Source organism: Colletes gigas, unplaced genomic scaffold, assembly GCF_013123115.1.
Source record: "Colletes gigas isolate AHSC1104 unplaced genomic scaffold, ASM1312311v1 Colletes_gigas_Sc00002, whole genome shotgun sequence".
In the NCBI taxonomy this organism is placed as follows: Eukaryota; Metazoa; Arthropoda; class Insecta; order Hymenoptera; family Colletidae; genus Colletes; species Colletes gigas.
In genome coordinates, this window is record NW_025106631.1 from 5,586,272 (window position 1) to 5,658,360 (window position 72,089).

At 38.7% G+C, this 72,089-nt stretch overlaps 1 protein-coding gene across 1 annotated transcript; it reads left to right on the forward strand.

The window, feature by feature from the left end:
* Positions 1–29,091: 29,091 nt before the first annotated feature.
* LOC122402064 (fibroblast growth factor 18-like) lies at positions 29,092–54,801 on the forward strand. Its single transcript, XM_043404580.1, has 5 exons — positions 29,092–29,111; positions 37,005–37,050; positions 42,558–42,690; positions 53,347–53,453; positions 54,367–54,801. Exons 1-5 carry the CDS (start codon positions 29,092–29,094, stop codon positions 54,799–54,801), a joined length of 741 nt encoding a protein of 246 aa, XP_043260515.1.
* Positions 54,802–72,089: the final 17,288 nt, after the last annotated feature.

Sequence of the window (72,089 nt, forward strand, 5' to 3'; positions counted from 1 at the left end):
AATCCTTGGTGGACCAGGGGCAATCTTCCCGTCGCAGGTGGACCCACCGAAATCATCCAAACTCGCGCTACCGCAGACGATCTCTATCGCGATCGCGAGAGCGGCCCGCGGGAGGACAAATGGACCATCAAGGGAAATGCTGGTACCATTGGCGGTTCGGTCCGGCCGCGCAGAGGTGCGTTGCACCGTGCAATTGGAACGCCACGGATCAGGGAAACGACCTGGGGAGTCGTTGATGGCGGCCAGCGACACAAATCCAGCATCACGCCGCCTCTTCATCTTAGACAACAGCTCGAAGACGGAATTTTTAGTGGATACCGGGGCCGATTTGTGCGTTTTTCCGCGCCGCCTGCTAGGCGGATTGCGAGAAAGATCGGAGTACCAGCTGGCGGCGGCGAATGGGAGTGTAATTAACACCTACGGGACAGTGTCGTTAAACCTGCACCTCGGCCTACGACGGGATTTCGTGTGGCGATTCGTGGTTGCGGATGTTACAAAACCCATAATCGGGGTAGACTTTCTCGATCACTTCGATCTTATGGTGGACATCCGCAATCGTCGCCTCGTCGATCGGACCACGTCGTTAACGGTCCGCGGAACACGAGCCGAGGATGAAACGCCGTCGGTGAAGACAGTAGCAGGGACTACCGTTTACCACCAGCTCCTGATGCAGATGCCGGAACTTACACGGCCTAGCGGCACCCCGATGAGGACTACGCACCAAACGGTGCATTACATCGAGACAACCCCTGGACCACCCGTTTCCAGCAAGCCGCGGCGGCTTGCACCGGACCGGCTCAGGGCTGCCCAGAAGGAGTTCGACGCGATGGTGAAGATGGGCATCGCTTGTCCTTCGAAGAGCGCGTGGTCAGCACCCCTTCATATGGTTCCGAAGAAGGGCGAAGAAGCTTGGAGGCCTTGCGGTGACTATAGAGCGTTAAACGCACGGACAATTCCCGACCGATACCCCGTGCGTCACATTGAGGATTTTGCGCAACAACTGAGTGGCAAAAAGGTATTTTCCACAATAGATCTCGTCCGAGCTTATAATCAGATTCCGGTTGCGTCGGAAGACGTCGGAAAAACGGCCATTACAACGCCGTTCGGGCTTTTTGAATTCCCGTACATGTCGTTCGGGTTACGAAATGCCGCGCAAACATTTCAGCGCTTTATCGACGAAATTTTACGCGGTTTCGATTTTTGTTACGCGTATATAGACGACATTTTGGTCGCCTCAGAATCCCAAGCCGATCACCTGCGCCATTTAGAATTATTATTTAAACGATTAAAAGATTATGGCATTGTTGTTAATCCGAATAAATGCACGTTCGGGCAGGAAGAAGTTAAATTTCTAGGCTATCGGGTAAATGAAAGCGGCACTCAACCTTTGCCCGGCAAGGTACAAGCCATAAAGTCATTTCCCCTTCCGAAAAACGCGAAGGATTTGAGGCAGTACTTGGGAATGCTTAATTTTTACCGCCGTTTTATCCCAGATGCCGCTCGCTTTCAAGCACCCTTGAACGACCTTCTAGCCGGCAATTTAAAGGGCAAGACCTCGATAGCCTGGACTTCGGAAGCGCGTCAGGCTTTTGAAAATACCAAAAATAGTTTAGCAAACGCAACCCTGCTTTCTCATCCTGCGGTCAACGCTCCATTGTCGGTTACCTGCGATGCTTCTGATTACACCGTAGGAGCTGTTTTACATCAGTGCGTCGGCAACGAACGACAACCATTAGCATTCTTTTCTAAGAAATTAGGATCTGCCGAAAAGAAGTATTCAGCTTACGACCGGGAACTACTTTCTATCTATTTAGCAATAAAACATTTCAAACATATGCTCGAAGGCAGACATTTCACGATTTTTACAGACCATAAACCCATAACTTTCGCTTTCAAACAGAAATTAGATAAATGCTCTCCTCGACAATTCCGATACCTAGATTACATTGCGCAATTCTCTACAGATATTCAACATATTTCCGGTAAAGACAACGTCGTTGCCGATGCACTGTCCAGAGTGGAAACGGTTAACCACTCGATTAATTTCGAAGAATTGGCAAAATCGCAAGCCCAGGATGAGGAGTTGCAGCGGTTGTTGAATAGCGAATCTAGCCTGCAATTACGCAAAGTCTTGTTGCCTGGCACGTGTTCCGAAATTTTTTGCGATATTTCGATTAAGAATGTAAGACCTTATGTCACCCCTCCTTTCCGACGTGCAGTTTTTAATATGTTACATGTATTATCACATCCAGGTATTAACGCGACGATCAAGCTCATAACGCAACGTTATGTTTGGCCGTCGATTAAAAGAGATGTTCGCACGTGGACACGTTGCTGTATACCGTGCCAAAGATCAAAAATTTCCCGTCATGTGACTGCACCATTGGCTACATTTGTTAAACCTTCTGCGCGATTCGAACACATTCATTTAGACATAGTAATTTTACCGGTGTCCGAAGGTTTCAGGTATTGTCTGACCTGTGTAGACAGATATACGCGGTGGCCGGAAGCCTTCCCCATGGTCGATCAGGAGGCCCAAACCGTAGCTCGAACCTTTTATGACGGTTGGGTAGCGCGGTTTGGTGCTCCCGTACGGATTACCACCGATCAGGGTAGGCAGTTCGAATCCAAATTATTTTTTGCGCTGAACAATTTAATTGGATCCACACGCCTTCGCACAACGGCGTATCACCCAGCGGCCAATGGGATGGTAGAGCGTTTTCACCGACAGCTCAAGTCGGCTATAAGGTGCCACGGATCCGACAAGTGGACAGAAATACTTCCGACGGTTCTACTCGGTATTCGTTCCGCCTGGAAAGAAGACCTCGGCGCTACCTCAGCGGAATTAGTTTATGGCGAGCCATTAAGATTACCGGGAGAGTTCTTGTCTTCGCATTCAGCGGAAGGCACAGAAAATGCTTCCGATTTTACTAATAGACTACGCAACCATTTTTCTAAATTGAGTCCCTCTAATGCATCACGCCATTCCGTTAATCGTACATTCGTTTTCAAAGATCTTAGCAGTTCAACACATGTTTTCATCCGAACAGATTCAGCCAAAACTATTTTACAACCCGCTTATGAAGGTCCATACGCCGTAGTGCGCCGAGGCGAAAAAACATTTACAATAAACATTAGAGGTAAGGAAATAAATATATCAATTGAAAGGCTAAAGCCTGCTTATATGCTAGCAGAAAACAGACCGGATCCCGTGAGCATAGAAAATCAGCCGGTCACACAAACAAACGTACCTGACAATGCGCCGGTTATACAGCAACGTGTCACGCGTTCAGGTAGACGCGTACGTTTTCCCGAGCGATTTCAAATTACGCGGTAGTACTTAAGGCTTGCGCATTATTATAATAAGTATCATATACCATTTATTTTTTTCCATCACTTTTATGTACTTTCATGTATTTTTAGGTATTACGTATTATATATTAAACTCCATGTAAATTCCTTTTTTTTTTCAACTGTGTTCAAATACTGTAATGTAAATCTTAGTTAGGATAACGTATTTTATATAATAGAGTAAATGGTAGTGGTAATGTAGTCGGTCAATTTTTCGTAATTGTGCCAATTACTGGCAGGGGGGTAGTGTGGCGGCCAAGGCGCCACATACGCCTTAGCCGTTCGAAGCCGCTACAATGTATGGTTGCACACGAGACGATGGTTGCACACGAGACGATGGTTGCACACGAGACGATGGTTGCACACGAGACGACCAGAGCCGCGTGAGCCGAAAAGCCGTTGTCGTCGTCTCTGACCGTCTTTTGTTTTTGAAGGCCTCTTGGTACGGTGGCGATGATCGTACCAGAGAGTCGAGCGTAACCCGCACCACGAGTCACGTCGTTGTACGACAGCAACAATACAATTGTGCGGAACGGAACAGAGCGGAGTCATTATCTTCCCGATCCCACACTTTTATAGGAGCAAAATTCAAATTTTCATTGATCGGTTAATCGAATGGTTTTATTTGGATGAGAATATTATGAATCTAGGCGATAATAGTTTCAGAACAAATGAAATTACACTCACTGTGAAGCATAATGGTGGTTTCATACTACATATTATGGGGTTGCTCCTCAGCTTTTAGAAAATTTTCATTTTTATCACATTTTAATGAAAGAAGAATCCGAGAGAAATTTGATTTATTTATTAAATTGTAAAATTCGGTGTGAAAAATAACAACTATCCATCGAAAAATTATCCACTTTGACAAAAATATACCAGACAACGTCCAAAATTACAAATTAGTATTTAAATATCTGTTGTTGTTAATAAATTAATATTAAATATATTTACAAAAATGGTATATACAATTCGAAACCGTGAAAACTAAACTACCCTTTGTAATTTCGTCTGCATTTCTATTTCTTTCTAACCCTTATTTACACGAATTACTGTACAATTTATACAGTGTCTCGAGAAAATAATCATGAAGCCAAAAAATAATTTTTATTTCATCATTGAATCTTAAAGAGATTTCTAATATCATCTCAGCTATTCTAGCCATAATAATAGTCATACAAAATATTAAAACAGTAGTAACCAACAGGCACTATACTATATTTATTCTAATCTCTAAAGACAGAAACGATCTTTTTTCATTACAATGAGATCTCCACGAAGTTAAAGGTGCACCAGAAATAAAATTGTTACAGTTTTGCAATGTACGGTTGTGAATTTCGAGAAGGTATTTCCCATTAGCAGGGACAATGATCAATACGGCTGGGACGATTCAGAAAACAAGTTCGTTTGCTTCTAGTAGCTACGATAGCGATCTCGATAGAGTATTAGGGATTCGTGTGGATAGCAAGTAGAATTGTATTGGGCTTACATAACCGGCGATCGATGACCGCGTGATTCTACGAAGATGTCCTCCGTACAGATTTTGTACCAGCTTCTTACGATCCACGGTCGTTCCGCGCTAAACACATTTCGCGGCGTTTTCTCTCGCTTAAATTTAGAGGTTCGTTGGCGTTCCCCGTTTTGTTTCTTCATTTCCTCGTGTGTGATTTACACCCACATGGAAACACGCGTAACGTATTATCACGAGATTAGATTATCGACGCTGAGTCCAATGGCGTCTATAAGTCGAGGAAAACGAAAATAACGCAGAGATCTCGGTCCGTACGAAATAGAAAATCATTTCATAGATCCATTTTTAAAAAAGAGTCCTTAAAGAATTTTTCAGGACGATTCGTTCCATCTGAATTTTCGATTTTATGTATTTTTTTCTATTTACCCCACGAGGCCTGGAATTTTGGAAATTCTAAGAAAATTCGAACAAAACGTGCCGCGATGAGATTACGGGGAAAAAGAAATATGCAATAGATTATGCCTCTCTGGAAATGTACTGGAAACACTCTTTCCACAAAGTACGAGTAGGAAGTATGTTTATCTATGCTCTTCTCGCTTGCAATTACATCGCTGCTACCCATTGTTCCAGTTATTTATCGTTATTCTTGTACATTCTTTTACGCGTGACCGTTGAAAGAATCAGAGATCTCGCGAACAAAGCTCCTCCGTTAATATTTTTCCAAGTTTGAAGTGTACGTCTCGCAGATATCGCGATAAAGTATTAAGCAGGAGAGCATGAATATCGCGACTTTTTTCCGCAAAATGTTCTCGCAAACGAAAACAACGTTGAAGAATCCTGTATCACGGTCACGATAATATAATAAGTATTTGAATATTTGATTTGGTGGAAAAAAAAGATACGGAAACTAGAAAGGAATTGATATAACCGCAATTGCGATTGCTCTTCGCATTTCTATTCGTGTTGGAGTACTTTCGTGTATAGTGGCCGTCGGACGGTAAATATTTTTGGCGCCAACTTTTTCCGCAAAGGCCTGTTAGCATTGCGCGAAGGCTGCGAGCTCGCATACCCGCCTGAGTACGTCTGCGTGCGTGTCGCTCGAGCTTGATGACTATTGACCAAAGGCATTATCGACAGAAGAACGTATAATATGTATGTTGTTGCAGTACGAGGACAGTTAACATAAATATAAATTATTCGCGTTACTTTTGGAAAATACGTACGAATTCCATATCGCGGACGCCTTGTGGTTCTCGCCCGCCGTATAATTTTGTTTACGACGAAAAAGAAAATAATCGAGGCATGTGTCGCGTTTAACCGTCGCCATTAATTATCGGGAATGCAATGTCTATTTATTTTATTTATTACGTCCCTTATAAAACGCATTATCGATTCAGACATTACTCTGATCGATCGTACACTTTCTGCAAATTCGAATTGATGCTCTACTTTTTGTAAATAAACAGGTGTGTAATTTATTTATCAAAATTCTAAGTACGTTGTAAATAAATTTTGTTAAATATTTTGTATCGATGTGCATTTTGTAGTTGAGTGTTTATACAGTCATTTTTATTTATAGATGTTTATTCTATATATGGGGGAAAAAGAAACATTTATATGAGAAATTTTTTAATCAGACTTTAGAAAAAGTATTAAAATAGAAATTTGTTCAGATTTGCAGCTCCCAATGTGGAGGAAAATTGGGCCACACGAACGAAATTCATTTATCTTTTTGGAGGGACCAGAGGATATTAACAATTACACATTTTTGTCTTTAATTTTGTTAGCAGAGATGGGCATTTAAAGTCTGTGATATTTAAGCCAAGATCAATATTGAAAACTTAAGAAATAAAGTAGTGGAAGAATGCAGAAATATTAAAAAAAGAGACACTTCAAAGTAGGAAATGAATTACATAACAGATTGTGTTATTACTTAGCACAAAATGGAGAGCATTTTGAGCAGATGCTACGTAAATCGTGCAGCACTATTATGTAATTCTTTTTATATTCTAAGTCCTGTAAAAATAAAGAAAGTAAAGAAATAAAGAATATTACTATTTTCCGAATAAATTGAGAAAAATTTAATTAAATTGGAATAGGATCTTTACGTTGAATAAAGTAATTTTCAGATATGTGATAGTTTAATGCGTTTTTATAACGTTCGTGTTCCAAAATGGCCGCCTTCAAAGGGTTAATTTTTCAGGGTTTCTTCCAATTAATATTTATATAAATCAAAGTCTGATAAAATAAAGTGTCTTCTATGAAAGTTTGAGCTTCGAACGATCGTGAAAACGCTCAACTAGCAATTAACTAAGACGTTTGTGTGTTTCTCTTTTGTATTTAATATTTTTGAAATTGTTAAATGCTATCGAAGCTGTAAAAATGATTATTATTAGAGTTTTTTTATTTTGAAAAATATTATGTTACAACGTAAGCTTCCAGGTTATGTTTAAGAGATATTAAAACAATTACAAATATAAAAATTAATAAAAAATAGAATGAACGATGAAACTAATTTAAATTGAAAAGAGACAATTACACACGTGGGATGAACCTTTTTATGATTAGTTGGAGTTACGATTAATCTTTGTTTCGCATTGCAAAGATAATATTATCAGTTAATTTGGATAAAGAGAAGGAACGATCGATTTAACAAACGATGAAATTACAGATCGAAACATCGACGATCGCAAGATTAGAACATCGTGTATTAGAACTGGACTCTATGCAAACAAGAATAAATGGATACGATATGTAATGGTATGCGTGCACGTCGACTCGATAATGCGTAGAAATTCCGTAAGTTCTGCCATCGTGGACCCGTACGCCCGTTATGGATCATAAAACTACCGATAAAAACGGGGAACGCGAAGTGTACCGATACGCGAATCGATAAAACACGGCGTGCACCTGTGTGATCGTTCGGCAATAATTATTGCTGTTGCATAGCTGTTTTCTGGTTCGAGTGTTGCTGATTTACAGCCGCGTTGTCGGGAAAGAACTCATTGTCGGACGAGGACCATCTTGTCTCCGACTTCGAGCGTGAAAATCACTATCGGTTGTTATTGAAGCGACCAAGATAATATTAATAATCAAAACGATAATTATCGATAACTTATATTCGAAGAAAATCGATTAGCACATTGTAGAAATATCATCGAAGACGCTTGTAAACAATAATAAATGCGTTTGGATTTACTACTTCCGGTAGTAGATGGAGACAAAATGGCGGCGTTCGCGCGAATTTTGGTGAAACAAGTGCACCTTTGAGAGTGTGGGGGATAAAGGAGTGGAATAATATTAAATTAGGTTAATAACTTTGGAACTCGCGTCGATGAACGATATATCGCATCGTCTCCAGGGCTCTTCTCCGTTGACGTTCTTCTCGACTAAACTTTACCACGCGTCCCTCGGAGAAAACCGATTGAAACACGCATTCCACGAATACAGGCCGCCAACTACAAGTGCTCCGCAAACAAGGTAAATGTATTGATAGAGGGAACACGAAGCACATCTTTTCCGTTTTCTTTGCTTCTCCTCTTGTCGAGTCTAGACTCGCGATCACCAAGTTCGGAATCTTTGTCACTTTACTGACCGTCTCAAAAAGCCCCATCGTGTTTCTTTGTCGTATTTCCACTTTCACTGCCGCCGCGAATATAACACTTTTGCGGCCACGCGTGTTTGCTACTTTCGATAAAAAATCTCGATTCGTCGGTTGGTCGTTTCGTCGGAACTCGGTGTTTGGGAAAAAATTTCTCCATCAAACTCACATTTTCTACGATCAAACACTTGGTCGTCGTTGGATCTCGGCTGGAGCAACTATTTTCTACGTCAGATTCTTTTTGAATCGCGAAATCATACAGAGAAATTTAATTTTTAAATTAGTAATTTTAAAACACGAGTCCCTTAGCCCCCTGACGTACCATTTAATTTCAAATAATTGTTCAAATGTATACTATTAATTTTGTTTAAGTTCGTACAATGGCTACGAAAAAGAATAGATTTGTTTTACGAATATTTCATGAATGTAAAAATATGTTGATTTAAATAGCCTCGTGACTGTACAGCAAGGGGTCAATACTTCTCTCCATAAAAGAAGAATCGATCGAAGTATTCAAAACTCTGATATTCGATATAAAAAATAGATGCAATAACGCAAAAAAAAAGAAAAATGAAACTGGTCTCGAAATACGTTTCGTTCCTGCGAGATTTTACTGTACTTTAAACTGGAATAACTCGAAAAATATTGACTCTGCGATGGTATTTGCGCGAAGGAGACGTCAAAGTTGAAATTGGTGAGTCCCAAAGGTCTTGGTGCACGTCTTGTTAGAACCGTATCCAGATCTGGCCGGGAAATAAGCGTATTTTTCGGGTACTCGCGAGTCGCGCGAGGATTGTGGTAAATCCTTGTTCCGTGCGCGGGCAGAGCTTTCTCTTAATTTGCATTTCAACGGTCGCAGCGGCGGTGGCCACGGTGGTGGTCACAGGCGATATTTGCCCTGACGATTAGAGCGCGGGGCAATCGTTTGCTTGTTTCTCTTTACGGAGGTATTCGAGCCATTCGAGGAAAACATTGATTGGGTCGTTGCGCCGCGGCTGGTAGTTAGATTAGCGGGGCAGAGGCGTAAAAAGCAGCAGGAGCCAAGACGGTACCAGGGGGGACTAGTATGCGGGCGTCCGTTCGGGACTAATTTTCTAATAACGACACTTTTGCCGTGGAATTTTAATCGATCGTTACGAAAGACTCCCCGGGCCACGGAAAGAATTGGGAAAAAGTTCTCGCTGGACGAATAAGGTATTTAACCGACCTTCGGATCGCTCTTTCGTACCGGGATGGGTCTGTTTAATTAACACGCCTGCTACGGTGGTCGCTGACGAACGACGCACAGTGGGGTATTTGCATCGAGAAAACAGGAAGAAAAAAAAAGGAAAAGATACTCGGACACCGTACAATTTTTACTTGCGTCGCGTTGTGATTTTATTTACGATTTGGAAGGGATATGCAGGGTGTTCGGCCACCTATGGGGGAAAAATTGTAATGGGAGGCCAAAATATCACGAAAATCTTAACGGTGAAAATTCCACGGAAAAAAGTTTCACATCGTTCTGGGAAAAAATATTTTTGGCTGCGCAAGTGGATTAGAATCATTTTTGGTCAATAGGCATAACCCCAAAATCCTACGCAGTTTCGAGAAAAAAATTCTTTACCGAAAATCTAATGTGAGGCCAGAAATGCATCCCTGAAATTTCATGCATATCTTCAAAACGTCATAACTTCTGAACGGATTGGACGATTTTAATGTTTAAAAATGCAAAGGGCGCGTATTTTAGTGAAGAATATGTAGAAATTCCAAAAATATTCGAAAAGTTGATGCTTGACCCTGCAAAATGAGAAAAACACCATCAAAGTGGCCCAATTTTCAAACAGCCATAACTCCCACAAAAGCGAATATATTTTAATGAAACTTTTTTCTGTAATAGAGCTCATGGGCACCTACAAGAAAGTATTAGACAATTTTTCTGCAGGGCGTCAAACAAAGTTATTAAAAATGAAAAACGAATTCTCAAGAAAAATCGACAATACGTAGGTGCCTAAATTTTTCGCCGCAAAAAAAAATTTCGAATCGTTCTACAAAAATTATTTCTCGATTTTGTGGCCAAATACAACTATTTTTGGTGAATACACATACCCCCGAATTCCTACGCACGTTCGAGAAAAAAATTCGAAAAGGTGTGAAATTTTCAAATCGTTCTAAAAAAATTATTTCTAGGTTCTGTGGTCAATCTATGTCTATTTTCTTTAGTTTGATGCACTTAATCAAGGAAGAAAGAAAGATTGTATGCCTGCATGTATTTCTGTTTACTGCATGTATGTGTTATGTATTTTTTTTTTACTATGTAAAATATGTAGTTACATGTAAACGTAGTATATGCAGTAAAAAGCACACGTTAAACTTTATGTCCTTTTTTTAATTTTCCCCCAAAGCAGAAGTGCAATTTTTGGTATGTTCGACTTGCTTGTCAATTGTTTTTGTGGCATTCCGTGAAACTGTCAAAGATTTCCAATTATGGCAGCAACGACACTGTCACCAGAACAACACTGTCAACAGAAGACATGAATCGCGAGTTGTTTCTCTTCTTTAATATAGAATACAATAACCTGTCCGAACGAAGAAATTTAAGCAGAAAACAGGGTTGAAAAATCGCTAAGAAACACCATACTTATGTCGTTAAAACGTGGAAGTAACAAGCATGAGAAATGGAATGTAATTGTACCGAAACGTTCGAGCCTTCGCGTGACGGCTAATTGAGAGCTCAGATTAATTTAATAATAATTCATAACCCTGTGATTTAGCATCACGGCGAATCTCCTCGTACCGCCAAGGTTCTAAGTAAGAGCAATCAATTACCCATTGTTAAACGTTACGTGTCCACCGGAGAAATCATTTACAACGATTCCGACCTTTCGCCGCGTTCAATCATCATCGTGGCCGAGTTCCTACGGGGAAGGAACGATTACTATAGCAGGGAAGAGACAACGTCTGCTGCTCGACAGGATTGAGACGTCTTGGGTTGTTTGTTTTGAGCGCAACCTGCTCCGCCCAGTTCGTTTCAGAGTCTTCTTTGCGTTTTCGTCTTCTTTGGGCTCTTTGGTAGCTTGCGTTCTTCTATATTTTCGACAGCGCGGTTTTGCTTCCACGAGAAACGACAGCTTCTTAGCCAACACACTTACGGGAGGAGACAATTGTCTCAGATTTTTAGTCAGACCTAAGTCAGGTAGATATTTTCTAGGAACCGTGACTGTTTAATCCGACCGTTTATGGGGTGAAAATAAATGTACAATCCGATAAATAAAATTGAAAGACAACCTGATAAATAACAACCAAGAACTTCCTACAATATCTAAAACCGTAAAGACTGTACAACAGACTATGACCTACCTGATTCGCTAATAACCCGCAAAGCGATTAATGCCACGTTATATAACGAAATAAGAACAAAAAAATTCTGATAAACCCTAAAAAGGTAGTACCATGATGTGCATAACTCCATATCCAGCGTTAGCTAGCGAACGTTAACAAGGGATCGCCGTAATTCCTATTACGAGGAAACGCAAGATGTGCAATGTTATTCTCAAACAGCGTACAAGCAGTTTGCGTCATCAATGACTCTCCCACTGAAAACCACGAGTGCACAATCGGTAAGGCATGCAATTAATGCGATACCGATCCGAATCGTGTTACACAGCCAGTGAGCCAGAGATGCTGGACCCTGGTGCACCGGGGACACCTCATTCCGCTTTCTCACACTATGCCAGGATCACGTATACGTGAGCTCGTAGAGTTTCGGAGAGTCGACAAAGGCAAACTGACACATGCCCTCTTTTTCGATTCTCCGAAGCTGCCCGAAGTAATTGCGGACCAATTCGAGAGAGAAAGGATCACATTTGATACTGCTTGACTCTATTGGCCTCTGCTGACCACTGTTGACCATTTCTGATATATCTGGCAACATATAACGATCACTGCTTGGCTACTGCTCGCATCTGATGGTCTTTGCGTGCATCTGCTGACCACTGCTGATACTTCTGACATGATATACATGTAATAACGTTTGTTTTTAAGTGTTCACATCATTTTTGCCTTTCTTTTCCTCTTCAAACCATTCCCTTGGTTATAAGATACGTGCCACCTCTTTCCATATCATGCCCTCCCGATAACAAAGTCTAAAATGGGCCTAAAACGGCGGCTACCAGAGGGCCACGTTCTTGTCATTCTCGCAAGTGCTCACGTACGCGTGATCCTGGCACAGTGTGAGATAGTGGAACGAGGTGCACCAGGGTCTCCGTCCGGCATCTCTGCAGCGAGCACGGTTGCCGTTACGTTGGCAATCTCTTTCCCTAGCTCTGCCTCAAACTCGATCGTAACTCTGTGCTTTTATCGGAGGAGGTTCGTTTCCGCCGGCGCGTGGAAAACAAACGGCGACGTTCCTCCGTGGCGCGAGTCGCGTCCACGGCCCCTCCATTCCCGCTCCACCTTCGTTCCCCGCTTCCTTTCGTCGACTGTTTTCCCCCGTTTTTCATTTCCCCTTCGTCTTTTCGTTTACTCGATACAGTTGCCGCGGGCGTATCTGCTTTTCACGCTCGTAAAGCAGACGTTTATTATCGCCGGGTGTCTCGCGATAAGCTGTCTCCCGATGCTCCTGCTTCTACCCCGTTCGTTGCTCGCGACTGAGACGCTGGAACAAGGACTCCCATTCTTGCGTTCGCCCGACAATTAATCAAATTAATATTCGGATGCTCTAAAATATTTGTTTATCAATATTACAAGGTAACCAAGTTGGTCACGATTCTAAGAATTTTCATGGCGAAATTAAGTATACAAAATGGTCAACTTGTTCGTTTTTAAATCACAATTTTGATGTACGTTTATAGTTATAATCTATATTTTGATAAATGTATGGAAACGTACTTAATATATAATTTAAATTGTTATGTCAAAATTCTGATATAAAAATAGTTACCCAGACCATTTTGTACATCCACTTTTCATACCAAATGACGGTATATAAATATTTATTAAAAATTCTCGGGTTACAGTATGTCTCCAATTTCGAAGGATGAATGGTGCAACCGAAGGAGCCGTTCGTCCTTCGAGCGATACAGTCGTATTGTTTAGGGGTATTTTAAAATTACCGCGCCGGTACACGCGACGAATGGCGGCTGTCCTTGAGCTAGACCCCCTGGAAATTCGGGTTGTTAATTCGGGATAGTAGACACGCGACTGCGGATAATTAATTTCTAGTTTCAGCGAGATTGCATCGTGCCGCGTATACCGTGTAGTTAGAAACGATGGACGGGATCCTGAGGTCGGGTACGTCTCGTCCTCTTTGTTCGCGGTGGTCGAACGGAGAAGGAGAGCAGAAGATGAAGCTCTTCCTTTTTTGACATCCAATAACAGAGGAGTGTGCGACGGAGGCACGAAGAAGGGAGAAAAGGGTGTCCCGTGGCTAAGAATAGCAGGCGGTAGCCGTTTGGGCGATGCAAATTCGAGACCGAAAACATTCACGATGTATAATTCATCGTGCGGACTGGCTGGCGTCTGCCTACACGCGATACTACCCGTGCTCTCGTGACAATGACACAATGTTTGCGGTTACCGATGCCTGTGTACGGATACGTTTATACAACCGGTCACATGTGTATTACGAGCATAACACGCGAAAGCTCGGACAAAGCTGAACCGTGTACGTACAAATTTCCAGCGAGGATACGATGAGATCTTCGGATCGGATCCGCCTGACAGCGAATTTCGCGAGGCTAGATTTACGGGTCGATGATCGTTCGGAACCGCTTCGAGACCAAAACGGAAACTTTCGCGTTTGCACGCTACTGCAAAGGTAGAAACGCACGTGGCAAAATTAAGTTTATTTTTCATCGTTTTGAAGCTCGATTACGAGAATGGCGGACCTCATCTTCATCGATTTTAGTGATATTTTGAAGACTTGTACAACACCTTGTGGCAAACGTAGGAGACTTTTAATATACTCGACCTGTAGAATTTTATTTCATTTTTTATACTTGTACGAAATTTCGAAAGACACCAGTGGTCGATTATCATGAAGTCTAAAATTGCAGCTTGGGGTAATTAATAGTTCTCCAGATGAAATCTGAAAAATAGAGGGTTGAATAATAGAGAGATTAATGAGCAAACTTTTCGTACAATACATTGGATTCTGCTTATATGGACAACCGTTATTTTTAATAATAATATCATCCTCGATTACCCAAAGTTCTCGAAACTACAGCCTGACATTGTATTACCAATCAGTGAGATTGAATAATTAAAAAAAAAAAATGAAAATTGATTTAAAATAATTTTCATGAACCGTGGAAAGGAGACTCGTATAATTTGCCAGGAGCGCGTTAAACGCGCGGGGAACGAGCGACGGTCGTTCGAAAACGCCAGCATCGATAAACCAACGTCGACGTGTGCAGTTTCTTTTATTTTCCTCTAATATCATGTTCGATTCTCGCAACTTTACTCGACGGTATCCGCAACTTCGTTGACTGTGCAAGAAAGCTCCGAAGACCGACCGCTTTGCCGAACTTTATCGCGAGCCCTAATGACTTAAGTTTTCTCGTACGGCACGGGGTAACTTCCAAGTAGAAGAAACGGGGAATCGTAGGAAGGTGAATGTCGAACGTTGAAGCGAGACTGCGCCCTCCGCGGTAGTTTGGGGTGGATGACGATGAACCGCCTTTGGAATCCCGAGTGCCCCGACCGTTGAACCTGAACAAACGGAGCAATCGGTGATACGGCTCGTAAAGTCGTAAAAACAAAAGTATCTCGATCGAATAGCCCGTGATATTTGTGTAGGTATCTACTTCGGACACCGTTCTAGCGCGGCGCGCACGACTACGCCTCGGGAACGCAAATAAAAAGTCCACCGAAATGTAAGTTCTTCGCGGATTTCGGCGGGGAGGAAAAAAAAAGAACGCTGGTGGACCGCCGCGGGTCAAAATACGTCCATTTTATGCGAATTTTCACCAACGAGACGCCACCGCGGACGTAGCGATCGTAAGTTATCACCGAATGAATTTTTTTTGTTTGCTAACTGTTCTGGACTGGCGAACGGAGGTGATTTTTACGAATTCGAAAGAAGAAAGTTGAACGAGTGTGTACAAGATGCAAATAGTTGTCACTCGAAGTTGCGTGATTTTCAAAAATTGGTGAGGATAAACAGACGGACGTTAAAGTGGTTGTTGAGAATGAAATTTAATTTAAACTTGTTATATATTTTACTGATCGAAAGAAAGTCCATCGACACATAGCTACACAAACTTATCAATTCTTAAAGTTGAAAACACAGGAAGCATTAAATTAAATGCAATTTTTATATTTAATTCTTCTCGAATTACCTTTCCAGTTAAAAAGCTATCTAAATGTTTGAGAAAATGATTAGCAGAATAAGGAGTGTAGGAGAAAATTGTTTAATTATGTCAAAAGACGTGGTATGTCTAGAAACAGTTGAAAAGTAAATATCAATTTTTTAGAATTTCCCAAATTGTTTAACGCTAAATATCTCGAACAGAGAACTATATAGCGAGAAACTTATACAGTTTTCAAAATCTATATAATAGAAACGATAACACTAACAAAAGTGTAACTGGAAAACATTTAATAAAATATCAACCACTGTCGTAAAAATTAAGGAAAACAAATGTTAGAATAATCACTAACCAAATAGTTGTTTATCCAAAATTTTTACGTTAACATTGTTCATGGAACGACTCCATAAAATATAAAAACTCATCGAAGGGAGAAAGTGTACGCGTCTGGCTAGCGTGTCTGACTAGCGCGGACCTTATCTACTTGTATTCGTTCTCCAGCCACGTAAAATAGTACTTGCGTGAGGTATTTGCAACAATCGATGGGCTAAAAAGTGTCCATTCGTTTAATGCAATTTTTCACAAGCCCAGGAACCGAATCAGTTCGATAAATTTTATCGAGTAACCGAGTAATCTGAACGTTTCTAACGCAATAGCTGGGTTTTATATATTGTTTGCCTTCCAATCTTCTCCCATTCAAACGGAATTTCTACTGTCGATGATGGCGATACGTTTCAATTAGCAAGTACTCGAGCCTCTTTGTGAACATTTTCGAGAGACGCAATCGTGAATATATTTTCGGCGCACTGGTGGAAAATCAATATTATGATATAACAGGCACCGTGTTTTAGCACATTTTTTCCATTAAACAAGGATAAACAAAAATTGAATTTGACCGGAATCGACGGGGACAATTTACAGGATCGGTGAACAACTCTACAAACTCTAACATGTGAAAACGTACCGCGATAAGAATTTGTTATTCAACGAGATTCCCGTGAAAAATTTGTAAATACTCAATCTATCAAATTTAATGTTTCTCGAAATTCTGGTTGTTAGCAAAATTACCATGGATGATATAAATATCGAAGAATCAGTAATTTCAAAATTCAATGGTGTTTGTTATAAATATGTTATTAAATACTAATACGTTCGTAATATTAGCAAAATACAATAGCGTATAAATATTGCAACAATATTTTCATCCAATAAAAATTTGAACAAAGTTTTCGAGTTAGGAAATTCAATCACAGAGAATGATAGAATAATTCAATTTTCGAAGGTGAATTATTTATTCTATTCCTACACAGGATGATCCAGTAATCATTTTACACCCGAAAAAGGTTTCCACGAAAGAAAATGTACGATAAAATTTTCTGATACGAGGTTCTATTTCCGAGAAAATCGACTTTGGGTAATTTATGGGGCCCACGTGCAATGGAAGTAGGACTTAGAGATCGCCGTAAGTAGAAATGGCGAATAATGGTCGGACGCGCTAGGCAAATTTCAAATCCGATTATCTCGAAAACGAAGCACAGTAGGAACAATTTTTATTCCACAGTTTGGACTTAGTTTTTCGCGTAGAAACCCCACAAGAAGTTACTATATTATTAATTCATCTTGACACTTACTCTAGAAAGAATAAAAGTAACAGTGCATCAACTTTCGAAGAGGTCGTTGCTAAGAAGAGATTTTAATCTTGGAATCCATGTTTTGGATGGCTAAAAAATTGTTTAAACTTTCCAGGACAAATTGAATCTGACAGACTCGCAATAACTAGTAAGATATTTGATGAAAAAATATTTCGAATAAAAGTTAGATTATTTTGAAAGAGGTACTATCCAAGTGGCTTAGTAATTATTAATTTTGTACCCTGCTTGCTGTATTATATTATTTGTAATTTAAAAAAATGAACGTAATATTTAAGAATTACATTACTAAATGCCCCCTCGAAAACTGTGCAACTTTTTTCCTATAATAAATATTAGTTTGAGTCGTCATGTTGCGTTTAGATCTTTGGATTTAGCGTTGATCGTCGCGTAACAGAAGGCAGTTCCGTTTGACAGAGTCGTAGTTGCTGTTTGTGCAAATAAAACGACACCGTGTCGGACCACCTAGACGCAGTTAGATCGTCGTTGAACTATCGAGACTATCGGAGCTAATTAGCAGCACGGCGTACCGCCAATTGGATATCGCGTTCTCGTTGTCAGTGTTCCTGATTGGATATCACCCGGCCATGACGAAGTCCCTCCCGCCTCGCGAAAGGACCGATCGTTTTACTCGATGCACTTACATCCGCCTCTGAACTGGTTCCACTCTAAGAGACAGGTTCCACGTTCTCTTTTTCTCTCTCTATCTCTCTTCCCCTCTCCTTTCTCGCTACCATCATTACTCACGTACAAATCACTTGCTAATTACATCAAAGACGGCTCGCGTAGACGCGGGGGAACTGGTCGAAGCTTATCAAACGGTAGCAAACCTTCGCGGTTCGAATCTTTAAAAACGCAAACTAAATTAATAGTGTTATTAATTTATGGATTATTCGTTGCGAATGAAACGATTTTAGGGGTTTTTTTTTAAACGTAGAGTCTCATTTTGGGGAACTGAGGTTGAAAGGCAGTAACAAATGTCACTTTAGTTTGAATCTTTAAACACAGCAAATTAACAGTGTTGTTTTTTGGAGCGTAGAATCTGATTTTGACATTACTTTCGTTTTTACTAGGGAATAAGAGTTAAACTTTCAGGACAAAAATAATTTATAAATTGAACAGTAAATTTTCAAATGAATTTTCAGTGTGGTAATGAAACTTCAATTCAGGGGAAATTGTTGCCTAATAAATTGTTTCACGTTCGTCAGCAATAGCGTGAAACAGCAACTTTATGTTTATAAAAAATATAGAAAAGAAATTATACAATAGTAAAAGTATAAAAGGTACTACGTCATCTTTTCATCGATCAATCGACAATTGTTATTTATTACCCTTTTTATCGAAAATATAATTGCAGCAAAGAATAGCTGACCGGTGCAAGTGCATTTTTCGATGCAACACTTGGAAATAATTGCCATTTTTAATATCACGTTATCGAGGAAAAATTTGAAAGTTCTTTTGTCATCTTCGCTGTGAATGGTGTTAAAAAAACATTTATCGAATACCGATTAGGCACGATATCCAGATACTGGACACAATAGGTATAAAACAATCGAGCGCAGAGAGAAGATTTACAGTGTGTCGGAATAGCCCGTACGAACAAAGGCACAAATGGCCACCAACATGAGAGGTTAATTTAAAAGCACCGTGAAATGAAAGTCCGAAGTCGTTCGCCTATAATGACTTTCCTATCGTAAGATGCCGGACTGGTAATTGCGTAATTCGCAGACCATTTATCGCCTTTTTCGTTCTACTCTCTTTACCCCCTTTTGTATACTAATTAAAGTAATACAATGTATGTAATACAAGTTCTCTGTTCGATCGTAGTTACGCAAAGTTAGCGTCAAAATTAAAGACGAGAAATGGTCGAAGAAAATGGTAAAACTCCATCTATCTGAACGAAACATATTTATACGAAATCTTATGGAATCGAGATTTGTTTTAAAACAAAGCAGACAATAGTTCTTAATCATGTATATCTTGAATAAAATTATTAAATGGCCGCAAACACAGCTGGAAACACGTAAAAATAATTTAAAGGATCCAGCAATCGTAGAATCCTTAAACGAAACTAATTCTTTTATACAATTAACAAAATTGTAGTATTCCTGTTTATATCTTTGGTATTTTTGTCTTTTAACCAAATTGAATCGAAGATTGAACTTATCCACTTATTCGAACAAGAATTCTGGTTATACGAACGAGAAATAAAAAATGGCCGCCAGTCATTGTCCCTTTCATCTATTAATATTGGCCCCCGTAATTGTTAATTTCGACCAAACTGTACGAATGTTAATAAATCGTGGAATTCTTCAGATGTCTCGTCTAATTTTCGTATCTTCAAACGTGAAACTCATAGTTTATTGTCGTTCCTAGCTTTTTTAAATAAATAAAAGTTAAAAATGGTGGGTGTGCCCATTATACGAGCAGTTTGTCCCCCCCGATTAGGTTCGCATAAATGGAGTTCCACCTGATATCGCGGCTACTCGTGAAACGCGATGGCGGCTGCTGGCCAAACGAAATTGTTAACGATAGTTATGGTCGATCGAGCATTGTCGAGTATGACATTGATGAGCGCCCGATAACTTTTCTGGGGTAAGTAAACATTCGATTAGCCGCACTGGTCAGGTTGGGCAATGTCAGCGTCAGGTATGTCGGTGATGCACGTTAAGTCATCGACGTAATGTTCCTTTTTTCGGGGGGTCTACCCCACGCGACCGATTTCACGAAATTCCTAAGAACGATTACACAAATTCCACCGTCCACTTTGCGACCTTATCGCCGCATACTCCCACGCTTCTGTTATCGACAATTCTTAAATGCTCGTTACCTCGCATGAATACTTTCCTTAACACGCAATCGAGCCAAAAATAGTATTCGCCGGCGCAACGAGATTTATCACTCGCTCGACGACGCAAATTAATTTTTAACGGAGCGTATAACGATCGGGACCTTTTACAACAAACTATCGTTGATTAATGTTTTCATTCGATCATTATCTTATACAAATTCTCGAGTTCTACTTCTCTTATCGAAGCACAAAAATTAATTTATTTCATGTAATAGGAAACAATTTATTCCGGAGTCTCTGATTCATGAGCTTCGTTCTTACAGTTTTTCATTCGGTTATACTGCAAATTAAGCGATAATTAATTTAATTTAATTATAATATGAAAAGGTACTGGAAAATTAAATATAATCATAGAAAAACATTCTTAATCTTCTCTTTTTAAAACGTAGTCAATCACTAATAGATGGCCAAGAATTATACTCATTGTCAGTCTTACTGTAAATTAAATGAGTCACGATTTTTCATTTTATTTAATTATAATATGAACAGTGAGTGATAAAGCAGTAATTGCATTTGAAAAGGTGCTGGAAATTTGAATATAACCGTAGGAAAACATTCTTAATATTCTTCCCTTTTTAAAAGATGGCCGATCACTGGTAGGTGGCCAACAATTGTTGTTTACCCTTGCTTGGGAAATAAGTGTACGCAATCCGTACGATCATCGGTCAAATCGATCGAAGTTGGGTCTGTTAGCTCGGGTTGCCAGCAGAGTTCCCTAAAAGTGGCTCTTGTGTGGATTCGTTGGCTCCCAGTTTCATGTGACTAACTCCGCTGACTCATCGTCAACGTAACATACGAGAAAGAATCATGACTTCTTCAACTATGGTTTTATCGAAGCGCGTGTCCCTTTATCCGTTCATTTCTTTCCATCGTCAAATTTAAGTTAAATTTCTTAACAAACATTAACTAATCAAGTTTTACATTCAATCTTCATACGATATTTATATTTAACTCTTCTCAGGTGATTTCATTTTCTATTTGTCAAACTATTTTTTTCTTTTTTAGTAGAGGCTTGACATTGCATTTGGTTCATTGACGATGAAATATTTCTCGTTGTATTTAATACTAAGATTTCATATTTGAAGTTACAGGAACTTACAAGTATCATTTATTAGCAATTTGTATTTAATTTGATTAACGTAATGCTGTGAATGCATATCCTAGTTTAAAAACTAAATTGCAGTTTAATGTAAAGAAAAACATGTGTAATCAATAGATCCATAGATCTAACGTTAATAGTGTTTTCTATATCTTCTTTTGAAGAGAAAGCAGTGGTTTGGTCAATTCCATGTTTTTCAAGAATGGTTCTGTCTTGTTTAATATACATAAAATCCCTGAAAAAAAAATATGAAAATTGAATTTCGAAACGGTTCGAGGAACAGTTTTCTTACCCCAATTGCGCCGCGCTTACGGTTTCGTGAAGACGTAGGACGAAGGCAAATAATTCGGTTGAATGTAACGGTAAAAAAATGGAAAGGCCGGGAGAAGAGCAGTTGTCTTCCTGTCGTCACAGCATACACCGCCCAGATAGTGTGAGGGTTCGGAGAAACGACAGAGAGAGTTAAGTGACGGTGGGTGGGCGAGATGGTTATTTAAATGCCTATAGAATCCATTAGAGATTACAGGTCGTACAACAAATGTACGCGTGGATGAGCTGGAACGAACGGCGACACCTTTCAAAATAAAACTTTCTTCTTGCATTGAGCAACGGGAACGGCTTCCACTTTGATCCGTGAACAATTTTATCGCGACTTATCTTCGCGACGAACGTCCCCGGCGTCGTGCACCGATATTAAACCTTCGCGATTATTACTAGACCGCGGATGTGTATGCGTTTATGGGAAATTGTGATTCTCAAAAAACCACGGAATGCACTTAACACGCAAAAATATAAGAGATACTCGAGGCAAAATACGAATTATTATTTTTAGGGGTTGAGGCAATGCTCTACAAAGCTCCCACTAATTAGATTCCCTTCGTGCTCGAATTGAGGTATTTATGTGGTAATGGAAATCAGGATGCCCAGAAAGGGCCACTGTGCTCGAGTAGATAAAAAAAGTTTATATTAACTTCTGTTCGAAATGCATTTACTGCTATTTTCAATGCAGATGGAATATTTGTAAAAGTTCGACGATCACTAATTCGACGAATTTTTGCAAAGGGAGGAATTTTGGAATATTTTTTATGACTGTCATAATGAACCATAAATATTTTTAAAAGCTTGTTTTTTTTATCTATTTGATCCCAGTAACATGTGATATAAGCTTGGTCTCCCTGTATATTCTGATAGGGAGCATATTCAAGCTGAATTCGAAGCCTAGGGATGTATTGACTGTATCGATGAATATGACCAACGAAGGACAAATTGTTGTCTTATTAAACTCCAAGATCTTCGACATTATTCACACTTTTGAGGGAAATATGAATCGAGTAATTAGTCTCTTTTGTGAAATGACACTGAGATATATTCAGTCTACTAATTACAGTCTGTCGAGATCAAGTTGCAACAGAAAAGTATCAGACTAATTATAGCCTACCAAAGAAATTAAAACAACAGATACGTGAAAAAATGTATAATGCAATAGACACTTCTCTTACAGAAAATTACATTAAATTTTCAAAAATCCAATCGAGTAAATATTTTACAATTTTTCTCAGAAATTATGAATGGTTCATTATAACTGCTTTGGTAGTCCTAGTATTAATACGCATGAAAAGTTTGAGATAAGGTGGTGCTTTTGATTCGATAACCAGAAATGCACTCGACCAAGATAATAAATAATTAAACCTAGTGAGAAGCGATCGACTGAATATTTTCATAATTCTGGAAGGTAGGAAGCGCCGAAGGAATTAGAATGGGTGTATTAAAGACGTAAAAAAAGTTTGAAATTTGAAATTGGACGGGTAGGGAGCTATTTTTGGTAAATATCGTGGCGTTCGAGATTCCCAGACGTCGGTCAGAGCGAAGGAAACCACCGAGGGTTATCGTGCGACGAAATGAATTCCTAAAACTCAATTAACCATGGCCTTCTTAACTGACGCTCGCTTAATGAACGAGGCGAGTCGTGTAATGAATGGTCCCGCAGGATGCGCCTTGTTTAATAGTTTCGTCCGAACCGGCCTAGACGAGGACTCTCGTTCGAACCCGATATCCGCCCTAAGAGCCTTCGGGCGATCCAACCCTTTTAAGTAGACCTAAGTAAAACGCCAGGAATGCTCGGGAACAGCTCGATGGTATTCGATCGGCGGAGTAAAGGATCCGTTTCCCGGTGATTCATCGTCGACTATTTCTGGTGACACCGGACACGAAAATCTATTATATACGGCGAAGATTAAAAGAAGCGACGCGACGTGGATTGCGTGAACCGTGAAAAGAAAACACGCCTTCGGAACGGATTGTTTGGAAAAGAAAATTTCAGCTTTCGATGGGACGGGTATTAAAAATGACGTTGGTGAAAGTTTCGACATTTTGTTACGAAACGCTTTATACACGTGTGTACATACATGGTGAACACAATGTCTACCGGAGTCGGAGGGACCGTGCAGGGTGCTAAATGGCCAAATTTCGTACACGAATTCGAGTCCTCGAAACAAAAAGGGATTTCTCTTCGTTCGTGAGTTGCAGCAATCGTAGAAACGCGTTACGTCGAAACAACGTATATCCCCCTTGTTTTCGTTTTATTGATCAATAGTCCTCGACTCGTAATATGTTGCACGAAAAAATTAAAAGTGTGAATCAAAATTTGTTTTACTGAATTTAAATACAAATATTACAAAAATTTTGAATTATTTACCCTGGAAATTATATCGATCACATTCGAAAAATCAAAAAATTATTGTTACAATAGTATGTTTTTAATGAAATATTTGTTAGAAGAATAGTAATAACAAAGAACTCGAGCTAATTCGTATAAGTTGAATATTTTAACTGTAAGATAATTATCGAATTTTCAAATCTGGCAAAAATTCAATAAATTAATTTTTGTATGCTTAATTCGAAGACGAATCAATCTTTTCAACCAAGAATCGATTCTCGATACAATCTCCCACAAAGAACGAATTATGTTTTCCTCGGATTCTATTGAAATTCTATTCGTTTTTCTCCTGTTATAATAATTGAGAACGAAGGAGAGCACAGACGAAGCTTTATACACGCAATAATGTAAATACGGAGCATTTGCTTATAATAGCTCGGGATCGTTTGCTAAGAAATTAGCCTCTGACACGGATAATATCATTACAATGGAAGGAATTTAGTTATTTGTGCCATCCAACCCCATTGAAGATAAGATTCAACAAATTCCTTTCCAACTGTACGTATTAAATATCGAGATGAATGCAATCCGTTTATGATTTATCGGATCGTTACATTATAGATTAATTATAGCACAGAAAGCAACGATGGAATCACGATGAAATGAAATTAATTCAAGTAAACTCGATATAGTCCATCCGACAAACGTTCCAACAAAACGATGCAACGTGTCACGAAATATTCCTAAAGACCAATCACAAGAAACTTAAAATTAAGATCGAAACGATAAAGATAAATTTCTCTTTTGAATGTTAAAAGGATTGTTAAAAAGAACCCTTTGTTGCAACAATTTTGGAGGCTATGGAGAGGGACTTTCGTTCCTCCGCCATCAGGGATACTCGATAGTAATGTTTTTTTATCGAATAGGATAGAATCACGATGAAATGAAATTAATTCAAGTAAACTCGATATAGTCCATCCGACAAACGTTCCAACAAAACGATGCAACGTGTCACGAAATATTCCTAAAGACCAATCACAAGAAACTTAAAATTAAGATCGAAACGATAAAAATAAATTTCTCTTTTGAATGTTAAAAGGATCGTTAAAAAGAACCCTTTGTTGCAACAATTTTGGAGGCTATGTAGAGGGACTTTGGTTCCTCCGCCATCATAGATATTCGATAGTAATGTTTTTTTATCGAATGGGGGGGTGGGGGGCGACGAGGAGCGTGTCAGAATGAATGTGACGCCGGCGTAACGTCGCGGCGGCTCCGTAGCAAAAACCGCGTCACGTACTCTTCTCGCGTGTCTCCTCTTCTTGTACGACTTCTTCTTCTTCTTCCTCATCTTTTACTCTTCTTTCCACCCGCCTCAGGTTGTCTCCTCCGCCGTGGAACACTTGACGGACGACGATGGTCCTCTATGCAGCGTTCCAGGACGCGTTCAATCGTTGCTCCGTCTCCTTGGCTCGTTTCTCGCAAGCAGACGACGCCGGCGACTACTATCTGCCACTTCACGTTGCCACCAGTCCACGAGTGCGCTCCTCGTGCGAGGGGGGAAAAAATTCCCGGCTCGATCAACGACATAATTTGCATGCCGCGCTTACGCGCCGCGGAAAAAACCACGGCGACTCGGTACCGCGCGATCTGGATCCTCGAATTACCGACCAAACTCCTCGAGTACGCGGATTATCGAGTAGCTCCGGACAATCGAACCGAGTAGCGACGAAATACCAAAGTGACCGTGGCCACCCGCTTAACTGACCTCTGTGGGTCTGGCTCTCTGATCAGATAACCGAGCAGTCTCGTTCTAAGCGAAAACTGTTTATTAGAAGAGAGGTTTTCGACATATTTCGTGATAATTCACCTTCTTTCGACTACTGGTTATTGTTTAAATATTATTTTTCTTATTAATTTTATTTTATGTTCGTACATATTTTATCAAAAATACTGGAGATAATGGCCAACTAGAAAGTACAATTTATTTACCACACTGGTGATTGTTTAAACAATATTTTTCTGACTAACTTTATTCTATATTCATGTTAATTGAGATCAAGAAAAATGAGCCTGCAAAAACGTTATAGAAGTAAGCTTTTATCAGAGAGAATGGTTGAGGAAATATCCTAAAAAAATTAATATTAAAGTTGTTATTTATAAATTGGTGTCTGTTTTTGAAGAAATATTATTTCATTGGCATAAATCCTGTTGAAAATTAGGGCCTGTTGTGGGAAAATTCATCGAGCAGAACGAGTTTTTTAAGAACACGAAATTTTTTAGAAACGAAATTTAAAAAAGAAATTTTGTTTGCAAACTCGTTAAAATATGTAAATCTGTTAACAAAGGAATATCATGTTTTATTGAAAAGTATTTTTGAACGGCAGTGTATATGAATGGAATAAGTATAATGGATTTCATAAACCGTTCGTAACAGATAGTCGAAATTTTACGAAAATACAGAGGGAACGTATTTGAATACTTGTTCAATCATCCACTCGAATGATTGTTAAATAATTTCAGCCAAATAAATGTCACGACGTGTTTATACAAACAAACGATAAGTGGTGGTCTCGAGCTGGCCAGCCAAATATGTTTCGATCCTTAAAACCTAATATGCAAATATTTCGAAAACTAAAATCAACGTTTCCGAAGGAAAAAAGTTATTCAAAACATTGTCCTCTATGACTTATGACATATTTAAAAATCGACGAAATCGGTGAAGACACGGCTCTCCGACAAATATAAGATTTTATTATTTCAATATTATCCCAGGGAACGATTAAAAACAAATATGTCTGAAATGGTTTTGCACGCTGTGTAGCACGTGTGATTGAAATATATTCGGTGACGAAGTCGATGACGTCCCCAGCAATTCCACGGAACAAGAAAGTGTAAACTGGATGACTCGGTGGGCACATTCGTAGAAAGGATTTCGTCATTTCAGGAAACGGATCGTTTGAATTCGCTCGAAAAATGTAGTGACCAAACGCGTTGCAAATTCATGTTTTCGTGGAAAGAGTAATAACACAAGATTCGTTTTAAATTCGTCCAAGTTGAGTAGTCATTTTGGTAATAGCAATTATTAATAGTAATGTCTATAAAACGACATATTTAGATATTATCAAAACGTCTAATGACTGATTAGTCTCTTTAAGAACCAGAGACATTTCTCTTGCACATAATTAAAGCACTAATAGAACATTTAGATATTAAAAATGGTCTTTTGGAGTATACAGTACTCGAGTGCTAACCGATAAAATCAATCGTGAAATGGAATGCTTTATAGTAAGAGGAGAGGGGTTGATTTCGGCCTCAAAGATATTAAGACCCCTTTAAGCCAAGAGATTAGGCTTTTACGACTACCATGACATGTTGCCGCGATAACGTGCCTCTCGGTTCACGGAGAATTATGTTCACGCTTCGGGGAACCATAATGAGAATCAACCGCGAACTTTTGCTCCAATAGAACCCTTAAAACTAGATTTACAGGGACATTCGTTGCATAGATTTTCATTGAAATCCGTCATCTTGGCTAAAAATATGTATTCGTATCGTTAAATTGATCAGACTCAACAGAAAGTGCTAACAAATAATATTTATGAGTTAACTATGGAATTTTAAAATTTGGGTTTTGTAAATCTTAAGCACGTTGATAAAATAAAAATTTAAAAATATGTTCAATCAGTTCTAAACAAATACGAAGGACAGTTATAGTTTTCCTGAAAATTCAATATCCTTAAAATCGGTGTATTCGAAGCGCCATAGTTCGAAGAAGGTCGTAATCTCTTCTATAATTAATTTGAGGCGCTTTCTGTACTTTTGTTATTTTAGAATATAGTAATTCAATTTTGTTGACTAATTCGTCCGTCATATTTTCTACGCGCTGCTAGCACACTGTCAAGAACATCTATGGGATTACAAATTGAGCCTGAAGCATGATTTGTTGTGGGCTTTTGGTGGTTGAATTTATAGGAGGATGATTGTACGCGTTGCTCGTTAATCTTGAATGTTCCGCCGCTAATGTGGCGCATCACCCAGACGGTTGGACATGACAATTTGCTACTGTCGTCCGAGATTCATTGACACGCGTGATTTGCAGCGATTCGCCGCGTTTGCACCAGGAAGTATTTTCGGGGTTTACTATTGTCAACTCAACGCTAAACCTCACGTATGGTCACGTACACGCACAAATAAACACGAGTATTGTCTTATATTATGTGTACAAACACAAACACACACAAACTCGCGATTGTTCTCACTTGGAATAACATACAAACACACAAACTCAGTTGTCACTTTCAATCATATGCAAACACAAACGAACGCGATCATTGTCACTGGTGATTACCATATGTGATTACATACAAATACAGATAAACAAGGATTATTATCATGCATGATCTCATATAACATAGAATCTCATAGATATGTTAGCTTTAAAGTGATATCAAAATTTTTGCACAATTTTGGTATGGACCTCGTATTTTACAAAATTGGAAATTAATTTGGATAAGCAGAACTGTCGGGGAATCGTAGTAACTCTGAAGACACCATATTCAACAGAGTTCCACCGAAACAACTGCATCTCCATCGATTATAAATATTTTTCTATGAAAAAAATTCAGTTCTTGTTAAATATAGGCAAAAATATGCAATGAAACTCGGTATAAGAGAGTCATAGCTTGTTTTTTAATTTCAAGGAACACGTCGAAAGTTAACGTCTAGACTAGAGCACCCCTTAATCGAAGAACGATTAGAAATATTTTTGCATGAAAAAAATTGTGTTTTCTTGTTAAATATAGCCAAAAAATATGCAATGAAATTCGATACAAGTGTCATAGTTTGTTTTTTAATTCCAAAGAACATGTCAAAGATTAACATCTAGACTAGAACACCCCTTAATCGAAGAACGATTATAAATATTTTTCTAGGAAAAAATTGTGTTTACTTGTTAAATATAGCCAAAAAATATGCAATGAAATTCGGTATAAGAGTGTCACAATTTGTTTTTTAATTTCAAGGAATATTAACGTCCAGGTTAGAGCACCCTTCAATCGAAGAACGTCATCATGGTAGCATAGTTTTTTAGGGAGAGGCGTAGAACGAATTTGCTCGTTAGATCGGATGAAGGTATCGTTGTCCACGTCCACGCAGGGCATCTAGCCGACAGGCGGTGTCCAGCTGAGAGCCATCGGCTTCGGTAGCCGCGTTTTTCATCGGAGCGTCGGGGCCTATTCAAGTGTTGGCAGTTTTTCACGCGGCAGGCGACAAATATCCCCACTAAAATCCCCTTTAGACGAGTTCCTACGTGGCTGGGGATGTCACGCCGGATTGTATCCTCGGTGGCATTCACCATGTCGATCTCACGACGGTGACGACAAACTCTCCGCGACTCGTGCTCCGGTTTATTCGGGACCCTGATCGGCGATCTGCACTGTGGTAGCGCGCGACACTCGCCCGCGTAACTGTTCGTCGACGTAAAACCGTACCCCGTGACGATCGATTCGAGGGTCGAAGAGAAAACTACCCTCCACCGGATCAGCGTTTCAATTCTCGCGACGAATTAGCCTTTTAATCAAGATCCACTCGCCTGGTTGCACGCGACCAATTTTCATCCATTGCGTCGGTGTTACGAGGCGACTGACATTGATACGACGTAATCCGTAATCCGTAATCCGTAATCTGGCCTAATCCGGGCGAATTCTTGAGAAGTTCCGATACGCGCGCAATCATAGAAGAATTCGCTCGAGTATCGTCGAATACAGATTTCGCGGTACCTGTTACGATTCGACTAGGTCTCGATTGTTTAAATCGACGGTGCTCGACGGAAGGATTAATCAGTTCCCGGTGGATCGGTCGAGTGATCGATGCTGTTACCATCGGGTGTCGTTCGTAAGTGTTTGGAATTGTGTATCGTTCGGGACGCCCATTAATCATAACGCGTGCATTCTAGCGCGTGGCATTTATCAACTGTAGATCGTGTCGTTCTGATGAAAAATCAGTCGATCCGTGAACTCTCGAGCATAACGATAGAAGAGAGTATTTCGATCTCTGAGCCGGATTAGTGTCACGATTCGTCGAACTTACTGTATACATGGATTGAGATGATACGTGTACTTCGAACCGGTGACACGCAGATATGTTCACGGCGAATCGGTGAGTTATGGCTGAATTTACCCTCGGATAATCGATTCCCAGGGTTCGTTCGATCCAAATTCAAATTTTATAAAAGTAAAAAGTAAAATTTCATGGTCTTTTGAAACGATTTTCTATTTAATTTTCTATGTAATTGATTGAATTTTTTTATAAAAATTTAATTACTGCTTTTGGAAAAATTCACGTTCGTAAAATTAAATGTAGAACATACTATGCGATATTAAATATTTAGACACGTGAACGTTAAATAAAAATATCGAACTACATCTTTTATTTTATTAATCTGCTTTTTCTTTGCTTGGTAAAATACATGCATACTAATATGGTAAACTCTTAATACATTTAAAAAGACATACACAAGATATTAATACATTTTAATAAATATCAAAAATTCCACCGATGAATTCTTGAATTAATCAAGGAACAAATAAATAATAAATCACCTAGAAAGGTTGTGAATAAAGTAATAAAAATTAGAGAAAAATATGAGTTGTAAATAGGAACAAATCGAAGAATTTTTGCTTCGATATATTCTAAATTAAAATACATTCACGTTGGATCAAAGATTTCTTTGTACGGTTGCACACCCTGATTCGTTTGTTTTACCGAAACACGTTTACTTTACGACCTCGCTATATCGTGGCCTGTACTATACATCCTACATCGTAGCATTCCTAACAGTAAAGTTACATCAAATGTTTTATGAAAATCAGTTCCATCGTCGTGAAACGATCTTAAAATACATTAATTATTGTTCAATCTGGCGGATCATCATGCCAACATAACAGATCGAATTGGTCGATGGAAAATGCTTGATCGTAGCTCGATATGGGTATTCATCGAGAGGCATTTAAATTTAAATTTCTCAGCGGCCGTTACATAACGAAGAAAATATTTAAGCGGCAGTATTTCAGCGGTAGTCACGACGGGGAGGGGGGGCGGGTAGGGTAACGAGGAAAATTTCTAACGGCGCAGACTATGTGGCACCAGTCGTAACACGCGACAGCACGTTCTCCGTGAAAAATCCAGTATTTCCAGTATTTCTAGTATTGATGAGAAGAGTCCTCCTCGAGGTCGAACGCGAAGGTGAGTCTACGGGGGCAACTTTGCCATTCCGAGGATTTCCATGACGTATACCGCGGTGTTCGAATCGGTAGCGTTTTTATCAAGCAAAATTTTTACCATAAACTCGTTCAAAATGAAGAAAAATATATTTCCACCACCCACGTTTCTTCGTTTCGCGGTGAAAACGGTCGAAATTTTATTTTGGCTGTTGGCAATCGTTATCCACCATGAAAAAATTTGTTGTTTACGTTCAGTTATTGTCAATTGTTATCAACATTATTGATAACAGTGTTTACTCTTTGTTAGCATACAATAAATTGTACAACTCGTACATGTATTTTACCATGCAAAGAAAAAGGATAGAAATATATGAACGTTTGCTTTGTAAGCAGATTAATTAATATTTTTCATAGAAACTTTCATAGAAATAAAAAATAATTAATTTTTAGGGTAAACGCTACTTCGAATGTTTGTTTCAAATGTTTTGCACCGTCAGAATTTAGCGTGATGTCATAAATTGTATTACAAGGTCGATGCTATTTCATTGCATTCCAGAATCACGATCCATTCCAAATCTCTATTCGTCCTTGCCATAAATCCTCACAATACATAAAACAACAGATACCTCCTAAGCTATACATGTAAACAATGCAAAAAAATAAAAGGGATTCGAAGTTAATTCAATTATCGAAAATTAAATTGTAAAATTTGGTGAAAAGGTTGAATCTGCATTTGAGAAACCAACACAATACAACTTGACACTGACCATAACCGAGAATTTCTGTCTCGCGAACTATGATAATTTCATATTTGTTTACTCTTCTAACATTTTTCTCGTGGCTGTTAATACGCATGTAATTGCAAAATTGCGACGCTATTGCGTTCCAGAATCCTTTTCAGAAAGAAATTAATTTTTAAGAAACGTTCGGGAACACGACGTCGAGCATTCTGTAGTCGGTCAAGTATTCGTTCAAAGCTTACGCGGTACTGCAATTAAACCACGAAACTCGAGTCGACTGCGTTTTTTATGCCCCGCTGTACATTATGACTTGATGTATAGTGTACCGAATGTCGGATGATAAATACACAGAACGAGACTTCGCGCGAATTTAACGTTACGATCGAAACGTGTACCTTCATTAACCCACATGGAAAGAGAAGAAAAAAACGTATGACGTAAATAACGCAGTATTCGGAATAATCAACTTCTTAATTAATATGTATTTAATGCTGTCCACCTCCGTCGCGTTTGCTATACGCACTGTTCGTACCACATTTCTTACTTTTAATGTTGCAAGAAGCCTTCGTTCGGTTTCAATTTCAAACTTGCAACACATTCTTTATCAAGGCGTCGGAAAAAATTATAAAAATGCAGAAAAGTTGGGAATAAAGTCATTGAATAATTTTTCTTTCATTTTTACGAAACGAGTAATCTAGTTAAATTATAGGTTAAACAATTATTACAAATTTTACATATGTTACAATTATTACAATTTTTACATATGTTACAATTATTAACTTCCTTCTTTAACTTTTAAGTCTGCAAAAAAAATTTGTATTTTGTTTATTTAATAGTGAACAAAATTTCAGTCGAAAGTGAAGTACAAAATGTTGCAATTATAGTCATTCATATAAAAAAACAATTTGTTGCAACATTTTTCACCTTTCAATTTCCATTTAACGTTTAGATGAACACGTGGTGTTTATGAAAGACCCCAAATTTATTAGTTTTTATTTAATTCATTCGATAGTTGTCTTTCAACCCCTTCGATCTTATCTAAATTATCTTGAATCGATTAAAATAAATAAATCAGTTATTTAAGTAATATATTATAATATTTTATACGAATCTAAAGACTCTTTCTAATTTTTCGTCAGCTTTGAAGAATTTTTCTCCTATCACTTTTATGAGAGTGGAAGGGAGTACAATTCAATTGATCCGAGAACGAGAACTCGAAAGATCCGAATGTTTCAAATATGATTCGTATATAAATAATATAAATATAGACATAGTCTTTTACTTTATCTTTTTCTTTTGCTCCCTTTGCCTTTTTTCTACACTAAACGTTCGATCGTAATATGTTCGAATCTTCCGATTCGGATATATCGAAATCTCGGATCTGCTAAGTTCGAATACTCGAAGATTGCAAACGATGGCAGAAACTAAAGCAAAGAGAAACGAGGAACCACGAAGGCAAAGTTGTAACTAAATTTATTGTAACCAAACAATTGGAAATAAATTATTTCTTAAATCGAACGAAATCACTCGCGTGTTAGCGACGCCGTGTCGAAACAAATGAAGGTATCGGTATCTCTGGGGAAGTGTCGATATTAGTCACACGTTTCACGCGTGTCACTGTTTCTCTACGCATGCTCACGATTGTCACACTACAGCGACAGGATCAGGGTGGTGGAGGCTCTTGGACACGTGTCACGGCGCGTGGACAGGCTTGATCTGCAATATGAATATAACATCTAAATTTTACATAATCTGTGTCGAGTGTCATTTCGGATAACGAGTTCTAAGGCCGCCGACATTTCATCGTATACGCGACATTTATCACTCGCACACCACATCCGTGCACGACTTGAACCACGGGGGACAATTTACTCCTGCGATTATTATAACAAGAATCAAAATTTCGTAAGATTCGTTATTTATTTCACTATTGCTATTTTTTCCAACACACTTTTAATGGAAAATTCTGACAAAATTCACTGAAACACTCCGAAGAATGTAGGAGGAAAGTAGACAAAAATGAAGGATCAACAAGTTTCTGTCGTTTAATAAATAATAGTAGAAAAAAAAAACTTTAAAACTCAAAATTTTCAATGAAAATTATTAAGATTTTCGTTGATTAAAGTCAGTATCCTACAAAGAAAATTACAGAAAAGAAAACCGAAAAACGACAATTAAAATACGTTGAAAATACACTTGATTCTCCAACAAAAAATTCATGCTACATAGTATTCTCCTGAAAATTGCTGGCGAATTAAATTTAACACACTGGATACCTCTAAAATTTCTGTCACACAGCAAACAAGGAAATGTGAAACAGTATATCCGTGTGTATAAATTTCAATCATATAATGCGATTTTAATTTTTTGTAGACAAAAATTAGATGGACGATTTAAAAACCCTTAAAATGGCGGATCTATTCTCTTATTTCTCATTTTACTACCAGGTTTCTTGATAATTTCACTGTATTTGTATTCGAAGCCCCAATAGTTTAAGTCGTTGGGGAAGGTTTGGGAAAAATGTAACGGTGGATCGAGCAGCAACGAAATATCGAATGGTGAAGTAACAATTACGAGGGAATTCGGTGGGCAGAGTTTGCTATCGTTCCCCTACAAAGATTCAGTTGACGCGGGCAAAATAATGTAAGCGTTTTAAGAGGTTTGGCGTGCCAACGGAATTCCTTCCAACGCATCAAAATGCATACGAACGAGGTAGGCGGGATGATGCAAAAGAAAGGAACGTTTGGGTCCACCTCGCTGATCCACCAACGAGCCAATAACCCGGCTGAATTAAACCGAACGAGTAATGAACGTTCACCCGGGCGTCACGGGTACCGTTCGCGGCTGCTGCTGTTCACCTGTGTTCTGTAACACGAGATGCATTCGTATTACGCAAGTTCTGTTCCTAGCGGCTTACCGCACGCAGCTCGTACGCAACTGGGTTATTATTTACAATCCACGGCGTTCTCCGTCATTACTCTTAATTTCAACGTTTCCCGATTTCTTCCTCCCTGCTGTCGTAAATCAACGACATCGTTAGAAGAAAATAACACGATGTTTTAATTCGCCAGAGTGATTAAAACGCAGCTACATCCGATCTACGAGAAAGTGGATCGTAGAAAGTGGAAAAACATTGTTCGATAACGATTCGATATAAAATTACACGGCGAGTTGCCATCAGTTTCTCACGGATCATCGTTTATGTTTATTATCCGTCATGTATGTTTTCAAATTCCGAAGATTCTTCGCGCGAGACGAGAAATATCGATACGGTTCTGCTCCATGTTTTTTAGCAATATTTCCGACCATATGTTCCCGATCGGATTCGGGCCATTCCATACATTTTTACGCTTTCATACGATTTTGTGTGCTTTTTGCAACCGTTCTCTCGGGTAAACTTTTGTCTAAAATAATTTTTATGTATATGTGTATTGGATCGTTATTCTGTCGAATGCAATCGATACAAGATCCGCCATCGTGTTTTGTTGAAACCGATTTCCCTGTCTGATAGTTAATTAAAATATTAATATCTCTTCTGATATTCTTAAAAAGGTAGTCTACTGTAAATTTTCCTAAAGATCGAACTTTTTGTGCACAATTGTCAATCGAAAATTTATGGAAAGGGTTTAAAATCCCGTTAAGGCTCCTCCAATTTTACTGACATTCTAATTAATAAAAAACACATTATTCTGCAGACTGACTAATCATTTTTACTCACAATCAATTCCTTCAAGCTTTATCTAATAAACCAGGATCTGCCCTTTAAAATAAATACTAACAAACCGTCAATGAAAATCAAATCACCATAATTTGTACAATTTAAACAACTTTCTTAAACGTTTAAGAACATTTAGAAATATTCAATGAAAACAATCTTATCGCCAAATCGTTACTAATATCGTGAATTTATATTGAATGAAGCACACTAGATTATCAATGCAAGACTTGTTCAACTCGAACGTCGAGTGAATTTTCGACAGGCATAAACTTTCGAGTAAACTGCAGAGTGTTTGTACTACAGTTGCGTGCCCATTAATGGCATCTAAGAGTACCGGTTTGCTCTATAACATGCAAAGTACTTTCTTACGAGCGTGCGTTAAAAGAGGAAGATCACGAACAACAGTATTTTGTCATTCCGTTAATTACAGAAATATTATCAACGTATCGGAATGAAGATAGAATCGTGAACTAGCCGCACGTTGCAATTTGTCGGCCATAATTTCTTTCCACCGCTAATTATCTCGTACATGTTTTCCTTATCTGTCAGAGGCGATCCGCCGCGTACCGTGCTTTCAATTTGTACCGCTGCTAATAGTAATGTCCGTCGTATGGGACCGTGCTAGGTAATCGCGCGAAATTTATTTGAATATCATTAATCATTCGGAGATCGCGAACGATTAGGTTCCGTTGTACAGGATCTTCCAATAAGACCGATGGCACTTCCAAGCGATGCAAAACGAAAACCGCAAAAGATAATCTGTTGCTCGTTGTTTTATTTTGATGAAGTTACATTGGACGACATTGTACACTTATAAAAGTTAAAAGATGACATAGGTTAGGTCTGGGTTAGGTCTGGGTTATTCGTTTACTAATTTCAGGATCTATAGCTTGAAACTAAAAATAATAGTAAAATAACATTTCCTATATCGATATAAAGACTACAATTGAATTGAAAAAACAAAATAAAATGTTATCATACTATGCTAATTTTAGTTTCATTCTATGTATCCTAGAAAATAGAGGATACATAGAAATTAGTAAACGATCATGTTGTTTCTTAACTTTCGTCAGTAAGTGTACTCGAAATGTAATAATATAATAGAGAAGGCTGTTCATAAATCGTGAAGTAACATTCAGATAATGTAATATTAATGTAAGGGTTAAAGTTTGTTAACCCTTTGCACTCGAAGAATTCATTTAAAATTATAATAGACGCGACTGTGGCTGCCTTGATGCAATTTTGGGGAACGAAAATTGGCCTTTCTCCCCAAAAATATTTACGGAAAGCTTGTAATTTTAATTTCAATCCGAGCACCAAGGGACTGACGTTTAACACGTGTATTCTTGATTGTTGCAGGTTACCACAGCTTGCCGTTTTAGCGAAGATTTTGTGCCTCCTGATGGTAAGTAACTGCACACGATATGTTTATTTCCTACTGTTGGGTTGTGTAACCCGTTCGTTCAATATTAAATACTGCCAATTTTCTATAGAACTCGAACTCAGAACGTTTAATTTAATTATTTTGAGTTGTTACATCCGTGTTTACAACGATAAAAACCGACTACAAGTATTGTCGCCTTTTTTTCATTCCTAATTTTTAATACGTTTCCTTAAACATGGAAAAAAGCAAATATTATTTTTGGAACATGTTAATTCTTTTAAATAGTATTTTTCTATTGTTTGAAGCTTGTTTTCTAAATAGAAACAATGGTTATATTAAGAAATTATATGGTTGCTTTTAATTTATCAAATGGTATATATTAAAGTACCGCCATTGATGCGAACGAACCTATTACACAACTTAATATTAATTTTAACATTACTATTTCACTTTTGCTCTTGTGTGTAAGAATTCCAATCGATTTCGAAGTTAGTAAAGTCTATGTGCATCAAGTCGTGCTGGTAATTTTCTTTAATACACGAAACACTTAACCCTTCGAGCATCATAAAACGAACAAACCAAAACATTCAAATTCCTTGTGCAAAACGAAATAGAAATGTCTTTTACCATTTTGCGATCCGCGGTTTCGTTATCGAGATATAGAAAGTTAAAGTTTTTGCGCCCGCGAACTGACGCGCGCCATAAATTCCATCGATGAACTTTAAGCGTCTAAATCTCGAAAACAAAGCCTCCGATCGTAAAATGGCAAAGGACTTTTCGATTCCTTTTTGCTCGAGAAATTTATATGTTTTGTCTTACCCCATCGTTTTAAACAAACAGAGAGCTAGTTTAATAATAATCTTGATGAATGTACAAAAGAAGCTTTATGAAAAGTTGCAATACAAATGCCACTCAAATCAACAGACATTAATATTATGAAACATCCCTGAAACAAAATGAAGTAAAATATCGTTCAGCAATCAATATATTTGTACGATTCTTGATACTCTAAACAGAATTTTTAGTTGGTAACTAGTATACATAGAAAGAATACACATTGATGTGTTAATAAAGAATCACTTTGGCTCGAACACACAATAGTAAAAATAACTTAGATGTACCATTTCGACTGACGTACGTTGTATGAATTTTCACGATGGAAAAACGAACTCCGAATATAACCCTCGGCTATTCGTGTATCAAAGATAGATAACGTTCGTTCTACTTTCCCACAATTACATTTAAAAAAGCGTACCAGTCGTCTGAAATGTTTTCACGTTGTATCCATAGTTTAAGGGAAATACCGCTGACCCAGTTACAGTGCCTTTAACGAGCCGTGTAAAATTTGAACGAGGGCTTTGGCCGCGTTCGTGCGGAATCCGTAAACTTACATACTTACATTATTCGATGGATACGTAAGCGGATACGTGCCAGATCTTTGTGTACGAACGGTGACTAGGTCAGATCAAAGATACCCGTTGCACGAAGAGGTCGAGCTTCGGGAGGATCGCGTGCTGAAAGTCAATTTAACAAGTAGTCTCTACAATTGCCCACCGAAGACTTCGATGACATTTAAAGGGACCAATTTAGAAGTTCGAAAACCTCTTGAAAATACACCGAGCCACCGTTTCTATTCGAAATCAATTATGGCTCTGCTAAACGCCACCGTTCTCGAGATAATTGAACCTGTCCGCAACACAACTTTTAAGTGGGATTCTCGCGTGACAGTTCGAAAAATAACTGATATTTACGAATTTTTTTTTTTTTGAAAGACTATTCTCAATTTGGTGTGTTTCTGTTTAGAGATAAAAGAAGACATCTTCAAATGACAGAAAATAATTTTGTTATGTCGATCCTTTTTATCGATTAATTAGTGTATGTTACGTGAAAATCTTCCGTTAAAGACTTGAACTTCGAAGTTTGATCATTTTATAATATAATCATCCCACATTGGAACTATCAGATAAGGTTCTTTTGCAAGATTTATTATCGATGATTTTATCGAAATTATGTGACAGTTTACACAGCAAATGTCAGTTAAAATCATACACGTGCACACGTAGGAGTTTTTCGCTTGTAAATAATTTTTACTATTGTTGTTTTGAAACTTCCATATAAATTCCTTGAACAAAAAGAAATCCAAAAGCCCTTTGCCATTTTACGATTGGAGGCTTCCTTTTCGAGATTTAAACGCTTAAAGTTTATCGATGGAATTCATGGCGCGCGCTAGTGATATCCGCAGCCAGCTGATCGCGCGCATGCGCAGACTCGATTCACGAACTCGAAGGCGTTCGAAACTTTATCTTTTTATTTTCTCGATAACGAAACCGCGAATTGCAAAATGACAAAAGACATTTCGATTTCGTTTTGCACAAGGAATCTGAATATTTTCGTTTGTCCCATCGTTTTATGATGCTCGAAGGGTTAAGTGTTTTGTATATTAGAGAAAGTTACTTTTTGAAATATACTTTGCACTAAAAATAATAAATAAATAATTATGAATTAATCCAGTCCTATCCAATCTTTCTTCAAAGTGCAGAGAGTTTGATTTCGTTGACATTTCTGAAGAAAATATGAAAGCATCATTTCGTCGTGCCGGGAATAAACAAGCGCCAAGGCGTACAGAATATTTGCGTATAGTACTTACGCGCTGGAAATGTTTGTCTGGTCGTCGTAACATCGGTACGGCGCCACTTCTAAAACTAAAAAAGACGCCACACTTCGTGGCCATTAATGGACAGTCCGTGTTCGTTCGTTAACAAACCTCGCCATCGGTATCCATCTTTTGTAGTCTCCGCTCTAACGACGTTCCTCTGTCTTTTTACAATACCGTGCATTTTTTACTCCCGCGGACGAACCGCAAAAAGAAACCCGGCGAACGACTCGACGGATGATTCGATGCTATGATTTGTTAATCGCCCGTAAAAATGTTCTTGTTCGCGGTCGTGAAAGAGTTGTGACTCCTTTAACGATTCCGTGTTCGGTCGTCGAACCGAAAACACGCGCGAATTCATGTGTCTTCGCGTCTTTTCAAAAATCCTGAGAACTGCGGGGATCTCTTCCCCCCGGATCGCGTCGTTTATTGCGCGGTAAAATAATGATTGACTTTCCGGGAATGCATATAAAACTTTAATTTGGTTATTATAAGTTACTGCGTCCCGTGCTGCACGCTAAAAAATAACAGATCGATATTTACAACTGGGAAAGGTACGACAAAAACCGATTACGAGCATCGTAATCTGCATCCTTTCGTTCCTGATTTTTAATGTTCATTATTAATTGTGTTTCCTTGAACTGAAATGATGGAACATTATAAACAAAATTTTACAAAAATTATTCGATATATTATTTTTATATCGGCCGTAGTGGGAGAGATTTTAAAGTCGAATCAACGTTTTTAAATCTTCATTTATGTGCAATAAAATGACCTTGAGAAATGTCAGAGAAACAACATATTTGGTTCAATGGAGCACATGTTATGACCGACAAAAGAATTTGTAAGATATTAAAAGTTTATTTAATATCTTGTATTATATCAAATATCTTATCTCAGTCGAATTTAAGAGTCTCGTATCTTTAATAGCTGTGAGTGGAGAAAGAGACATTATTCGTGTTTGAAAACAGTTATTCTTGGAGTCTTCCCCTCGCCCCTTCGGTATAGAAAGATTAAAGTGTGACGATTAGTGTAGAAAATATCAAACAGGACCATAATCATGCGAAGAGACGACGGAATAAAAAATGTGTCTGCTCCAAAAATGGAGACGTCTCGATGGTTCCAAGTTCATGTTTCCTTTTTTCAGTAGAATTCTATTAGTTATTCGAAGTTCTGTTTAATCTCAAAAAGAACCCCCACAACCTGAATGTTTAAGGATTGTTAGTGAAATAACATTCCATCTTTTTCTCTGAGACGTTGGCACTTTCATCAACAAACGTACCTTACCAAACAATAACGATACAGTATCAAAACAAAGACTAGTTTTGCTTGTTGTGGTCAAGCACGACAATCATTACAAAGACACAATCGATAGATTGGATTCGAAGAACAAATTTCATGGTCACTTCGACCTACCGACTAGACGCCGGTTGATTACTTTCTCCGGAGGGGGGCATCTAAAAAACGAAGTTTATCGCGAGCTACGAACGACACTCGAAGACATGAAGGACCGTATCGTTAGGACGTGTAATGCCATGACTCCGAAAACACTTGAACGTGTATCTCTCACGCTGATTAACGCTTTGATGGCCACACGATTCACACAAAAACTATTGCGTGTCACCGGGGACTTCCGCGAGAGTTTCGATACGACGTCTTCGAACCGCTTCTCGACGCGAAACCGCTAAATTCAACGTTCTATGAATATTCAGATATCGGTCCTACACGGTTTTCACTATAAAATGAATACGTTAGTATCAATTTTATTCGTTTTGCGGAACTCCGTTAGCCTGTTAATTATCGTCACAGACTATAATGAGAGATCTTGGAAGGTGGTTTGAAAGAAATGGAACAGTTTGAATTGTTTCTTCGCGAATTTGGATAAATTATCATCTCGTGGCAAAACTAAAGCAACCAGAATCTGATTTAAGTACTAAATTTCCCCTTGAAAATCGTGTTTTATTGAAAAGATTTTTTCGTGAAACAAATATCCTTTATATTTGAGAATTATTTTGAGTCGTCATATTACATGGCTTACTTTGCATGTTTGAGGTTGTTTATAATGATCGAGCATGTAAATTGGACTTGGATGCACATAAGACCACTGTTTCAGATATTTATATTATTAAGTAAAGAATTATTATTGTCTCTTTTATGTAAACAATAAATGCATACACATACTTCTCTATACTTTATTTTTCTGTCTACTTTCTTTTGTGTTTGTATTTTCCTCCTATTGGACCTTGGATTTTCTGGATTTTCTTTATTTTTTCGCACTCGAAACCTAATTATTCTTTTACTTCAAAAAAACCATTTTTTCGTTAATGTAAAATTAAACAAATAATTAAATTTCGATGCAAGTCACAGAGGACGTGTTTGCAAGTGTTTTGGTATAAAAAGTAAATACCTCACGTGCTCAAGTTTCAAGATATTGTTGCAAATTTATTTGAATCGATACCTAAGCTAATAATAGAATTATGCTAAACAAAACAGTAGACCGTGCTACGAAGACGTGTGACCTGGATCGCGAATAAAGTTTGATTTCTGCTTGTATTTTGGTCACATTTATTTTCATATTTCGCTTATAAATCATATACTTTGCTAGTCTTTTAGTATTACGAAAAAAATCTGTCGAAACATTTTTTAAGAAACCTAACAAATAACAAGATTATTGACTCATCCTGTATACCTAATAGTTTCAACGTAATCTCTAAATAGAGATTTCGACAGATAATAGAGTCTTCGACAGATATAAATGTTACTTCTCCGCCTAATTTTTTTCGTCGAAAAGCACACGAATTTTAGTAGCATTTTCGTTGAAGTTTGTAGCTTTTGGCGAACGATTAGTATAGAGCAAATGTGTTTACGATTACAGGTGGTGATGTGCGGGGCGGTGCCGGCAATGGTGCGCTCCGTGAGTCTCTACTCGACTTGCAGCAGCGGCAATGTTACCGTAATGGCCCGCAAAATCAATGCCATAGGACGCGATGATCACAATGCACCCTATCGTAAGTAAGACTGTAATTAATTACACTGACCTAGAATACACGAGGAACATCTTAACACTACTTCTACCCCTGTTTTATGCACACCTATTTCGTCTAAGAAGTGTCTTTCGATACCGTTGCATTTGGAAACAATTAACTGTGGAAACAATTGTCGAACAAAGAATATTTTTATAAAGCCAAAGAGTCAAGGAAAATAATTTCAAGTTGAACTTCTAAAAGGTGTGTGTTCATTACCTTTAATAGAAACAATGTTAAAGACACGAATTATTTTTCGTAGAAATTTGAAATATATCAAAAATCAAGACACATAGAAAGACCAAAGCACATATCTCATGCAAGTATAATTGTAGAGTAATTTTGATTGATGAAAACAGTTACTTTTCCCGCGTTTCCAAAACAGAATTTATCAAAATACATGTGAGTCACCTTGAATGCACTAAACCTTTTATAATGCTAAAAGCGGAAGAAGAGAATGTATTGTAGGAAGCTGGTAAACTTCCAAGTGAGGAGGCACGGGGGCAAGAGGGGGGCTCTCCGTTCCCTCCACCTTCAATCACTCGTATTACGATGGTCCAGATTCCTCGAAAAATGTAAACTAAAATCAGATTTTTGACCCCGTTGGCAATCTATCTGTTATGTTTGTCCCGGTGCATTTTTCCACGTATCCCTCCTCGTACGAACCAATCGCAAAGACCAAAAGTGTCACGCGATACGGATCGATGTTATCCGCAGTTGGAAACTCGTTCGTTGTACCGTTTGTTGATAACGTAGCAATCTGTAATTTATTTCTTTTTTTCTGTAAACCCCTTGCCATAATCGAATACTATACATTTGAACAATTTCTCGTAATTAAATCGTACTCTAGGGGGTTAATTATTGTCGTGATTATAAGTTGATAGTTAAAACAGTCTAGGCGAGGATTAATTTTTGAATCGACAACAATAAGAGCATCTTTCAAATTTTTTAAAAAATGTCTTCTATACGTGCTATGAGCCAGCGATCCTAAGAAATGGAATTAACTTAAAATTATTCAAATAAGAATAAAGAACCTGGTGGAACCGATCAAAGCAATTACACAACGATGGAATAACGAGTATAAAAATGATGCGTGGTTTTCGACCAGGATATATCAAATTGGAGAATGTGTGGAGCCGATTTAATAAGAGTTCCGAACAAAAGAGTGGCGAGCTCCTCGAAGAAATAAACGTTTGGAGCTGGGGGCACTAAAGATCTAAATTTATAGCGATTCTTATCGATCAAAGTGGGGGGCAAGGGCTTATCTCGTTCGCTTTTGCTAGCAAGCGCCACCGAGAGCCCCTTTCTAGCCGGAGTTTTATCTTTTCGAACTAATAACCGAGCTCTATTTCCGCGGAGTCGACGAACGCAGACGGAGAGGAAGGAACGAAAGGAGTAAAAGAAGGCGGTCATCGAGAACTCACGATGAATTACAGCGTCCCGTTGTCTCGTTTCGTCTCGATTGTTTTCGACTAGACACTGTTTATCTCGTCTTTAACTGTGTCGGAAGGAGCTTGTACTCGTTTTCGTACTTATTTATTAGAACCGTCGTCGTCGTCGTGCCTCCGCCAAGTCGGGTTCAGGGTCGTTCTTCTAGAAATCGAGTTCAACGTATTAATGGAAGTTACAGAGAAAGTTTCGTACTCGTAATGCTCTGACGATTATCTCTGCGTAAGATTTATCAAGCCTCGCTTATCGGTACGTATAAAGGAGTAATTCGACGACAAATTGCCCATGAATATTATCAGTTGCATCTCGGAAGCGAGACATTGAAATATCACCAATGGGAGTCGCACAGATTGAATGAATATAATTAATTGCATAAACAGTTACGGGTGTGCTTGGTCTTTGACGGAAAATGCAACAGTTATCGGACGTGTAATCGTACGTTATGCAAATTTATCTATTTACCATACGAAAACGGAAGAAAACACCGAGAATTTTCTTTTATCGATCTTCGTCGTTAGACTTGACAGGTGATTTTGTATCTTCGAATTTTCAGACATTCCTAAGAAAATTAAGACATCCATCTTGCATTTAATTTCAGTCTGATTCTTCCAGTCAATGTGCAGTTGAGTTTATTCTGTTGATATTATATGTCAGAAGTAAGAATTCCTAGTAATAATAGTCCTCTGTCTTCAAGAGTGATCCTTGGTTTGTCCAATTCTTTGATTCTTCAAATGATGCAAATGGACTTTATTTTATTCTTTTGGAAGTCTGATGGAGCTCATGGACTCTTGTCCCAACGTTCTTTCGTTTTTCTTCCTTCTCAGCTGGAATCTTGCTCATTCAATAGACGATCTCTTGTTTAATCAAATGTTACTTGGTACTTTTATTCAAACTCCGTGAGTCCACTGTACGAAAGAACTGTACAAGCAGAAGTGTCACACAGAATGGATGAAAATCAACAACTTCAGCCAGAATCTGAAAACACTTCGTGGAAAGAAGGGTCAAAGAGGAATAACTGACTTAAGCAATCAACCAGACTACTAGAAAAATTGCAAGAGAAACAAAAACTCTCATTCATCAAACCTAGTCTCGAGACCTAAACTCTGTAAATGAACAAACATTGAAGACAAATGAAGACCATGTTCAGGGGTTGACTCAAACGTTTGTATCATCAAAGCTCCTTTTTTTGCAAAAGGTTACACGTAATAATGGAAGACACGTTTCAGACCAAGTTGTTCAGCAACTCTTCAAAAAGAGGAGCAAAGTTGGCACGAAAAAGTGCAATTACTTATGGACTCAGCCCCATAATTACAAGAGTACGGAGCAGATGACCCGGGTCAGGCTAGCATCGCAACTGGCGAACGTTCCTCCGTTTCTTCGTGACTTCTCAGAGACTTTTCGAGCATCGAGCACGTTCGAATGGTACTCCGGAGCCTTATGGATGTCCGGATACCGGGCTTCCGGCATCGTGGCAGCGATCATTAGCGCCAGAGAGTACTAGGAGGATTTCGCGGTAAGGTCGAATCCACGAATGTGTTCGTGGTCGGTGTCAGCAACGAGCTGTCCGCCTTATCCGCGGCGCGAGTGCGAGGCGGCTCCTCTTCTGATTCCCGGTCGCGAGGAAGGGGAGAGAAGGAAGGTCTGAAAGGAGGGAAGAAGGCTTGTGCAAACAGAGGAGCCAGTTTTCGCGCCGCACGCTGCGCCGCGTCTACACCTCCCCGAGATCCATCACATTCGTCCACCTCTTCCACCTTTTTCCACCTCCTTCGTCTACCGTTGCTGCCGCTCTGCCCTCCACCTTTTCCTTCTGTTACACCGTATCTCCTGCCTCTCTCGGCACTTTACTCCGCACAACGAGCCTCTCCTGACCGGCGATTACTCAAGCTCCGCTCGCGAAACGGACCGTCCTCGCGCGAGGGTTTCAGACACCGTGAGAGCGTCCTTGAAGGCTTTGAATTCTGACTGCCGGAGCGGCGAAACGACTCTCCGCGGATACCTCCTCCGCGAGCCCCGGCGGACTTGACAGATAATTAGCCGCGCGTAGAAAATTGTTTGTTTGCGTACCGGTCGTTAATTAGCCACCTCGACCTTACGAATCTGTTTTACGACCGCGCCGGTCGTGTTGATTTATACGCTATAAAACCGCGATGGATAATTAACGACCGCCCCGGTACACATTTGTTACCGAATCGCGGATCAAGAACAATTCGGATTCCTTCGTTTATGATAGCGAATCTTTCAAAATTCATGGAGTGGTCTGCCTGTTAGTAAATCTAGCAAACAACTCGAATATGGAAATTCTTAGCCACCAAGTGGTTGTTAAAATTTTAATGGGAGATTCTAGATGCCAAAATAAGACGAAAATCAAGAATTCCCATTTGTTGATCGAGGCTTCGTTAAAAAGTTATTAACGTTTAAAGTTGCTCCACGATGAGTGCTCGCGACTCGTCAGGTCGCCATGTTTGGCATTCAACGTGTTGCAGGAAGACAAAGCATAGTTCTTAATACATAACGTATCTGTTGTGTTTATCTATAGCGTACCTTCGTGTTAACGATAGCGAGAAATGATTTATATTAAATCCGAGATTATTGGAGCAGTTCTGCTTCACAATATGAACCTAAGAGAAAGATTGAAGACAAGGACGCTTATTAGAATTTTGTCTAGAAAAGGATAAAAATGCTACACTAAAACTTAATTAATAATTACTTTCTAATATAATACCACTATTCCAAATATTTTTGCAGTCTTATTAAAATTTACTCTTACCTATCGTTAATGTTAAACAAAATATACACGAGTCAATGGTATCACGGTTTTCACGTGATTTATTTCCAATGAAAATTAAATTTTAAATTGATCGTCCTGCCTTGGCTACGCCTTTGACGAAAGAGACGTCGAAAGGAGAGATACCGGGGCCCACAACAATAACCCTTCAGCCTGGAATTTAATTATTCTAGTTTCCGAGAGGCCGTGATTACCGTGTCAGTCGGGCAAATCAGGGTTGCACCTGTCACAAGCCTTCATCCGTACTGTGACAACCGGTGCGCGTTCCTTTATTTGCGTTTCGTTTGTAATCTCGTGCATCGACGTCGGTTACACCGAACCGTTCCCGTGTGCACCGACGAATCGCGCGTTTAGGTGTTAACGACAGGATCGCTATTATACCTGGCAGGCTTATAACAAGAGTCGCGGTTATACTTTCCTTCTCTTATTTTGCCCTCTTTTCCCTTGTTCCTCTGCTTACGCGGTCGGTACTGGCCTGCTCGCTTTCGCGTTATATTATAGCTTTCATAACGTCGACATCGCGAAATTGTGGCACACCAGTGGTTCTCAGTCGATCGGTTGGGGAAAAGTAACGAAAATAATTTCGAAAGTCTGTCCAATTTTGTTGAAAAATTTTGTAACACGTGTAGCGATGATTTTCGCAATTTCCTCGTATGGAGGTAAGAGAATGTCAGTTTGGATAGCAATTTGGGACCATTTTGTTTCCTATGGAAGGAAGTTATTAGTTGCGAACCTATAACGAAGGGAAGAATCGGTTCCTGTATCGTGAGGAGCACGTAGAAGTAATATATGGGATCCATTCTTCTTTCCCTCTGTCTCGCTCTTTCCTACTTACGCGCAGGGCCCATCCTACCAGTTATTATCGGGGGTAATCGTGCCTAAAAGCCGGTGCCCGCTTTTGATTAAAATTGGCTTTTAATTCATTTGGCAGCCTCTAATCTCGCGGCGGCTTCGATCAGAGAGAACCAGAGCGTGCGAGGAGAGGAAGCACGGGGAACCGAAGACAGAGATCCGATGCGAAAAATTTAGCTGCCTCCTCCTCGTCTCCTCGTTTCATCTTCTCGCGCATTCGCCGAATACGAGAGCATATCATAAATAAATCCAATCCTCCTTCATCCCCCTTTTTAACGAAAAATATCAATCGGTTACGAGTTAAGCGACTCGAGTTACGTTTAAATTTTATTCTTCCGCGATCGAGCTCCGACCGTTTATTGCGATGCATCGTCGCCATTGGAGCGACCAAAGTCCAAAATTACGAAACACCTGTTTATTACGGGAATAATAAAATAATACGCGTGCTTGTTTTATTTTATACGTTGACTCTTGTTAACAGGAAATATGAATCAATTTTACTGAAACAAAATATTTTAAACAGTGTACAATTTTTGGAATTTGTTCCATTATTCTAATTATGTTACGATTAAACGTAATATCAGAAAAATATAATTCTAATCTTCATTTTAAAAGAAATGTGATGAATATAAAATTGAACTAGATGGTGGAAGCAGTAACTAAGAAATTGCTAAAAAAACTTGCAAACGTTTTCAATATTAGCAGTTTCTGATGTGTATTACGAGAGAAATATGTATTGACGTAATCTCGATACTCACGACTTGAATAAATAAATAAATCTACACAGCGTTTGAAAACTATGCAATCAACGTGTAATTACATGTAATTGTATCGTGGCAACTGTAATGAAATTACACTTTAATGACATTATACAACCAACGATTAGTCTGTCATAGTTTTTACAGTAACAGTCGTTTATACTTGGTATACTTTTACTATTCCGTCATGAATCCGTTATCGTGAAGTCTGAGGAATAATATCACTTTTCAATTACGTAGTAGCTTGTCAGCAAGTTGCAAGAAAGTTTGTCGTAACAAAACGTGTTAGGGTCATGGAAGTATAGGGTTCTGTCTTTAAAATGATTTTATAAAGCTACAACAGTTCAAAATATTGTTAGCTTTTCGGTTAAATGTCCTAATTAAGTGATCCCATAAGTTCGTGTCGAATTTTTTATTAGAAATTGAAAACCCGTTTCCCACTTTTTCCTTGGAAACTATTATCTAAACAGACATTATAAATTTTCTTTAATTTTTCACTAGAATGTTCAATATTCTAATACTTTAATTCGAACTTTTTATCTACCAAGAAGTATTGAGATACACAAAATGGGTGATATTCATTTTAGGACTTTCTCTTCTACCAAATCACAAATTCTCTCGTTGCTGTAATAATTCTTAAAAAGAACCCCAGGATTCGTTAGTTGAACATTTCTATCTTTCCCAACTTGGGGGGGGATCTCCCTCAGAGCCCACCGTGAAAGACAATGCTTTGTGAAAAGCCGCCGACACGCTCGGTTTCTTCGTCAGGTCCTGCCAACCAGCATTTAAAGACAGCTTATTAACTTTAGATATTCTTTAAAATTATTTAAAAATTATTTAAAAATTTGATAATATAATACCATACGATGCATTAAATTCTGGCTAAATTAAAATAAATAATCACAACAAAGTTGTTTCAATGTTATGTAATTCATAAATTTTTCCTTTGAATAAACGACAATGACATCACTGTGTAAACATCTGTGTTTGCGTTCATTTTAAGAATCATTACTGCAGCCTGTGTAGGCTCGATAAGAGAGCAACGACGCCATCAATTTATTAGTAGCCTCTTTTTCTCATCTATTACTGTAACGATCGTCGGTCTATTGTAAGACACAGTAAAAGGTTATTAAATACGTGATTACCCAAAGTTCAAACTGGCCCGCGTACTCTGCTATTCCTTTCCAACAGTCCGAAAAGGACAAATGGCACGAACTTACGGAACGACCTAATATCTAATACCGTACTTGTCGTCGTCCAGACTTCTATGCACGAACCACCCTTCCCCTTACTTGATAACGATAACCGTCGTTTCAAACGGAACAGTCGAAGTTTCGTCGCGATTGCTTCGACGGCGACTAGGTATCGGAAGTATAGGAGTTCGGTAATGGGTAACTGGAACAAACAAATAACGTGCACGTATCATCTTTCGAGCCACTGGTATTAGTTTCGGTTTGTTATCGTCGTACTTTCTTTCGTCGACGCTCTTCGCAGGTACGTCGTGTTTCATATTGAAAAGCGGACGTTCCGAACCGGAAGAAGGAAATTTCTGGCGATAGTTTCGAACTTGTTCCCCCATATTTCTGACTGATATCGGGACTTTGTCATCGATAACGCTCATTACGGTTCCGTATTCGCTCGACAATCTTCGTCAAATTATTCAGATTGTTCGGAAAGTTCGTTGTAAAAATTTGGGCAATATTCGAACTCTGTTTGCACGAAAATAAATTTTTTATTCTATATGTATATTTACTCGACGAATTTTCGATCTTTTCTCTGGATTAAATTTACTTTTCAGAAATCATTTTTCATTAACTGTTCGCTCGTTGTCAGTCTGTTTCCTAATATAAGACGAATCGTACTCACTGTGTTTAGAAAGTTTATGTTGACCGCGAGAAAATATTTAAATGACAGAAAACTAATTAACTCTTTTACAGATCATAATTATCTTGCAAATCAAATTCGCCATTTTGCAAATTAAAATAACCTGGGTAATTCGAAAGTGATGTAATGCAATAGAATTTTGTCGTTTTTTATGATTTTATTTCTAATTACTTATGTGATAATTGATGAGAATTTATACTTACATTATTAAATAAGTATTTTAAGTTAATTTAATATCATTTTATATTTACAAATTATTAGATACACGCAATAAAATATTAAGTTTAGAATAACTTAAGAAAACAAGTTTGTCTGGAAACAGATTAAATTATAACGTAAAAAGGTGAATATGACTGTAAAAGGGTTAATTTGAGGAGTGAAACCTGTACCGTGCCTTGTAATATCATGCAACATTTCTTCGAAACGTTTTTCTTTTGCTATGACAAATAATACAAAAGTTATTTCGTATAAAACGTATCGATTCCAATCGCGGAACGATCAATTATCGCAACTCCGGGAGTAAGATGTATTTAGTGGCAGAAAAAAACAAGAAGAAACTGGCCCACTTGACCGTGGATGATGCCATTACGATAGACATCCGGCGAAAGGTGAATCCAATTAATTAAGGAAAGTGCCGCAATTAATTGGCGCGGACTATAGACTATGGCAGGTTTGTCAGAAAACAGTCTCAGATTAAGTCCTTTCTTGCTTTTTCTCGTTCCTGAAGGCTGGTAGCAGGCCGCGATAGAAAAAGAAACGTAAAAGGAAAACGAAGGAGGGAAGGAGAGAGCAACTAAGAGGGAAAAAGAGGGACTTTACGAGGCAGTTCGGGGACATTCTTGATTTCGATGTTGGGAAGGCACCCGACGAGAACCACTTGAATTTAACGAGGCTCCAGCAAATGGGCCACCCTGCAGACTTACCTCCTTCCTTTTCTCTACGCGTGACGCTTATACCCACACTCGTGTCGCTCGCAAACGAACGAAGAAAAACTCACAATCGCGACATCGTACCTTTTACCCTCGAGCATCTATCAATTAAGGAACGTTATTTTGTAACGCAGACGAAAATTAATTATTTCCTCCCGACTTTTCGACGCTACGCAAATTAAATACCGTTACTCCCGTCCGTGTTTCTACGCTATGAGAACGTTTAGCCTTCGTGGAACCCGGGGTCGAAACATTAACGCGTTCACTGCCCAGACCGAACCCCTCAAATTGCCCGCGAAAACGAAACTTTGCTTCTAGACTATTGGAAACTGCGTAAATTAAAATCTTGGCACTTATTCTCGTAACCACGTTCATCAACTCGAATTTATTTTAATATTTCAGATTCAGAATTGATTGTTTTAATTGCAAAGTGAAAAGTCTTGTCACTGTAAATGACGTTAAACATACGTGTAAGTAAATTGTTCGAATTACATCATACTGAAATATAAATGTTTGGTTTTATTTCTTCCGTCATCGTCCTGGTTTGATCTCACTAAATTCAGAATAGAATCTAAAAGTAGTTTAGTTATCCCTTAAAAAATTATTCTATCTAAACGATGTTCTAGATTTGTCAATACCCAAAGTTTATAGACATTAATATCGTATCTGATAGATGGAAAAAATTGCCATTGACCATCTATTACTTTTCCTTTGTATATATTCTTTTGATAATTTATCTGTGTGCATCTTCTGCATTATTATAGTGTAAAATTATATTTGATTTGATATTTACTTTTGAATAAAAGAATAAAAACCTTTAAAACATATATATTATTCTTTCTTATATACTCTTTTCTGTTTTTTAAACGAATGAAAAATAAAACTGCTTGAACAACATACGACAAAAATAAATGAAAAGTACTAATAAGAATAGTAACTGTAAATGCTTTCAAACAACGCGAAGAATGTTCCGAATCATCCCATAGAACAGTTCGATAAAAAAAGAGTCGTGCAACCGGATCTAAAATGAAATAAACGAATGGCAAGTGCGTTTCGCGTGAAAAGTAGGAAATGGTTTCCCGCGTGTGGAGAGCACGGTCACTTTGGGTGGTGCATCTGTACACCTAGCCCTTTATTCTCGTTATCCGGAACAAAGGACGCCTGCTCGTCGGGTCAGCAGAATTTCGTAATAGCGGGTGTGAAAGAAAAAGAGGGACACGCCGTTGCATTGAACATAGCGCAACGTGCACTTTGGGGTCGAGGCATGACAGGATCCGCTAAGTGGAAAAGTACACACCGGTCGGTCTGTGCCACCTTCATTAGCACCAACTAGCCCCGGCGGTAGGCTTAACCAACCTTTTCTTCTTTTCTCGGTGCCGAACAGTGCCTGGAAGAGGGCCTCCGAACATCGATGTAGGTACAACTCACGCCATAAACTGCGACGAGATCTGTTCTCGGAAATATGCCAACTCGCATACTGAACCACAAAACGGTTTGCCTACTGCATTCTGTCATACATCCCCGACAACCGATGTCTCTGAATACTTTCCCAAATCACATTATTTTCACCCTATAATCGACTTCTCTGCTAATCACGAGATTCTCAATTGATATAGAATTATAATTTTTAACGCTATTTCTACCAAAGGTGTCAAAAGAAGCCTTTTAAAATTTCAACTTGAAATTGTTTCCCAAGTTTAATCATTTTTCTATGTAACGTGGCTGATAATGTTTCTTTTTTCAACTTTTTCGGACAATCGAAAGTGTGAATTTTCCAATCCATCGAACAAATGGCTGTCTTTGAAAGGTTCCATTCGATTTCAAGTCGTCTTCAATTTATTTTTTCTAAGATATTCCTTGTCCAAAAGATTGACGTTTTTTATTGCACATAACTAAGACCTTGGTGGGACATAATATCAAGAATAAAAAATAATATTTATTTGTTCAATTTGATAATTGAGTTTCTTTCCTGTTTATGTTTCAGAGAAACTTACGACGCAGTCCGAAGATTTCAGTAGGAAATTATACATCTTTGCGGAAAAGAGCCAGCGATATATTTGCTTCAACAAGCAGGGGAAACTTGTTGGCTTGGTAATTGTTTGCCTAATAATTAGTGGATATAATTTCACGTAATTTCGTCGTCTTGAGCGAATTAATTTATACACGACAACAAATTGAAATATGGAAATACACAAAATACGAAATTTCATACGCATCTACCTAATACTTTCCTAACAAGGGATGATCTCCAAACCGGAAGTTCTTAAAATTCTGAAACTTTAGGCATATATGGAGCATATGCAGAGGGCACACATTAGGGCAAATTGATACGTTGTGTCTTTGTCACTCAAATATTTTCAAACTTATTTTGTAGTGTATTTTTTTCATTTTTTATTTTGGATCATATCATACTAAACTAAACTACTGAAGCAAAACATATAATAGCTTTCTCAATTATTATTAAAGAATTACGAATGATTTTATAAGGTGCATCCATCTATCAAGATCGAGGGGATCAAAAATAAAGGATCAAAATATACTTAAGAATAATTTTATTAGGTTGGTAATTCAAATAAAATTTAGAAAAGTTGAAAACTGAAAAACGTATCAACTTGCCCCGATTTCCCTTACTTTTACCCTACATATTTCGATGTTATTCGTTCCAAAGTCTTGTAAATATAGAAGACAATACAGAGATGATTCTTAAAATGAACCCCAGATTTGTAAATTGAACTCGCCAACTGGCCAAAAGCGACTCCGGGGCTCAATAATATCGCTGTGAAGTTCGCTATCGCTGTATAAAAAATGAACATGCCAACCCCAGAGCGACGTTCATTTTACGAATCATTGCTGTATCTCCTAAACGAAGCGTTTGCGAGCATACTTCCAAAGGAAAAACTTATTCACTCTATCATTCTACATTCGTATCTCAAGTCTAGCCATTTACACCTTCATCAGTTCGTAGACTACGGACTAAGTAAAATCTGTATACGTTTGATTGCAGCCTAAGAAGCAAAAGGGCCCCAGGTGCCAGTTCTACGAGCAGTACAACGGTTCGTATCTGAGGTACAGAAGCGTGGAGAACAGTTCGCGGTTTCTAGGGTTCAACAAGTTTGGCAAGCCAATGAAGAATCCGCGCGGTCGCCAAGAGTGTTTTAACTTCATTAAGTACAATCCCCACACCGACATCCAGCATCACAACAGCCTGGTGAACGCCGACATGGGCGGAATGGATCCGCGGGATCCGTACTTTGGATCGAAGAAACCGTCGCCCGTGATGAGGGCCACAAAGAACTCCCTGTTGCAGGTCGACAATACGAGGGAGATTATACATACGACGCATCGTTATCGGCATTCGAATCGTTGGAAGATGCGCCAAGACGAGAAGGTCTCGGTACCGCGAAGACGGCGTTTGTTCGTCGAGACCAGTAAGTATTGAGCCGCATATTGGCTCGCCGATCAAGACTGCCTCCTCCATACCTGTGAGAACCTGAGATCAGATTGCCAAATACATTGGTAGAACGTACGGTCGAGATGTCAGGAATCCACAACGCGGCATCACCTGAAACGCGGCACCGAAGCACGCGCCTCGATTGATCGCAACGAATAAAGCTGGCTCGCTTTACGTTTCCTGCTCGCTCGCGTACATTCTTCCAACTGACGATGTTCGTTAGAGGTAAACAACGAAATTTAGTCGCGGAAGGAGCGTACGAACGTACGGAAGGTATAGTCTAACCGGATATATAAACTTTTGTTGCGCGTCGATAGATTTCTATTTCACAACTTGCCCCGACTGAATCCTTTCAGGCAAGTACGGACGACATCGTAAAAAGTACCCCTTTTTCGTACCCATCGCTAAATGTCATACGTTTTTTTTTTTCTCTTTTTTTTTCTATCCATTCGACTCAGCGTTTGTCATCGATCATTTTGTTTCTTTTTTTTTTTCGTCCATATTCACAAGCCCCCATCGATCGTGTTCTCGTGGTCTCCATCAGGCTCGAAGCTGATTCGAAGACCGGGAGACAAGCGGGACAGAGGTTGCGAGAGAATGTGAAATTCGTTGGTAATACTTGTCGATCGTTTAGCGATGGAAGGAAATATAACGTTGCACACGCGATCGGCCTAAATCGTTGCACAATCGAACAGCCGTCGTGCTTCAAACGCTGTCACAAATCGCAATAGATGCGCGGAGAGGACGCGAGAGCGGCGCGCGCGCACCGTCGGAACATTAATTTCGAAATTTCGAGAAAGGAGACAAAATTCTCTTATTTCCTTTATTTTTTTCTGGAACAATTCAATATGGAACTTAAATCTCGCGGTTTGATCGTGGCGTCGTCTGATCCGTGGCGACGATTTCGCGGTCGCGGCGTGTCGGGTTTGCGTTTCTGCCTGTCGCGCGAAAAACGGTAACAAGATTTCCGGCGTGGGCGTGCGCTGTAACGCGACTCTCCCGCGCGCTCGCGCAGTAGAGCTCGTGTCGCGCAAACTCTCTCGCTCGCTGTGCTAATTACGCCGCCTAATGTAGCGTGTATGCGTGCATGCGTGCCCGTCTGTCCGCCTTCTGCTTGCCTGCCCGGCGTGTGTGTTTGTTGAAAAATGTGTGCGTAAGTGCGTGCTCGCGACGTACACGCAGTTACTCGCCGTCGCGTCGACGTCGAAGGTCGAGGTGCGGTTGTTTCAGAAATGCTATTTTATCAACGACTGCTCCCCCCCCCCTCACCCCCAGACGCCGAATAACTTTTTACCCTTCTAATAAATCTAATTTGTACAAGGCCAGTCGTATCCGGAAACGCGAAACGCCCGAGGAAAGACTAAAAAGATACGAGAAAAATGTTCTTAACACAAATTTTCAAGATTTTAGGGTCGAGTTAGTTTTTTATTTTGATACTGGATCTATCGAGGAATGGATCAAAGTTAGTTACTTTGTCATTTGTTGCAACGATTATCCAATTTTCAGTGTACCTTGAAATTTTTTCTTCTTTACATGTATCGAGATGGGTCATTTGGAACCTTCTGATTTCGTTAGAATTTTAGAACTTTCAAATTTCCGTATAGGTCAAACACTTTTTTTAGAAATTGAGAAGTATTCGTAAATCCAAAAATATGGTTTTTAACTCGAGTCACACGACGATTGAACACATTGAAAATATACAACAATGTACTACTTACAATGGTTTTTATCATATTTTTCACCTAGATCTACCAATTTTGTTGTCTACCTCTCGAAACCTGCATCGCGATATGTTTCTATTTTCATGTTTTCAAGTTTATAAATTCTCTCCCTAATTCTGATTGAAGACGAACTTTTTTAAATATCATAATATCATACTATAAATTATTCATTTCAATTTAAATTCTCATTACGAAACGGAAGCTTGATTCAATCAGTATTTCAGTGTCTTTAGAAGAATAACCAAAACAAAATTATAAAACAAATCTGTATCTATATCTCTTCTGATATCCAAAAACATTTACCAGTATACCTCATTGGATTCGTATTAACTAATATCATAATATAAAAAATTATCGTAACTCGACCACCGACGTAAAAGATCCCGAAAACATATTTTTCGTACCTGTAATCCTTTTCGAGATGTTCCGCGTTTCCAGATAAAACAAACACCCTGTACACACACGCGAGTGTGTGTAATTTTGTGTGCGTGTGCGTGCGTTTGAAGACATGCGTATGGACGGCGTGTGAAAGAACCCATTGTCGGTTACTTCCAACGGGCCCCACCCCCTCTCCCACGCTCCTTTTCGACAAAAAAAGAAAGAAAAGAAAAATCGGTATACACCTTCACGGAAAGCAGGATACGATACCGTGTATATTTTTAGTAAACCTATTCAAAACGATTTTTAGAAACCAGATAAATAATAACGAGATCTCCAGAGCATTTTATACGAGGCGTTCTTGAAAATACGGTTACTTTCTATCGCGATTTTGCCGCGTGGCGCGTTATAATCACACAGAAGTCTATTTTCTGACGAGAATGAAAGTGACACAACGTCCCCGAGAACATTGTCATACAACTGCGTGTCCGTGTACGAGCGTGTGTGGTCTGCGTGGATATTTGCGTGCGATTGTATTTACCTCGGAACGCGTGTGAGTGTGTGTAATATATTATATATGATCGTTGATGAACTTAATCCTTAGGACGCTATCGCAGACTGTATTACTAGGCTAGGAACTCAAATATAGGACGCGGTGGCGATCACGAACAAACGACGCTCGGGGATGTGAACGTTCCTCGGCCACGCGGGAGTCAGTTCGTCTAGCTTTATTTCTCATTTGTTTCTCCGGGTCCTCGGTCAGGGCGTGAAAACTAAAGCCGTGAGGAACCGTCCCCGGGACGTTCGTTTTCGCTGGCTCGCCACGCAAGGAGCGCCTACCCCTATCCTCCCAAAAAGAAATCGCTCCCTAGGTAGCTTATTTATTGAAATCATATTTAGATACTACGAAAAAAAAAAACCAAACCGCTCGAGAAAAAAGACCTTTTACTCGTACGTGTACGGAAATGTGCGCTGCTCTCTTTTTTATTTTATTCATTCCTGACTCGAGTCGTTCGAAACTATTCATACCTTCTTCCTTCGTTTGCCGTTCGCCATTTTTTACCCGCGAACCGCATTTTCTATTCGCTGTTCCTCATTTTATCTCCCTCCGTGTTTGGTTCCATGTCCACCCCCCGCCCTTTACCGAACAAAAACTTTATTTACCGACGATGCGAAATCTATTTTTCGAAGGACGTACGCCAAACGCGAAATTTAAGATAGAAATTTGTGCTCGCCGGGCAGTCGCGTCCGAAAGTAAGTTTACAGATAATATGTTTGATTTTTGTATACGAATATTTGCAGCAATTCAACGAATTATCGTACAGAGATAACATAATATTTTATGATCAAGAAGAGGGAAAACAAAATTGCAACGTGGCTATAATCATAGCGTTGGAAAATGAGTTCGTCTTGATCTTTTTATCTTAATACTCTGTACGATAGCCTTTTGAGCCTATAACGATTTATCGAAGTCTTTTGCAATCAGTAGATCGTTCTACCCTTAAAATATCAATGATTATTCGTTTCAGATTTAATTTTAGCGACATTCAAAACGAGTGTAGAAATAAACATTGCAACAGACATCTACTAAACAAGAATTATTCATTATCTTAATATCTGACGATGAAACTTCTTCAGAGTCGTTGACCCTGCAAATTGGTGAATTTTTCGTCGAAACAAATGTCGACGATATTGAAGGATCACTATCGATTGTTTTATTTAAAACTACCATTATTTAACCAACGAATGGATTATTTATCAATGAATGACTCACTTTCCGAGGATGAGACGTGCTCCTTCGGAATCGTTGGCTCTGTAACTCGGTGAATTCTTTAATGAAGCGATATTGAAGGACCAATATTGTTTGATTAAAAACTATCGTTATTTGCTTTGTTTATCAATGGACGAGCAACTTACTTTCCGACGTGACTGTGTATCATTTCCCTTGCTTGTCCCTCTCTCCCAGACTTAACGATTCTCACATATTTCAATGTTAAATCTTAAATCCGAAAATACTCAATAGCTGATTAGTTAATTTTGTTTTCGTACAAGTGGCAGTGCGTACAGAGGCCCTATTTCCACCTTGTACGGTGTTTATATGTGTCGCTGAGAAGAAGTAGGCAGCAAATTACTCGTAGAGAAGCCACGTTCCGTCTGACGAATCGGGGATGCTATCGTAAATAATCGTGTAAGATTTTTTTTTTTTTATTAGCAATTTTCGCGTAACGTTTGTTATGAATTTATTTTTTTTTTTTATTTAAGCGTCTACCGTTTGTAACTATTTTATCTCTAATCGTACGGTACTTCGAGATAGGAGTCACGAAATGTTAGTTTATCGTTTATTTCGTTTGTTTCGTCTCTCGGTACGTGGCATGTACAAAACTAAGTACGATGGATGTCGCACGCGAAACAGAATTAAAAATGTCAGCAGCTGACCATCGAGGAAAGAAAGACCTAAACTTGCAACGCTTGTAACCGATTAACAGAAAAAAAAAAAAAAATTAAATATAATGCGTAATGTATTGTATCGTAATATGATGTTGTAAAACGCCATCTCGAAGAAAAAATTAACCTGCTCGTTTGTTTTGTACGTGGAAGCGTAGATGATTCATACAACGGTGTTTCGAGAACAACGGTTGACGTTTGTTAATTAAGAAATTTACGGAACGGACGAGGCGGTTCTTTCATAGTGTTCACGCGCTTCATCGACTGGGCGGCAAAAGCGTTTGCGTGTTGGTTGAAACATTCGCGAGGAAAACGAAACGAGTAAAAACGAAAATGAAAAAGCGCAGCGATTTCCGACGAGCGAAATATAGTAATTGTCACTAAATCTTTCTCATCAGTCTGCTCGACGTCAAGTCATCATCTCGCGTTTAGTTTTTATATTACGTGAACCCACGTTTTTTCTACGATTGTTCGATATTTCGAAGCGGTACGTATCTAGTTGTGTTTAGCGTTCAGTGACGACATTTTTTAAACGAGGATCGTATTTTTAATGTGCGGACAAGAAAAAAAAAAATGCATAAACACGCATGAATCCCATCATCGACACGTGACCTGACATTGAGCACCAAACGACCATTTACCTCTCCACCCTTCAACACACCCCACCCACCCACCCTTTCCCCTCCGTTTGTTTGTTTATTGTTTTTTTTTTACTCATTTTTTTTCCATTATCGACTAAACGAGAACGGCAAAAGTAAACGTATGGAACACAAGAGATGAATCTGATACCCTATAAATAGATAGTATACATAATGAATAAAGAAAAAAAAGGTAAAGTATAAATATATATATAAATAAATATATGGAAGATGATGTGTATTGTAAGATATTTAATACTGACTTGTCTTAGGCATACCACGGTGATCTATCGCGACGAAACGATGATAATAATAATTATTACGATGATTGTTGTATAATGAACGACGGCGACGATAATGGTGATGATGATGATGATGATGATGGGGATGATGATGATGATGATGATGATGATGAGGATGATAATGATGATGATGATGATATTCTACATTATAATTCGCGTTGTAACATAGAGGCCCACCCGTTACCCATTAAATCGATGTGTCGATGTATCCCGGACGTGCTGCGCTCGCACGAACGTCGTGGAAAAAATCGGTAAATTCTGTTTAGAAACTTGCACGGCGGACGCTGGACGCCGGCCAAATAAATCGTAATTTCAAACTTTTTTATATCGGAATGATCCAATCGAGTCGGCAATAATCTCGACGGTTGACTCGACCATCGAGTTGCTAAAACTAAAGTAAAATCGTTTCCTTGCATCGACGATTCTCTGCGTTAAATCGTACGAATAATGTTGAATTTCGTTAAATTGAACAGCCTGTTACAGCGAGTGCAGCACACCCGGCAGCAATTAGCAATAATATAACATTCCACCTTAAATCGCATACGTACTGCGAGTTCTAATAATGTGTGCCGCCGTACGAGAGAGGAAAAACACTGTCAAATACACGCTCATACACTGCTATATCCTGTGGTATTTATTTCAATCACTCCTCATCCTCTATGATAATTCCACTATGATGAAACGACGTTGGAACGATAATCGATCTTTGAAAATTATCGCTGGTCAATAAATAGCAAACGATAGTTTGTGTTCTTTGAGATATGTAACGGAAAATAGAATTATTTGACTCTGGTTAAAAAACTATGACGCATGATTTATTTCATTGAAGTGTGGGGGATCTCGATTAGGACGATATTTTCAGGTTTTTCGATGCTTTTCTGATAATTTCGCGAATCCAAAGACCATTGTGTTCTCGAAGATATATGTACCTTGCTAGTTGAATACGTTTATGTTAGCAATATTGTAGAAAATATTTTGACTTTCAAGAAATAACCAAAAATAAATTTTGTCTATTATTTAGTAATTAATCCATTTATCGACACCCTACATTTTAATCGTGATTAATCAGTGAGAAAGTGGGGCTACAAAATCAGTCCGCTATGATAAAGGTGTTATCGCTTAATTTACTTCAACGAGTTATGCAAAGTGAGCTAATTTATTACACGGTAATGTTCGCGAGGGATTTAGTTCTCTGGTAATTTAATACTGGCAATTAAGCAACCCTTTTAAACGTGCCTCCCTGAGAAAGTAAATGATTTATAATGGTCTCCATATTAACGACGCCTGAAACTAATGCCAAGAGAACATCATTGTTCCACAATTTGTAATAAAATGATTTTTACACATTATAATGCAGAGTAATAATCTCTGCCAAATAAATTAACATACTTGAAAAATATTTCAAACAAAAGACATATAATATTATAATCATTTTTCCCCCATTTTACATTTTTATCGATATTTGAAATTCACCTTAAATTTTTTAATTGTAATATATAATATCTGACTCTATTATTAAAAACAGTATACGCAAAATCGAGTAAAATGAGTGCAAGTTCATTTTCCTTTCCGATAAAGTCTACACAATTTGAATAAAATTCTATAAATGGTGTTTTAATAATTAACCTGATAAATATCTTTTTTCAAAGTCATGAATGGCCTTACACAACTAATAACATAAATGATCACGTGATTCCATTTACTAGCTAAATTTCAATTGCTGTAAACAAGCGACTATTTCAAGATTTAAATTATAAATTCTCTTGAAACAAAAAATTCGCGTTAAATTATATATAAATATTTTTCTCCCAACATGGACTTGCTCCACTTTTAAGATAAACGGTCCCACACGTATACAGATTAAAATCGGTCAGCCCGTAAAGTTTTCGATCGAGTGGCTCCCTATCATCCCCGAGAATGGATTCATCGAATCCATAAGCACTCGTGTATTCAACGATGCGCAAATCCGCCTCGCTCGAGACCGAAAGCCAGAATCAAACGTGTAATGGCGATCAGATCGGACGAGAACGGTCGGGTTCTCTGCTTACGGCGACAGTTCAGAAGGTATTACGTTCCTTTATGCACGAAAAGAAAAAGCGGAAGGCATAGATAGACGTCTCACTCCCGCCGGTACTCAAATTCCGACCGTTGATTTCTGCGGGAGTGGTTTCTCGAGGGCTCCTTAAATAATGTCAAAAAATTTTCTCGCTCGCAACCCCACCCTTTTCACCCTTCCCCGGGGATCCTGAATAGAAAGGTTCCTATACGAGGATCGAGGGGGGGATGGAAGAATAAGACAGAGAGCAACCAAAAAAAAAAAAAATAATGGGTCCTCCAATTTCGATCCCTCATAGTAGCTCGTTGACACCTCTTTTTCTCGCACGGATCGACCGACTCAAACAACCCACCCCTTCCCGACTTCCTTCTTAACGCTCTCGAGTGTTTGATCTAGAAATCACGAGCTCTGGGACTCGCCGTAGCCGTTAAGTTTCACCCTATTCTCGCTCTCCTTCTACCTTTTATTTTTCTCTGGATCCACACGGTACCCCCGTAACCCCGTACGAATTCACGCGCCAATGGACGAGAGGCAGCTTTCCCCCGTGCCTCGCGTTCCACCACCGAGATCCCAAGATTACCCCTGTCGGCCGTTTTCGTGCTCCGCCACCGGAAATTTTATCTTACGGGATAATACCTGCTTTACGATCCTCTTTCATCTGTATGAACTAGTATCTCGTAGCTCGGGAACAGATCCACGCGAAACGTACACTTGGCCAGATGGTATCAACGACGAAAAATATAAGGCTTGTGACACGAGTCTACTGTCCTTGGATTTGTATTAAACGTTCATACAGGCCGTTCCAAAAAAAAATTACACTAAAATAATAAAAAAATAAAAATTATCAGTTGATTTTTGTAGGGGCTATAGTCCGTACATGTACTGAATGTGTATCTAACATGTTAAGCCAATTGGTCGAGTAGATTTTCCTGTATCTTTTAATTTTTAAGTGTTGCATCCCTATAACAATAACGTTGACCACCGCGGTCTTTAAACAGCCATAACTTCGTTAATTATAGGAGTTCAGACATGAGGTTACACAGATATATTTTCCAAGCTATATTCTTCAAGAAAATACCAACAAAAATTCACACTAGAAGACCCCCAAGTACATATTATCCAATTGTCTAAGAACAAACTGTTGCACTCGTGAAAGATTCTGACCCCACAATCGAAGCGTCGATGTGTTAATTTGACCCTTAAATGTGTACTAAAATAATAACACGAATTTCCATTGAAATCTATAATTTGTTTGTACGGTTTCCTTGAAATTCGCCCACTTTTCCAGCGCGCCCGACGGTCGTAAGTGATCGCGGTGTAGGAAGTTGAAGGATTCACGAAGACGTAAAAGAAACGGCCGTGACGGCGGCGGTATGTCCGCCAGAGAAAACGATCCGAGCGGGTCCGTGCATCCTCCAATTAAGATCTCTCAATTAGCGTATCTTATCTTGCAGTTGCTTATCTACCGGCCTGTCCGGGACAGGTTCCTGAGCGTTTCTTCTGGCGGCGTCTGCAGGCTCTCCCGGCGTCACCGGTACACGTTTCTCGATCGAGGATCAGCTCGGATCGGGAACGGCTGGTCGATTTCTTTGCCGTTGTTTCACCAGCGTGCACACGCGTGTTTTGTAGCCTGTAGTGGTCCCGCCTTCGGTAAATTGAGTACCGACGGACAGCGAATATCAAGTCAATAACCATTAGAAGAGATTCCATCTTGATATTAATCCTCCGCTCGCTGGGATACCAGTACCCGATACCGTACTACATATTTTATAAGGTCTCGCTCGTTCTCATTGTTCCCTGCTCGCTCTGATTGCATAGGTATGTACGGTACCCCGCCTGGAAACGATCGTGATACACGAAAGTATTCCAACGTTCACATTTATAACGTTCGACCGATGAAATATGTACTTTGATCCGAGACATTTGATATAACGCGTATAAGTAGAGATGGGTCTTTAGATTACGTAAGTGAAATTAGAAAATAATTTAACAATATACCTGTATCTACATACATTCATCGTAAGAACGTATCAGAAATGTAAAAGAAAGAAGTTGAGCAAGATAGCAACAAGTGAAAATGGCTGTTTTAAATCGGTGATAGAGATGCCAAATGATTCGAATATAAATAAACGTCGGTTTACTGGTATACCCGGTATGTCTAAAATTGTTGTCACTTATTTTCGTTATTAATAACGTAACAAACCTCGCATAGGAGCGAACAAGTTGCCATCATCCGTATTAGGATCGACCAGTCTTACCTACTAAATGAAAAACCGGTCCCAGTGTATGAATCAAACCAAGTTCTCGGCCCGCTAGACCATTTAATCCTGTCCTGTCCTAAGTACGACGTTTATCATAACAAGTATAAAATGGAACCCGCAATTAAAGATAGCACCGAGACCAACAAGATTCATGATCTCCTCGAGTACATTAGGGAAACCGAGATTCTACGCCAAATACTGTAATTATAACTATATCGTCGCTAATAACCTGTCTGTTGATGCAACGATAAACCTATTATTAAAAAATAACGAGAAAAATGAATTGCAAGACTCGATAGCGAAGTATCAGATGTTCACTGATACAAATAAAAAACAATTGTCATCAATGGTGGTTACTCAATTCCAAAAGGAAGTTTCAGAATAAATTTTAATATATTCGTGGAGCACATGTGCGTCTTTCTACAATGACCTGCGAAGCGTTATAAGTTTGAATGGGTCCGAACGGACCCGGAGTCCATTGGACCAGGATTAAGAATCAACGACACGGAAGATTTATAACGACAAACTCGGAGAAATGTATCGCGCGCAGGAAGCGACCGTTTCTATGCGCCTCGAGAAGAATCGAAGGGCTGCTCGCTCGCAGGAGAACCTTTTTAAGGGTGAAAACTCTGTGAAAGTATGTCTGGCGCTTCCGTTATACGCGACACACGGGTCCGTGCAGGGCGTGGTAACGCGCGAAAAGTTCACAGAGAATTCTGCCCCCGAACAGGTGCCGCGTCCGTCCGACCACCCAGAAAATCGACACATAAATTCGCCCGTGACGGGATTCGTAACGATTAAAAAAGAAACCGGCGGTCACAATGCCGCAGACTGTCCATTGGGCGTTTACCGAGGTCAACTTATTGTCGTGGAGGCGACCACATTTGGTCAAACCGTACCCATTTCTCGTCGTTATACGGATTTTAGGGTAAGCTGTCTCCAACTTCCTGCGAGGTATCTGGGAGACGCTACCCGGAAATGCCCCGAGCATTTCACCGAATCGATGATTTTTGTTTTAAATATTTGTTACCTCGTGGTGTTTTATATTTTCCAATTAATTCAGCAATAGGACGTTTCATACTTTTATTCCTTATTTAAAATTAATATTCTGATAATGAAATTTACAGATGTAGCGTATAATTCTTCTGTAAAGAAGAAGAATAAAATATAATTTTAATGTTAACAAAATAACATCTCAACTACATAAAAAAAGAAAAGGAAATAGAAGAAACAAAACTGGAAAATATAATGTTTGTTTAAACAATGAATTAAACTGAATTAAATTTTTTTTGAACTCTGTAAAGATTGATCTATTCGATGCAGTTTAAAAATTTTACCAAATTATTTCCCTGTTAATTTTCTCTGAAATATATGTTACTTGTACATTTGCTCTTTTTCCCTCGTCCATCCGGGTTTCTCCTTTGCACTTTCGGGTGCGAATCTTTTTTCAATCCTGTTACGGGGCCGTATTGTCGTTGGCCAGAAAATTCCATGAATGGCCGCTAAACCGTGCCTAATTCAGCGACAAACGGTTGCATTGTGACTGCTCGCATTATGTCATAGAATGCCGATGGAAACTACATTTTAAACGCGTATAAATGGGAAAGACCACACGACGCCTATCCGTACGAAAGATTTACGTCGCCAGCGAAAAGACGCGGAGCTAATTTCAACGTGTCTATAGAATCTTTTCGAACGAACGAAAGTTTTGCAAGGCGTGATAATAAATCAGAATGCAATTACTCTTCGATTCTGCTTTGTAAATCTACTCGAATTTTCGAAACATTGAAACACTTATCAGCTTCATGCAATATTTATTCACTTAGTCACGAAAGGGTCCTTTACTACAAATGTAATCCCACTTTCTACACCAACACACAATTATACCACACTTTATCGTATCAAAAAGTTTTGTTTTATCAATATTATATTTCTTACAATTTTCTCATATAATAATTATTCGATCATTGGTCACATTTTATAAGAAAAATACCTGACTTGAGTCCTTCAATGATTTCTTTTCAAATTTTTAATACGTACAATCCTATTACTTTTCGAATTTAAGTCTGATGTGCATATTCTTATTGTTCAACGTTTTATTAGCGAGCGTTTGAATACTTTTGCGAACCACTGCATTTACGCGCGTATCAGTTTCGGCTGAATCGAGGAAACGTGCTCGCAGGCCTCTATTGTGGTAACTTCTAGCCGGTCGTAGACACGATAGTGTTATCGAATTTAACGAATCGATGTTCCTCCCGTCGGTGTGCTTCGCCGGAATTATCAGATTCTCCCTGCACCATCCCTTTTCTCCCCCCTCCTGTCGTCTCTCTCTTTTTGCTTTTACTTCCTTAACTTAATTCTTGTTTTACCTTTCTTTGTCTGCCCCTCTACGTTTCACCGTGTAACCATTTAGGATCGACGACATTTCCAGTTACCAAGTAGTAGCAGTTACGAATAACGGCCAGATAAGGACGATCGCCGAAAAAGCAGAGTTTATGTACGTGTGTGTGTACTCATGGTTGGTCCAATTAAGACAACCCGGTAGCACAAGATCCCAAACGATTCGGGAACGGTGTGGTTCGACGGCCACACGCAAACCGATATAACCCCACCTTTCAGTCAAAACGAACTGCCTCCATTTAGGGAAAACGAACATGTCGAGGACTGAGTAACTACATTAAAATTAAATTAAAGTATGAGTAACCATCGATTGTTGATCGTATATTGTTGTATACTATTTAGCGACTGACCGTAAATAATTGGAAAGGGTTAAGAAAACATGTGCAATTATAGCTTATTGCATGGAAAAATGAAAACATGTAAACTGGAAGTCATCTTAAGCTCACTAGGCAAGGATTAAATAAATAATAAATAATAATAATAATAGATTGTTTGTTCGTAAAATTTTTTTTTCCTTCTTCGAATCCTTTTCAACGCCACATTTTGTTAAGTTTAACGCGTAGTAATTCTGAGGACTTCATTTTCTGATTAAAAATATCAAGAAAGTCTCTTTTTGTATTTTTCTTCTCACAACGTAAATATTTAAATAGTAAAAAGGTTTCAAACCGCGCGATGAATTTGTTTATTATTTAAAAAACAATCCTTTGGTAATCAGAAAAATACTTTGCATCTTTCACGTTGTTATTCTAAATATCAATACATGAAAAATATAGTAATGAACTAACGATCGAACAATATCCTTATTTTTTTTTAGCTATAAGCTCACCGAATCGAACAAACTTTTTAAAGGCAAAACAATTATTTGTGTGCATTTCAGCCTTAATAACGAAAAAATCCGCAACAATAGGTGCATTTGGAACGCCTGACGCTTTGAAAGGATGTATAGTTTCGGTTCACGCCTAGTATGATTAATGAAAGTTCTCGATTTGAGTTTTTCCCTTATCTGAGAGTTTTCCAGCCGCCATCGTGCACATTAAACCACTTATAAACGCGGAGGCAGTGCGTACGCCAGGTACGCGGTAACCAGAGGTGTAAAACGAGTGAATGCATATATCATGCGGCCATAATGCAATATTGGCTGGGCTCTGTTTGGCCCAGAGGGCCGACATCGTGCCCGTATGCCCCGTGTAAGTATAAGAAGTAATGCTTGTTATTTGCTGGGTATTAGTTTTTGCGAGTGGCTAACTTATCGTTCTCGTAAACTGGCGCACAATTATCTGTCTCTACTGTGCAGCGAGCGAGGTGGCTTACAACGATTCCTCGTGTCACTTTCCGGGCTCTGCCTCCGTGAAATTACATTTACGTTCTACTGACAATAAAACGACGACATGACGAATGGCCGAATCGGCAATGGGGAAATTACACCGGCTCGAAAAGAGTAATATGTTATCTAGAATATAGATTCCGTTCCTGCTGTTTACTTTTCGATCGCGTCGCCCGATAGTTTCGATGCGAAACGTTGACGTTTAAATTTTGTTTGTTCGTTCGCTAATCACGTTTCGTCCAACGGTAGAAATTAAAGTTACTTGCTTGAAAACATGTAAATATGCCCCCCGCGGTATCGATCTGAAATTTATTTGATTGTCACGTACGATATTAAAATGGTGAGGGAACTGTATTTGTATTAAATATGATGTTTATTATTCGAAGTAACATCAAATGAATTTATCTATTTTTCAAAACGAACCATAAATAGCATCTACTATTATTTGTTACAAATTTATCAGAGCATAAATTTTAATTTTTTTTTATTTATAATGGTATTCGAATGAATCGTTTTCTTACGTGTTAGAGTTCTTCTACAAGAATAATTATAAAATTTAACCTCCATTAGTAATACACAAATAATATCCCGTAGAAAATAATAAGGATATTTAGAATATTTGAAACGAGAAAGACAGGTTAATTTTCATTATTTGTCAAAAGTAATATATAGACAGAACACACGAAAATTAAATCAAGAATCGAACGAAAAAAACGAAAAACAAAACACCAGGACAACTTAATAATTCACGAATTAAAACACACGTACCGAATACTTTTATTTAATTATTACAGTATTCAAATTAATTTTCTTATTGTTTTTACAGCTATTTCGTCACATTTTCGAGCAATTATTTATGGATGAAAATCTATCATTGCTCGTACATAAGCCTACGCTTTTAAAAGTTTGTAGCTTCGACGATAACGATTGTTTTTCTAAGACAAAATAAGTGGAACGACATGAATATTATCATCGTTCGATCGACGAACGTATTGCCCTAATTAAATCACTGTTGAAATCGCCTATAAATCGCTAAAACCTATATCGAATGCATCGGGCATTACCCGATCCCATAAAATATCATTCTTTGTGGCAATTCTAATGCACGAGTTTCACGAATGACGGGAATTACGCCACGTTAGTCCTCGTTTCTTAGATTAATGACGCGCGGCTAGGTGATTTACTGGTTTTCACATTATTGTCTCCTGTAAATGTCCATCGTGACAAATGTTGTCCTATTAAATGCATTCCAAACAACTTCTCTGATAATAACAACGTCCGCGCAAGGAATAATGAATAATTTGTGTTATCAAAACTGAAAATGTATGTATTATGCGCAACGATCATAAATCTTCAATGAGTTTGGCAATAAATCTTATCACCGTTCGCTTGAATGACAGACTACATACCAGCCTTTTCAACTCCGACGTTAAATATTTCATGCGATACGATCGAGCAAATTTCGAATTGTCTGTTTTCGAATCGTGTAGTCAAATTGAAATCACAAATTGGCACGTGAACAACACTTTTATGCAATCTCGATACTAGAATGACATTGACGATAAATGGAAATTAAAGTCTATCGGGATGAAGTTCCATTTCTTTGGAGACAAGTGATCTTTGCGATATTTATTGTATTTATTCTTTTGTTGGAAGATATATTTTATTAATTAAGATAGAAGGATTGATATCTGTAATTAAATGATTTTGGTTGCCAACTAACCATTATAAACGATTAAACGGTTTTTTGGCTATAGGAACTATTATAAATTAAATTGCAAATTTGTGTTTTAATGTGGGAATCTAATTATTGTCGCATCCTTGTAATTAGGATAGAATATTAAAGGGAAACATTGTTTGATTTCAAACTCTATCGTTTAAATATTTTAAGAATCAGTACTTTTTTGGTAATATTTCTTGCAAAGTATTCGTCTATTTTCATCGAAATACGGGTACCTATTTTGCATATTAAAGAAACTAATTCTACACCATAGTGTACCATAGTGTACTATGGTGTATTAACTCCACAAAATGGCTGCCTTTACGGTGTTTTCATCGTTTTACCGTCCCGGCGTGATATTATTTGTCTCTTGAATGGGCGAAATTAATGACACGCGTAAAAAGAGTAGGGAACGTACAGTGTATCGCGCATATACGTATGCAGGTGCTTCGAACAAAAATAGTAAACGCTGTCTAAAATATTTAGTCGTTATTCATTACATATACTTCATAAAAGACTTAAAAGAATTTATATTTGTGTCTGGTGATTTTGCATAAAACGTACTTGATTAACATAATAATTTATTTCACTATTCCTCAAATATAAACCTTCTATAGTTGATACTTCCTTTCAGCCATTAGTGGCGTCCATTCCGTTTGTTTTCGGTTTTGAAACCTCGTCGAATTAAATAGTCAACGTTTTCGAATCACCTGCAGCTGTGTAGCAGCGATTCGTAAAGAATTACTGACAAAGTGAGGAGGTCGGAATGCGTGGAATGCTGGTGAATATATCACAGAGCTACGCAGGATGCACAGAAGCGGGCGTATGCCGCAGGAGACCTCCGTGATCGCGGAGGAGGCCGACGATCCTCGGAGATTTATCGGAAAGGAAGAGACATCGATTAAGATCGATCGATCAAGTGATTAAAATGTAAACTCGTTAGTCGGTGGCTGCGTATATATACAGAGAGTCGTCGTTTCCTCCATCTTATTCCACGCTCGCGACTACCTTGGTGCGTTCGTTTCCGTTCGCCAGTATCTCGTAGAAAGGGGATTGCCACCGGATAATTTATTAGCATTCCACGCGAACACGATGTTTATTGGTGATTTAAATGTACTTTTGCGCGGATCTACTGCTTATCTACCGTCCCACCTTATAAGCGCGTTTCCTTTTATTTATTAATAATTCAATCGCACAAGGAGGCTCGAAAACGTACTCGTTCGAATTTTAGACTGCTTTTGGTCCATCTTATAAGCTAATTTTCTTTTATGTATTAATAATTCAATGAATAACAGATATTAATCCTTCCAAAATGGATCTTATAACTAGACTGCGGATATTTCTGCATTTATGGGAAATTTGAATATTCAAAAAACTACAGAATGCACTTAATGTGCAAAAATATAAGAAATACTTCAAGATACTAATTATTGTATTTAGAGACAACGTGCTTTACACATCCCCAATTTCATTAATTTTACTAATAAAAAATCCGCAGTCTACTTCCAACAGTGACGATGTTCTGATCATGGCAGATATAAAAAATATTTCAACAGCACCAACTAACAGAAATTATAAAAACGATCCAGAAAATTCACCTCATATTCTAACATCTACAAACAGTAAAATCTCTGCAAACCAGAAGACATATTAGAAACAAAATCGCCATATTCCTTCGTTAACGTATTATTTTTTCTTGTGTAACTTTTCTAATAATAATTGAGACTCGAAACGGGAATCGTTGGCCCCTGCATTTAATTAATGATATTCCCCTCCGATCGTAGCATTATTAAATTTAACGACGACTGTAAATGAAACGTCGAGGGGCAGAAATAATAAATCTATCTGAAATTTATTTTGACGACATACTTATTAAGTCCCTCGCGTCTTTCAAATGCATTGCCTTAGAGGACCCATCCAATTATGCGAGGCGTAACGCGACAGTATCGTCGCGCGATCGTCGCGGCAAACCGTTATCGTATTAGAAACGACGCGGCGACTATCGGCGTTATTAGCGAAGCGCCATGTTAA

Bases quoted from the DNA above. Each gene is read 5' to 3' on its own strand.
- LOC122402064 (XM_043404580.1), top strand. From the start codon at position 29,092: ATGAAGGTATCGTTGTCCAC. The intron at 37,051-42,557 runs GTAAGTAACTGC...TTACGATTACAG, and splicing joins AGATTTTGTGCCTCCTGATG to GTGGTGATGTGCGGGGCGGT. The intron at 53,454-54,366 runs GTAATTGTTTGC...GTTTGATTGCAG, and splicing joins AGGGGAAACTTGTTGGCTTG to CCTAAGAAGCAAAAGGGCCC.